The sequence below is a fragment of the Acanthopagrus latus genome, chromosome 5, assembly GCF_904848185.1.
Source record: "Acanthopagrus latus isolate v.2019 chromosome 5, fAcaLat1.1, whole genome shotgun sequence".
Lineage (NCBI taxonomy): Eukaryota > Metazoa > Chordata > Actinopteri > Spariformes > Sparidae > Acanthopagrus > Acanthopagrus latus.
This window is the reverse complement of record NC_051043.1, coordinates 4,111,602-4,182,860: the sequence shown is the minus strand read 5'-3', so window position 1 is coordinate 4,182,860 and position 71,259 is coordinate 4,111,602. Positions and strand designations below refer to the sequence as shown.

General features: G+C 41.0%; 3 protein-coding genes and 2 long non-coding RNA genes across 13 annotated transcripts; 2 read left to right on the top strand and 3 right to left on the bottom strand.

Moving 5' to 3' along the window:
* Positions 1-10,929: 10,929 nt before the first annotated feature.
* On the bottom strand, positions 10,930-16,413 carry LOC119018967. Of its 3 annotated transcripts, XR_005074901.1 has the most exons (4): positions 16,348-16,413; positions 16,161-16,229; positions 13,586-14,647; positions 10,930-12,668 (listed from the first exon to the last, which is right to left on the bottom strand). It is a non-coding gene; the product is annotated as an uncharacterized LOC119018967 (long non-coding RNA). The 3 variants fall into 3 exon arrangements; XR_005074902.1 differs by lacking the exon at positions 16,161-16,229 and having other exon boundaries at positions 16,348-16,412; XR_005074900.1 differs by lacking the exon at positions 16,348-16,413 and having other exon boundaries at positions 16,161-16,334.
* A 107-nt stretch (positions 16,414-16,520) lies between these two features.
* Positions 16,521-19,122, top strand: LOC119018968. Its single transcript, XR_005074903.1, has 3 exons — positions 16,521-17,620; positions 18,065-18,256; positions 18,389-19,122. It is a non-coding gene; the product is annotated as an uncharacterized LOC119018968 (long non-coding RNA).
* An 18,805-nt stretch (positions 19,123-37,927) lies between these two features.
* ccdc92 (coiled-coil domain containing 92) lies at positions 37,928-50,074 on the top strand. Of its 7 annotated transcripts, none has more exons than XM_037098655.1 (5): positions 39,531-39,656; positions 39,820-40,011; positions 44,940-45,107; positions 45,976-46,017; positions 48,618-50,074. In XM_037098655.1, the coding sequence occupies exons 3-5, from the start codon at positions 44,972-44,974 to the stop codon at positions 49,424-49,426; spliced, it is 987 nt and encodes a 328-aa protein (XP_036954550.1). In that variant the 5' UTR covers positions 39,531-39,656; positions 39,820-40,011; positions 44,940-44,971; the 3' UTR covers positions 49,427-50,074. The 7 variants fall into 7 exon arrangements, with proteins under 7 accessions (XP_036954555.1, XP_036954550.1, XP_036954554.1 ...); XM_037098656.1 differs by having other exon boundaries at positions 39,585-39,656; positions 39,817-40,011; XM_037098657.1 differs by lacking the exon at positions 39,531-39,656 and adding an exon at positions 40,491-40,586 and having other exon boundaries at positions 39,663-40,011.
* Positions 50,075-51,642: 1,568 nt separating this feature from the next.
* Positions 51,643-58,077, bottom strand: chmp7 (charged multivesicular body protein 7). The gene is made up of 9 exons (XM_037098653.1): positions 57,477-58,077; positions 57,222-57,393; positions 56,073-56,258; positions 55,817-55,950; positions 54,572-54,620; positions 54,367-54,486; positions 54,179-54,277; positions 52,972-53,029; positions 51,643-52,650 (listed from the first exon to the last, which is right to left on the bottom strand). The coding sequence occupies exons 1-9, from the start codon at positions 57,719-57,721 to the stop codon at positions 52,418-52,420; spliced, it is 1,296 nt and encodes a 431-aa protein (XP_036954548.1). The 5' UTR covers positions 57,722-58,077; the 3' UTR covers positions 51,643-52,417.
* Positions 58,078-59,057: 980 nt separating this feature from the next.
* On the bottom strand, positions 59,058-70,248 carry lgi3 (leucine-rich repeat LGI family, member 3). The gene is made up of 9 exons (XM_037097038.1): positions 69,587-70,248; positions 67,464-67,535; positions 66,788-66,859; positions 64,995-65,066; positions 64,793-64,864; positions 63,113-63,282; positions 62,522-62,686; positions 62,341-62,431; positions 59,058-60,992 (listed from the first exon to the last, which is right to left on the bottom strand). Exons 1-9 carry the CDS (start codon positions 69,787-69,789, stop codon positions 60,263-60,265), a joined length of 1,647 nt encoding a protein of 548 aa, XP_036952933.1. The 5' UTR covers positions 69,790-70,248; the 3' UTR covers positions 59,058-60,262.
* Between the last annotated feature and the right edge of the window lie 1,011 nt (positions 70,249-71,259).

The following is a 71,259-nucleotide window of genomic DNA, read 5'->3' as shown; positions in this document are numbered from 1 at the left end:
CTTTTTGGAAATAGAGTCGTTAGATGAGTCTGAAAAATCGCTAGATATAGCGAAAAAGTCGCTTGTGTGGCAACACTGTTTACCTCCTGACTTTCTGGTCTGCAGATAATAGCCATTTTCACATAGAAATTCCACACTGTCGCCTCAATGAAGGCTCACCTTTATGCCGCCTTTGTTTGTTCACACTGAACAAAGCAGGAACCAAAAGAAGCATGACAGTACAGAACATTGATATTTGTGTGTGTGTTTTTTTAACATGTTTCCCTTGGTTTCCACCTGATAATCTAAACATGCATCAGTCAACTGTCTACAATCAGTAGCAGATGCTGTTATCATGTGTTGTGATTCAGATCATGACCCAACTTGCATCTTGGAAAGTGACAACGATAACTTTTTTGCTCTTTTACTCTTATTACATCACATAATCGGCATGCTTAAATAGCAGACCCTGCCCGACTCCCACCTGCGAGGAGGGATGCTGTTTTCCGGGAGAAGTTCACTGAAATCTCGGTCAGGAGGGCTGACAGTCAGTGACTCAACAACAGAAAAGTGTAAGGCGACAAAGACATGGTGAGTTAAAGTTTTTTGCACTAAATCCCATCACATAATCACTGCCATTCAACTGCGGCAGGTGCCTGGCTGTTATTGCCGGAAACAGATCCTGTTTTGCGGGCACAAATGTGACAAAGAGTCGCTAGGACAGACAGAATGACAGACACCTTTTCCGCAGATAAGATGCTGAAGACACCACCTGCTAACATATTACTGTTGCTTTGTCAGTTAAAGTGTGGGACATTTCTCTTTTATTTGGTAAGTGAAGGATCTGTTTATTTGTCAGACTGTGAACACCATCAAACCAGCACACTCCTGTCCCACGCTGCCATTTTTTCAATTTGCAAATTTGCAACACTGGCGGAACAAACCTGCCCCCAGATTCTGCCTCTGCAACTTTCATGCAGACAGATAGGTGCATTATAGGCACAAGATTCCTTCCGTGATGAGGCAGCAATAATGGAGCAACTAATTCAAACATGACTGTACAGTTAGAATATAAAGGAAAGGGGGTGCCTAAGTAGCTCAGTTAGTAGAGCATGCATCACATGCACAGACACCTACAGTCACCTGCTGCATGTCATCCCTCCTCTCTCTCATCCCATCTCCTGTCATCTCTCAAGTCGTCCATCAAATGAAGCCATTAAAGCCACAAAAAATGGATATATAGCAAAGGTAAAGAGAAAGGAAAAAATCCTATTTCTGATTTTTGAAAATTATGTTTCTGTATTGATCAGGATGGGTGCAGATGAAGGAAAAAACATCAAGACAAATACTCCAGCATCATATTCCTCCTGCTGATTGCTAGAATAACTGTGACCACTACAGTGCACATTTTTCTTTTAATAATTTCCACGTCTCACAGGATTTGAGAAAATTGCTGTCATAAGTGGTACTCAGACATATGCAGTTCCCTCGATGTTAAAGTAAACACAGAGGAAACTTGCTCTTTCTTGATTACTCTGCTTTTCTAGTCGCCAAACAAATACAGCAAATTGGTCTTGATCAAAACATTATGAAAGTGTAGCAGTATTTTCAAATGTGGCCTGCTTGTCTAACATGTACATCAATCCCATTTGAAACATGTGACAGTAAGCAATGTATGCATCTCTGTGTCTTCTAATTCCCTAATCCACACCAAATTTTCTTTCCCTCTGCATCTCAGCTGTGCAGCCTCTAATTCTCCCCCAGCCACGCCTATTAATTAGCACTCCCTTATAGGAAACAGATGACTTTTAATAAATTACCGTCATGTCTTGAATTGCTTTAATACTTCCACTCCAGTTCCTAAGCAGCGACATGAAAGCATTCCTCTGCCAGTTCAACCCAACGGCAAAAATTCACTGAGATTTCAGAGTGGCAGGACAGCTGGAGTAAGGGGCACGCACACACACGCACGCACACACACACGCACGCACGCACGCACGCACACACACACACACACACACACACACACACACACACACACACACACACACACACACACACACAGGTCCTGAGTTATCCTGGTGGACTGACACTTTGGTTTGCTACGGGCTCTGCCCTGTGTTTGTGGATGATGGAGAATAAGACAAGGACATTTTTTTTTGTTATCATTCTGTGTAAAACACATCAAAATGAGTACAGCAACTTCTTGAACAGCTTTCCTTAAGCACACCAAGGCTTAACTTACCATGCTACGTAAAAGTGGGTTAGGGTTAGGGTTAGTAAAAATAAATGTGTGACCTTTGCCAAATAAGATTTGCACGTCTGTTTAGTTTGGTTTTTTTTTGTTTTACCACATTTTAACATGCTACAGGTGGGAACACTCGTAACACTTACCTCATCTCATGGGGTCCAGAAAAGGAGCGAGGACAACAGCGCCACTGTTGCCAACTCCTCAGTAAGGAAAGTTGCAATTGGCTGTCCTAAAATTTGCTAGAAGTCACTAAATGATGTCATAACCCAATTTGCATTACTGGCCATGTGCATTTAACTGTAATGGGCTCTGTAGGAGGGATTAATAACATTGTGGGAGTGACAAAAAGTGACTAAAAAAGGCCCTTAATATGTTTAGAGCTACAAATTAACTTATTTTAGGGCAGTCATTTATTTTAGACATGCATGATTTGCAGTATGGATGCAGAGGGCTGAACATCTCCATCTCTGACTGCAGCTGGGAGGGACTGTTACGGGAGGACTGGGCCACCTGTGAGGCCTTTGGGATGGGGGAGGGGCCCATGGCACACTGCTGCTCGCTGAGAAGTGTAAGAACGATACATGCTTTCTCATCAGAGTCTCCAAAAGTCTCCAGTTACACCAGAAAAAGTCGCTAAATTTTTGCTAGTCACTTTTTTGAAGAACAGTCGCTAGAGGGGTCTGAAAACTCGCTAAATATAGTAGCTGAGTTTGTAACACTGAACAGTGCAAATCCACAGGAAATGACATCACAGAAATGTCAAAGGTCACACAGCAGAATACTATTTACCAAAATAAAAGCTCCCCAACATAAACACAGAATTAGAAGTGAAAACATAAAAGTAGTAACAACAAAATATGAACAAACATGAAAAATGGATTTGGTGAAATATAAACCTTGGCATGGTCCCTTGTTTTGGTAGCCAGATGGCCTTATTCATTACATACAGTCTACATTTACCATAATCAGAGCCTCTATCTAGGGAAGTTTCTAGACATTTTGTGGTTTCATCCCAAATTGCCCCAGTGGTAAATGTTGAATGGAAGACTCATCCACTTTTCAAGTCCCACACAGAGGCAGACATGGCCAAATTTTACAAGCAGCTGTCACTGACTGGGAGATTAAAGGCCAAACCATAGCATCGCAATTGTGACAATGTGTGCAATAGCCTAGAATACCTTGGCAGGGCAGTGAAGTTGTATGCACTGCACATTGTATGCACTTGTATGTTCGTATCATTAGCACTATTATAGCACTTATGCATTTAAAGAATCTTTGGCAAATGGCAGTTACGATCTTCAGATGAGGGCTTGACAATGGTTTCTATACTTTGTTTTTGCTCCATAGACGGTGATCTATCGTGGTTTCTATCTTGTTTACATTTAGGGCACTTAGCGGACAAAAGCGTCCGCTAAGTGCCCTAAATGTAAATGTAAATGTCTTCTACTGCATATGATAATTCATACTGAGTCAAAGTAGACCTGAAGTGACATTCATTACTTGATGATTACTAGTTAATCCATTTAAAAATGGACCTGCATTGTTATGCATTTTGTAAGTTTTGGTTGAATAAAAGATATTCTCCACAGAGTACAGGAGTCCCCTGGGAGGAGATGTACCGGGCTGCAGGCTGTTGGCACAGTCATAAGGGCGAAGAGGAGGTAAGGCCATAACTCTAGCCTTACTGAAGACCTCCCAGAAATTATGGTACAAGGGGGAAACCCCCTGCCACATCTGGAGTAGACTTGGGCAGGGGAGTGACAGCTTGCCGGAGGCAAATATGGTAGAAGGAAAAGCTCAAACCAAGGATGGCGCCCATGGTCCAGTCCATGTGGGGACTATGACACTGCAACCAAGAGTACCCCAGGATCCCAAAACACGTGGAGACTGCAGGATGTGGAACAGACTGCGAAATCCCACACTGGTGGTGCCTTCCAATCAGATCACTGTGTCCAGTGTCCATCCATTTATTTCCAGAAAAAATGCAGTTCGGGAGGTTGGCATGTGGATTCTGGACAGTGAGTCTAGGCTTGCTTCAGCTTGGTGTCTAAGGACATCGGGGAGGAAATGCTGTATGGAGTGGGGCTGGCAGCTCAGTGCCCAGGACTCTTGTGGGTGTGACTGCTGGTAGAATCTGCTCTGCTGGTGTCGCTGGATCAGTGGTTGGTTTCAGCCATGTTGGTGGATCTGAGTCTATAGAAAATTCAGCAAAGTGGAGGCTAAACCTGTGGTCAGGACAGAGTTTTGCTGTGAAGGAAACCTAGTTGCTGCAGGTCGGACTGGACAGTGAGGCAGAGGAGCAGGTGGTAGAGTCTGCTGGTTGTCATGGTGATAATAAGGCTGTCATGGGTTGTGAATCTGACAGTGTTTCTGTAGCTGACAGTGTCTCTCAGAATGTAGACTTGTATTCTTTAGCAAATAAAACTTTTAAGACAAAGTACCATGATCATACAATACTAGGTGTGTCATTTCTACTATCTTTTTTCTGTCTGGGTTCTTACTGATCTGTCTTTCTTCTCCCTTAATGTAAGGTTTAGGGGCAGCCTCATTCAAATAAATGGGGCAGAGATGCACAAAAAAGAGCCTTAGTAACAGAAGGACTATATGTAGATTTTTGTCCAAGGAGCACACAGTGATAGCATGAATTAAATATACTGGGGCTTATGTTGGGAAGGGCAGCATGTCCTTAGTACAAGGGTTGCTATTTTATTGTTTCCTACTTTAAATGTTACAGTGTACGGATGGGTTATGGTCCTTTCACTGGAAATGGAAGCAGTTTTGATTTTGAGCTTCAGTTGGTTACATTGAATAGCATATCTGTCTCTGAACTGGAGCTCACGCTGAAAAGCGTATGACCATGGATGTCTAGAGAAGATATCAGATTCATGGAAATCGTGGAATCCTTTGCAAAGCTATAGGACAAGCAGTATTGTCTGAAGTTGCCCCTTAAGAAACTTGATATCTGCCTACCAAACAACTTTGCAGTGGCCAAACAAAGGATACCTGGAGGAAGTTTGTGAACAACCCACAGGTTCACAAGGAATATTCAAGTTATTTACTGGGGTCATTGGTACAGGTAACAGAGAACCAGTACCTCAGCAGCCATTGCAGTGTAAAAGTGTAAAGTCTTTCATCCTCATCCTTTTGTCCTCACCAGTTCACTGCTTCGAGTTGTAACTCGATTGCGACTGTTGATGACCTCGGGCTCAGAAAAGGAGGCCATGCAAATGGTTAAGAGCTCAATGCCCTCTGTAAATGGATCAGCAATAGTCAATCAGTGTTGCAGTCTATTGCAGAAGATCAGTGGGCCAAGGATTAAAAGGGGCTGAACCTGGACAGAAATAATCTTCCTACTGATAGAGCTTCAGGTCTACTTTGTTGTGTCGAGGCAATCTCTAACCAGCATGTTGTGAACAACCAGCTCAGTGTATGATCCCTTGGGTATAGTGGCACCAATCACTTTGTCTGCAAAGATGACGAGCAAGAGCTCTGCAGGAGAAGCTTTGACTGGGATGATGCCATACCACGAGATATCTTAAAACAATGGGAAAGGTGGTTGGACAATAGTTGTTGGCACAATTCAAGATGGACAGATGCATAAAGCAAAAGGACTTTGGTGAGCCCATACACAGCCAACTACATCACTTTGCAGATGCCAGTAAAGATTGCTAAGGGACTGTGACTTACATCAGGCTGATGAACTGCATAAACCTCATTCACATTTCATTCTTATCAGGTAAAGACAGAGTCATGCCACTGAAGTCTATAACCATTCCATGACTTGAACTAACTGCTGCTGTCCTGACTTTCAGCGTGAATATGCTGCTAATGGCAGAGCTTCAACTTTGATAAGTCTGTGTTTTGGACACTTGAGGACAACCAGTTCCACTTGTGGTGAAACGGCTCTCTGCCATAAGAGATGTTTCAAGCCCTTTCCAATGGAGACACGTTGGTTCTAAAGACAATGACCAAAGACGCTGCTTCCATGGAAATAAAAGTGCCTGACTTCCTCAAGAACCACAGCTGGCTTGAGGGTCCCAGTTTTCTTTGGAAATTTGAGAAAGATTGGCCAGAAAATTACATCTGTGATGTCAAAAGGAAAACCAGCCCTGCCACCTGGACTTTTTGAACCTTCAGACATGTATGTTTTGAAAGTGAACAGTTCAGGGAGTACCTGCCATTGCTGCAAGAGAGACAGAAGTGGATCCAACGGAAACAGAGTTTAACGGCTGGAGATGTGGTTGTCATCATGGATTCTTCAGCTCCACATGGTTCCTGGACTTGTGCCAAAGTTTTAGAGTTTTAGAGGTCAAGCTTTAACCAAAAAACCTGTAACTAAACTTTGTTTGGTATATGAGGTGTAACATGAAAGGTTAAGTTGTATTTCCATTTTAATTAGGGGTGCACATTTGGCTACTTGAGTATTTTGTATTGAATTGTTTGTATGCCATACAATTAGGGGCCGGTGTGTTGGAGCCATAATATTGTTGCTATAATGTGAATTGTTGTGTAGTAAAGGTGAGGAGGTTTGACCTGCTCTGTCCCAGTTAGGAGAGGTGTCAGGCAGGGATGCTCCATCAGCTTTATAGAAGGCCATCAAGCCTCTTCTCTGCAAATTGAGGAGCTGGCTCAATGCTAATGATGGTAATGTGTTTATCCAGGATGGGTATAGGATGGGTATCTCAGGGGAATGTTCAGGAATTGGAAGAAAGCCTGGCTTTGTATGAAAAAGCTTCTTCACCAAGGGTTAACAGGGGAAAAGATGGGGCTTGTTTGGTGGGTCAGTGGAGGTTGGGGGAACTGGGAGGGAGTACTTGAATAGGTGGAAGCCAAGTTGTCTAAATGGAAATGTTTGCTACTCCAGCTGTCCTACAGGCAAAAAGCTCTGATAGTCTATAACCTGGTAGCCTCATGTCTGTGGCTTTGACTCATTGTTTTAGTGCCATAACCAGGACTTATGAGAGGTGCAGTGGCTCGTAGTGAACTTTTATTGGTCTGGTCAGCAAAGGTTGAAGGCATTGGCACTACATCTCCCTGTGGCAAAGGGAGGACAAGGACTCATAGACATATTGTCCAGAACTGTAGCTCTCTGACTACAGACTGCACAGAGGCTGCTGTATGGCTGCGGTCACTGCTGATTGGCTCCTGCTCGGATGCCTCTCAGGAAAGCTGGACGATTTGGCCTGAACAAAAACACCTTTTTCTACTGACATCTGAAGCTGATCTGACTGGGCATTCACCCGTTTATAGCTTGGAGATTGATGCCTTTGCAGATGCCGAGGGTCACACGGACCCCTGACCCCAGACCAGGAATGTATCTCTTTGAGGAGCCGCTGTTTTACAATGACTTCCTTACGAACACTGTGCTTTCCTTCACTACATTGAGGACTAAGTTGTGTTGAGGCTGGCATCATTAAACTGGCCCATCTCACTAAAGCATCCATGGTATCACTAACATTAGATCCTCTAGAATGCTGAGGATGATTGTGGAAGAAGTCTGGCAATCCCTGTCTGTGACACCAAGAGTGTTTGCTGGGAATTGTGCTCTGGTTGACCAAAGGAATGATGACAAGTAAGTTTTTCCCTCCCTGATTGCCAGTCCTGCTGTTGGGGAGTGGTGAGAGGATATTGGAAGGCTTCTTTCTCTGACAACACCAGTGCTGGGTCATTTCTGCTCTTGTGGGAAATAGCAGCTTTATCACAGTTGTGTGAAAGTGCTGAACCTTCGTTGTCTAGCTGAAGTCAAGGAATCGAGCTGCTTCAGGCCATACTCCTGAAGGCAGGTGAAGGGTCCTGTGTAAGCCTCCTGTTGAGAAAAGGCTGATCCAGTAGAGAATTATACATGGAGCAATAGCCACAAACAGACACAAAGGTCACCTCGACCCAAGCACTGGGGACGGATGCCTGTTCTGTGCAAGGGAAACATTGGAGCATTAGTGGTTACTTGTCCTTGATTGGTGGGCTTATGTAGAGTACTGTAGGAATGGGTGGAAGCTTTGAAAGAGAAATTCCCATGGTAAACTGGTCCTTAACTTTGAACTTATTAGGTGTGTGTGTGTGTGTGTGTAAAGTGATTAGATGGACTTGTTGTAATGATGCCTGATAATTTATTGTCTCCAGTTTACCAGTTGAAGTAGATAAGGATGGAGCTAGACACTTTGACAAATCTATCAAACAACCGAGTCATTTGTAATCTGCTGAATTTTAGTAGGTAAACTTATTGTATCATTGTCCAACTCCCTTTTTGGCTTTTTGGTGTGACTGCTTCTCTGCTCACTATCGCTTTCTTCCCTTCACATTTTTTCATGAAGAAAAATGGCTCTCCATTTCAGAGGAGAGAAACAGAGCACCGATGGGAGCTCGGCCCTCTGAGTTTTTCTCTCTGCACTTTGGTCACTAAAAACACCGACTGAAACCTTTTTCTCTCCTAATGAGACAGATCATTTCTTGGCTTATGCTGAATGTGGACACTTTTTCTTACTGGCCACCTTTGGGTTTTATGCTTTTGGCATTTTATAATACCATAAACCATATGAATTAGCTTTAACTGCATAGGTAATTGACATTTGACTTGATTTACAAAGCATTATAGCTTCATAGAAGCTTCTGTGTTTCTTCACGTTGCTGTTTGTAAAGACAGCCTCTCACCAAAAAGGAACTTCTACAGGTGATTTAAGGGAGATCAGTTTACTCAACACTAATTAAGGTTTTTTGATAAGTTACTGTTGAGGAGGTAAACATTGGCCTTGTGGTTACAGGAAACTCACAAGTTAATTCCAAATAAGAAACTTGTAAAATTCTTCTCCGTGTAGGTACAGTTTTTTATACTGTGTTGCTGATTCTGTCCAATTAGCCACCATAAAACTACAGTTCTCCTATAGTACAAATATTAATCTTACTTGTACTTTTAGCCTACATTAGTACAGGAGAAATACAGGGGAGTAGCAATACAGGAGAGCTGCAGGGAAGCTTGGAGAGGGGAGTCACCCAGGAATATCAGGAGAGTTTGCCGGTATTTTACCTAATTTGCTTTTCCGGTAAAAATAAATATTTTTGTGACTTGAAACAACTGAATGTATCAGAAAACAATGGCTTTTCTTGTCCCTCATTTGAATAAATTCCTGCATGGCAGAAGTCATAGATGTTTAACCTGTGAACAGAATGCAAATTTGCCTCTGTGGTGTTAGTCCAGGCTGTACAAAAAAATACATGGTTTACTTTGAAGAAGAATGTAGTTTTTAGCTTGTAGGAAGGTATGTTAATTGAGTTTTGGCATGTTCACTGTACCCTCCATGTTGATGGGAGCTGCAGCTCCTCATTTCTTTCTCCATAGCTGTATTAAATATTTCTGTCTTCCCTCTGTGTGAACAGAGTGCATTCCTGCAGCCCCCTGTTCCCTGCTGCTGTGGAGCAGAGGGACTTTTACTGCTCTGCGTGGCATTTAACAAAGGAGGAACACACACTTTCAGTTGTTAACTTCCCTTTTTATTGCCGTGAAGTAGCCAGGAGAGAAAGGTGCCGTTTGCAAGCTTTTTCATTGTCTGCTGACTATTTTACACATATGGCAAAGTGGTTGATAGAATTCAGGGCTGGAAGAATTAGAGCAGAGATGATTTTTTTTATTATGAGTTGTCGAGTTGGAGGAATGCTTGCACGGACTCCAACTGTTTCTAATCTGATAATTCTGTCACTGAGGAAATTATTTATGATAAGGTGCACAAGGCACAATTGGAGGAATGGGTGCAGCTCTCCACCAATCACACGACCCCAACCAACCCTCTCCTTATCATCACATCGCCTGTTGGCAGCCCCACACTAAACAAATATACAACCCAGTCTGTTCCTGTTTTGCTTCCTCTCCCTCCCGTAAAACTCTCCACAGTCTCAGATGCCCTTGACTTTGTCTTCAATGGTAATTCTCTGAGGTTAGGACAATAAATACTGCACTGATGGGCCCATACCCTGGAGAGGCCACACTTCCTGTCTACACAAGCTGCTCTCTGGGCGAACCAGCAGAGGATTGGCAGGAAAGAAGGTTAGGGAGACAGAACTAAAAGGTAGATGAGGCAGAAAAAATGTGTGAAGAGAATATGTGTGTGAGTGAAAAAGAAAAACAGGAATGCGGTGTGTGTGGGATCCCCTTTGTAACAGGAACACCACAGGAACTGTGGTGAAGTTGCATTAAACAAGCTTGCTCCTTTCATCTTTTTCAGTAACTGCTAAGTCCTTTCCTGCATTCATCATCGATCAAACAACGGAAACAGATTTGGCTGCAGAGGAATTAGTGGCTGGATATATGTTTGTCTTTAAGACCACAAAGCTAAATTCTATTTTCATTTAGAATTCTTGCATGGATTTCCATGCTTGAAACATCTTTTTCTATTATTCTTCAGGAGTATCTTTGTGTGAGTATGGGCTCCATTTTATTTTTAGATGCACATGCTTTTAAATGTGTAATTTTTAGGAATCAGAAATAATTCAAACGTTGCTCCGAAACTACAGGGGGCAAAAGAAGAGGCATGAAGTGGCAGAGGAGTGAGAGAGTGTCAGACATCAGCAACAGGAGAAAATGGCATGTAAAGCAGCAGGGTCGATTTGACCAAACCAGTGGTGATTGTGAAAGGCAAACCATGACTGTTTTGGTGAGTTTGATTTTGATTATGTGAGTTTGAACGAAATGTGTTTTACAATATATTAACAAGCCAGTTAGGCTCAAGTTCAGTAAGAAAGATAAACTTGAATTCAGATGGTGTATGGTTGTATTTTTCTACTTGGTGGAAAGTAAAAAAGCTGCAGGCTCAGAGCATTTGAGGGGAATTATGGATTATATGTATTTTGTGTCACTGCACGGCACCTTCCCAACACCACAAGGCCACCACAAGATTTTTGAAGAAAATTCTGGCCATTTCTTACAAATTGCCCCTTTAAGACTTTGACAGCATGTTGCAGACTCTGTGCGTGGTTGCAAGCTGCCTCTTTCTCTCCCTCCGTCTTTCTCCCTGTCTTTGAGACATCTGGCTGTAAGCATCTTTAGGATTCCAACAATACCACAGCAAGGGGGGAAACCCCACAGCTGAAAAAAGCAGCCTCAGCAGTCTGTGTCTAGGCCAGCTCATATCAGCTCCAACAAGCTCTCAGTCATCTTGCAGTCTCTCTGAGGTATAGATCCAGCCCTGCCAGGAGTCATGGAGCCAGAGGAATGAGGGCTGAGGTGCCAAGAGGGAGCTTGTTTCTGTCCCAGTAAAAACCAGGGGGTCACTGGTGTGCAAGAGGGGGTGAGCCTGCCTTTGAATGGCATCTAGGCAGTTCCAGCTGCTGTGCTTCATCTCGGTAATTAGCTGTAATCAACTCTCTGAGGTCTCTGGGTGTTTTAAGACACTTTCACATGCTGGCACCACACCGGATATTCCTCATCACCATATCCCAATCACACACACACTGAGAACTACCTGGGAACTAAAGTAGTAGTGTGAAACTTCAACCCCCCTGTAAAAGCAGAGAACATGGGTCCATGTGTGCGTGTGTGAGTGATGTGTGTGTGTGGTGGTTGTTTGCAGCCAGGTCTCTGTGGGCCTCTCCAGCCTGTGGCTCTCACTCTGTTCAGGCCTCACCATGTGTTGCACACATGTTCCCAGCAGCCATGTGAATCAGTCTTTGTGCAGAGCAGCATCCCGCACAGACGTTACTGTATATCCCCTTGTTACAAACAGTGACCTGGTCTGCCTTCTCATCCGAGTAAAAGCAGCTTCTCAGCAACATGCTGGATAAGGTGGCTGTAGAAACCCTTGAGGACCAACACACTGTTGTACGCACACAATTGCCTGCATGCATACAGGACACTACAACATTTAAACTGTGCAGCAGTACGCAGCTGCCGCTCAGCAATTCAGTCACCAAGCACAACACAAGCATCCAGTGTGGCCAGTCTGCCATCCTTAAGTGTGTGGGCCAAGTTGGCACCACAGACAGGGACGACTACTGCTCTGGGCAACAGCTACTGAAAATGGAGCTGAACAATTCTATGCACCTTGCTGTAGGCTAGCTGAAAATCACATGCTGTAAGTTTGTGCACACTTTACCTTCACCAATTGTACTAAAATAAATCCATAATTCATGCAACAAAAACTCATGAAGGTCTAAATGCAGATGTTGGAAATAATATTTTTCAGTAAATGTAATTGGAAAAAAAAAAAATCTTGATGTGTTTCCTGTGTTGGTTGGCTGGGCTTAGCCTTAGAGATAGGTGGAGGAGCTTGAACGTCAAGAGGAGTTGAGGTGGTTTAAGCATCTGATTATGATTACGACGCCTCCCTTGGAGGTTTTTCTGGGCAGAGCAGACTGGAAGGAGACCCCCTGGGAATTCCACAGGATCCTCCAGGAGGGCCCAGAAAGCCTTGCTTGGGAGAGGGATGTCTGCTTAGCCTCCTCCCACTGTGGCCTGGATAAGTAGAACAAAATGGATGGATGGACTAAATTTGAGTCATAAGCAGGTCAGCAATCAGAAAACAGTTTCTTTTTATAGAATATAAATATCACAGCTCAGGGAAATTATAAGAAAATGAAAGCTGGCAGCAGTGATGGTTTGGGTCCGTAGACCTTTTGTGTACATCTGGTCATGATACATATGCATAACAAATTTTATAAATGTATGTGCATGTACCAGATATGATGTGTGTGTCAAGTTTGGGCAATGTTTAGGCCTCCAAAACTACATTTATATACACAGAAGATAAATAAAAAGTCCTCGTACTGGTCAGTGTTCGGTGCCTAAAAATAAAATGAAGGGAGTTCTTTTAATCTGAGTTTCTGAAACTTTGTCTCCTGCATTCTGGCGACTATTCGACAAAGTGAAAACAACAGAATAATGAGGTTCAACACAATGTTTATATGAAACACCTTAATTTTAGTAAAACTTTTGTACATCTGTGGATCAACAGGTGTATAGGAAAAGACCAAGGACGGATATAATCAGGACAAAAACGCCTGCACATTTATCTCAGTTGCAATCAAGAATGAAATGCAGCACAGTGCCAGAGAGAGGTTGTGATGGATAAAGGTGTGAACATTTGTCAAAAAAAGAGAACTGTGAAAAAAACTGACATTCTACAGTGTGTCAGTGTGTTCAGTTCTCAGTATTTCTGAAAGCTTCTAACTGAATTTCTTTGGCTTCTGTCATCTAGTGCGTACCTTCAAACATATGCTGTGTTTGTTTTGTAGTGTTCACAGTCAGCAGTTTTGGAAGTCATGTTTAATTGCTGCTGGTGATAACACAACTTTCCTGTAATGCTGCTTCATAATAAAAGCATAGGGTGTTTTAACTGAATTAGCAAGCCACATTATTAAATTAAGACACACCTTCCAGCAGGTACTCCTGTTGTGGTGGAAATGGAGTAAAGCCAGGCTAGCAGTGTTATAATGATGGTTTTAGCAAGGGGAGGACCCACATGCAGACACACACAGGAGGCAGGAAATAGGGGAAGCTCTATTAAACAAAGCTGAAAATACAAAAAAAACAACAAAACAAACAAACAAACAAACAAAACCAAGAAACCAAAAACGACTCACTAAGAACTAAAACAAAAGCAAAGTGCAAATCAAATGAGAAACAACAACCAGAGCATACCAGCACGGGAGCACAGAGAAGTGAACCGGTCGGACAGAGACGACAGAGCACGGGACAAAAGCGGAGAAACGTGGACAAAGATGGAGCAACGCAAACAACTCGGGCCAGGAAGACAGACAAAGACAGATGAAGACAGAGGATGAAGGACCAGCGAACTGACAAGGACCTGAGGAGAACAAAAGACTATATACACAGACACGCTAACAAGACGATCAGGAACCGGTGGAGAGAGGAGGGGAAAGGACAGGCGAGGGAATGAACGGGAAAACACGGGGAGAGAAAAAAAACACTCAGGAGGAACTGAAAAGCAAGAGTGGACACATGAGGATCCACTTCTTTTATATTAAAATTACTTTTTCAACCGTCTTAAAACCTAGTACCTGATTTCTGAGTTGGAGCTTAGTTGGATATTTGGGTCTTATTCTGATAGCTGAACATACAGTATATATATATCTCAGCTTTTAAACTTTAAAACCACCCAGTCTGACTCCTTTAAGGTCCGTGTAACTCTCTATATTTACAGCTTTGTGATGAACCTGACTAATTAGTGGCAGCTTGTTGTGACCCATGTCTATAAATAGGTTTCCTTGTGCCTCTGGCCTCCTTTTAGTCAGGACCTCTGAGTGGTCTTAGGATGTTTTTTACCAATATGAGGCAAAGGACAGCTAATGTCAAACACATGTGGAGAGGAAAAGGGTTTACAGCGAACGCAAGCAAAGATACTTTTAAGTGATAATTACTTGATTCCTACCCTGCTTCTCTCAGCGTTCGCCTTTGATCTCCTGTGAGTCAGCCTGCAAGACAAGCATGAAATTACAGGAGAGTGTAATGAGTTTAAGAGCCCCATACTTGACGGTTACATGTGTAATTAGGGTATCTCACTACCTCTGCCCCATTCCCTGTTTTATCCCTACTTCCCGTGCTCTCTCGATTAGCTGTTCTTCCAAATTTGCTTCTATCCCCTCTGTGTACGAGTGTCTGTGTGTGCACTGTGCAGCGTACATTTAAATTTTTTTTTTTTATCTACAAGAAAAACATACAGAACACTCGCAGGGGAAGAAACGTACAGTGCAATACAAACGTCGTTGTAAGTGAAAAGAAAGGGATCACATAAAAAAATCGCAAAAAAAAAAAGGAAAAGGGGGTGTAAATTAAAAAATCACAAGGCTAAGGCATAAAGGCTATACAAGAACGAACATTTAGGAGCAGCATTCAAAGAGACATTTATCAAAACAACAATTGGCTAGATACAGTATGTCATTATACATCTTCCTCTACAAACCATACAAAAGAAGGCTGTAAATGTCTCCACTTACTACAGTGGATATTGTATTTACCCATGAGAAAAATCATAATAACCAAAGTGTGCAGCGTACATGCCTCTTGACACATTTGCCACTGACTGTGGTATGACTCAGATGCCAGTTGAACAGGGCGCGACTCCCTCTGCCAACTGCACATATTTTCGAAGTCAAGATTTGCAAATGCTTCTCAGAGAGCCCTCGCTTGTAAATAGAATGAAAGTCCGTAGGAAGGAAACCCTACTCATGAGCAGTGTAGAGCTATTAACAGCGCTGAATGGGGGATTGTACTGTATGAGTATCTCTTTAACCAATCTCTGAAATGTCAGAGTGTGGTTTTGACTCTTGCTTCCAAAAAACAGAAATCACTCTCTTATTTGCACCAGTTGATCCTGTGTGCCTCCTGAGGTCGTGCTAAGCTGTGAACTCAAGAAACTTAAGAGGCTGTCCAGCGCTGCAGGGCTCAGTCTCTGGCCATGCACTCATCCTCCCCGTGCTGCATATCTCTCTCCATCCTCTGACCACTTCCTCCTGCCTTTGAAGCCCTAGCAGCATGCTGCTGCTAGACAGGATACCCCACATCCTGTGCAAGAGAGGAAGAAACCCCTCTCCAAGCCCCAGACACAAAATCTGCACACCAGCCGCCTCCAGCAACCCAGACTTCCAACAACAACAATGTTACTCTGCAGCAAAATAGACAGAGCAGTAAGAGCATTCTTATCAGACTGAAGCAGAAATACTTCATCCCAAAAAACGTTCAAAGAACAGTTAAATGTAATGTAGTGAAAATTCAGTCATTATCTACTCATCCCCCTGCTGATGGAAAGTCAGCATGTTTCACAGTCCTCAAAACATTTCTGGAACTTCCAGAGCATCCAGACTAATGCAAGTTCCCTTAAGCCCTGAATCCTGAAATTGATACAAAAGGATGTTATTTACATCCTTGACATTAAGGTTTAGCTTGTGCAACCTACTTTAACATAATCCTCTCACCCAAAAGACTTACAAGGCTGATCACCAGTCACTCATGAAATGACATATATCACTGTTCCCAAGACAGCATGACTGTTTCATCCTGGCGTGTTTTGGGAAAACATCAAGATTTGGGTTAAAATATCAATGTTACTTTACTGTGTGACTTTGTGTATGCAAAGGCAATCACATATGCTATATGTGACGTTAAAATGACTCACCTTTTAGTTTTTCTTTGTTGTACTATCAACAACAGCCAGTAGATGTCAGTTCCCAACAAATGTCTATATGGGTCAAAATGTGATGCTTTTATATAGTTGCCTTGGATACAGCACTTAGAATTAGAATCCACCTTATTCCTCTTCCCAATGATACCTTGTTTGAATTATGGATGTGAATTATGTGTGCATCCGCAGGCGCGTCCTGTCACTTAACAGGAACTGTCATGGACATGTGTTTTCAAGGTTTTTTTTTTTTTTTGCCACTTCTCCAGTTTTTTTTTGATCTGTTTAATTATGTGTCTCTTTAATTAGCCTTTCCTCTTCCCAGTGTCAGCCCCCTTTCTGTTTCTAGTGTTTTTCCTTTCATTACTCTTGCCTGTGTCTCCCCGCCTCACTCCACCTGCACCATTGGCCAATATAAGTTGGAAAGTTTGATCAGCGGTCTGTATAGAGCCTGATCAGATAGGCCGATCAGATAAATACACAAGTTGGTTTGCCTGTGCACCACTATAATGCCACTGTGACACACACACACACACACCACAGGACAGCTCACTATCTTCCCTCCTGTCGAAATCAATACAGATTTCCAACTTATTTTTTTGGTTAAACCAGGGCAACCAGCCAGATATTTGTGACCGAGGGGACAGATGCACTGGTCCCGCGGAACAATTCTGGTAACATAGTTTTCACACTGTGAGGCCTGCTAGTGATGGTAACTAGCACTGACAAAGTGCCATGGAGAGAGAGGTAACTATGGTAAGAGCATGACAAGATGCACTCCACTGTGCTCATGTGGTCAGAAGTAGTCAGTTCAGATTATAATTTCTGTTATCTTTGAACATAAGATACAATTTATTTGACTTATTCATCATTTTATTTCCTTGACATTTTAATGATGATTTTACTATTTCACTTATAACTAACAACTACAGAAGACAACAAAGTGAAGAAAACGTCGTTCCGGTTGGTGATCAATATTGGCAGATTCTGCATTCAATCATCGGTGATTGGCCCCAGAAATCCTGATCGGGGCACCCTCGCTGAAAATAAAAATTGGGAACTCAGGGCTTTCAGAGGCATGGATTATGCCAGATGAACTGTATTGAGCACTTTAAGGTTTTTTTGTTATTATTATTTATTTGTTTTTATTTTTAGGTTTTTGAAGTCTCCAGCTACCTGAGTTGTTTAGGGCAATGCTGCAACACTGTTTTGCTGTGTCTCCAGAAATGTTTTGTGGACATCCACAACCTATCCTCAAAGGTTCTGTAAGGTGAAAGTTTGCATACAAGAAAAAAAAAAGCTATATACTGTATTTATTGCACCTTAATAGAGGCTATTCAAGGAGGGAGGAGTGTTACTCACTCCCTGTCTGTTGACTCACGTCCCACGAAATGCAGCGTCTGCTGTGGTTCAAAACAAGAAGCTGGGTTGTTTCAAGCTTCAGCTTTATTTAAAGGAGACTTTATTTTCAATGTTGACATGTATTTAGATTTTACTGCTAAATTTGATGTACAGCAGCCTCACCCTTCTTCCCCGCCCAGCGTCGCAGCCACTTGGTGAGGTTGGCCGTTTAGTCCCTGATGTGGAACGGTGCCTGCTTTCCCATCCGCCTACAGTTTGAGGTCAAAGGGAGTCAACCGAAGACCTGCTCCCTCACCAAACCTTCCCTGACGCTCAACTGTCACTTGTTTTTTGTTTTGTTTTGTTTTCACAGGCATGGTGCTGTGAAAATGCATACCCAAAGTGTTCTGCTTCCAGACAGTAGGGAAGGAGCTACCGTTGCAGCCAAAATCTTCCCTGTCCAGCAGCATCGGTCTAACCTCTGTCGGCATCAATCAGCTTCCCTGCCTGCCTGACAGCTTTCAGTTGTGGAGAGCTCTGCTCTGCCAGGCAGCCATCAAATATAGTATGCTAATATAGACCTTTAAGATGCAGCACATGACACTGGCAGGGAGATAGACTGACACACGACTCCCCTCTTCAAAGTGCCAATTTGTAAGATATGGACAGTTTTACCATTTTTTTTCCCATTCCACAGGACAGCTTAGAGAGAGACGGGACATGAGTGGAGAGTAAGGGAAGACATTCAGCAAAAGGCTTGAATCCATCCTTCACAAATAGGCAGCCCTATTATCAACCAAATGTGAAGAAACAACAATGGGACATTATGTCAAAGACAGCTATGTTCTGTGTTGCAGAGATGTCTGCTGAAGTCAGCATGCTAACCAGCTAGCCCTGGCCTGTCATTTCTCTTAATGCTACATGAATTGCCCAGTTAACTCATAATAAAGAACACTTAAAGTAAACTTAACATAAACAAAATAAAACTCACCAAAATAGTCTTGGTTTGTCTTCCAACAATCATCTCTGGTTTGGTTCAAATAAATCCTCAATTCACGGAGCAAGATGTGAAAATATTCTTGCTCTACACGTCGGTTTTCACCCTCTGCTGATGTTTGACTCTGTCTCTCTCATCTGCCCCTTCATGCCTCCTCTGTCTCCTGCCGTGCTTTCTCATTCGAGGTCATAGTCCTGGTCAGGGCCATGGTAAATCACCTCTGTACTGTATCACCTGTTCTTCAAACTGGCATCAAAGCTCCCACATATTGCCCCTATGATCCGAGGCTAAGAGGGTCACTTTGCTCCAAGGCTAACTGAGCTTTGAATTCTGTCCATTTCTTACAAATGACACTTCTGATGACAAAGCTGGGAGATGAACAGGCCCACTCACCTTTATTCACTTAGATAGAACAGACCAAGATCAAGTGCTTTTGTTTGCCATGTCTATTTATATCTACCTTTTTATATTCTTTGTGTGTGTGTGTGTGTGTGTGTGTGTGTGTGTGTGTGTGTGTGTGTGTGTGTGTGTGTGTGTTGTTCTTCCTTTGAGCAAGGCAGCCGATATCAGTCTGTGAGCCTCTGTTTGCTGCCAGAGGCCTCTCTCTGTGTGAATGAATCTGTGGCCCAGGGCTCATAAAGTTCACTCATAACCCCTAAAATAGTCTCCCTACAGCAAAGAGCTCCTGCTGCCAGTAAGATATGGACAGAAAATAAACTGCAGCCTCCAAAATATGAAGGAGGGTAGCCAGAAACTTATGAAATCGTTTTATACTGGGCTTGTTCATCCAACTTCCTCTCCTCTTTATAGGGAACAGAATGCCTGGTTCACTCTGACACACACTTGTCAAAGTATGTTTTCTGTTATGGTGATGACAACTTGTTTCAGAGTTGACTACATTCACCACCTTCTCACTTAAATACTGCATGTTAGCTGAGTTAGGAGGCATATCTGCTGTCTTTGGCTGTATGACGCAGTGCTTGGCATGCACTAATGGTCATGTATGTCTGCTAGTTCCAGTAATGCGTGCTGCAGAGGAGCTCAACATGCAGACCAAAAGCCTGAAACTGAGCGTGTTTGTAAGCAGTGATAGGAGACTCCTAGTGGCCTGTTTGGTGCAGAGATAATATTTTGCAGTCAAAAGTTTAGTATAGGAACTGGTATGAACAAGACATATTAAAGCTGCAAATAAAATGTGCAAAATTCCCCCCAAAGTTCTCCTCTTCTCTTTTCTTCTTCTTCTGGTTTAGTACAACCTACAAAGCATGCATGTTCTTTCTAGCACCCTACCATAATTATATATATATTGCCAATTTAAGAAGTATGTCACTGCTGGAAAATGACCATTGCATAAAACTTGGCTTTCTTTGCAGTAGTAATAGTAAGACTCTGGAGTTGAGAGTGGTATTCCCTTTTGCTCAAAACTATAACCAATCCAAAATCCAAAATGTGACTGTGCCACAGCAGACCATTAAACACTCCCGCTGATGGTAGACGTACTGCGAGCTGAGCGTTCCTTGGTTTTCACTTGCTGTTTTGTGTAATTCTGTTTTTTTTCCGCTGGTAAAGAGTGGTGGACTTACTGGTACAGGCAAAATGAATAGAAGTTTATCATATCAAGTTACAACAGTAACTTCTGTTCATTTTGCATCTCAAGTGACCACTTGTGAGCGGATCTCTCTCCCACTGTATTTTAATAAACACCTATATTACTGAAACAAATGGACACACACAAAAACTTCAAGTATAACATATGCCAAATTGCCAAATTGCCAATATGCCAAAGTAGATCCAAATAATTAATAATTTGCCATTGAACGTATTTCACAAAGTGTATAAGGTGTCTCTGAACTCAACAACTCGCAACCTTTTCATATTTTCATAATGGAGTTTGAGAAATTTCTCTCCCTCTTCATTTATTTCTCTTTCTCTGCATCTCCTTGTTGTATGTTGGTAGTTTGCTACCTGCTGTAGTGCAAAACATTCTCAAATTGTTGTTTTTAACTAGTCAATGTAAGTTATTCTGGTCATTCACATGGAATTAACATGAATATCACACATCATTATAGAGACTGGCCCCCTAGCACCACCAAACTGTGACTGATCAGCATTGCAGTGATAAGCTGGTTGACATATAAAAAACAAAATGTTCCCTTTTAACCGACATCTTCTCATCTTCTCATCATCTGCCCTGCTCCCTGTGTGTGAATGATAGTGTTACTGAAATAGTATCTCAAGCCTCCTTCATGTTGGTTACCTCCAGTCACACACACACACACACACACACTAGCAAAGCGACGCAGCAATGAAGAACGCGAGTCATTGTGAGGACAACACGAGGACTCACTTGCCTGTTGACTCTCCAGCTTTTAATATGCTTGATTTGGCAGAGGAGCTAATGTCAGCGAGCCAACTGTTCAAGTTTAATTATGCTGCACACCCCATTCCCCCTTTTCCCATCAGGCCCCCCATACTGATGGTTTCTGCCACCCGTTACTTGGGTGTTGGGTCAGCAAAGCCAATCCAAAAATTAATATTAGTGATGGAATGTAACTAAGTACATTTACTCAAGTGCTATGCTTTTATTAAATTTGTAGAGTACTTTGTTCTGCTACTTTACTATGAGTATGCTCTTTTTCCTATTACTTTATATATAGACGTCACTACAGTTTGGAGGCCAATATTGTACTTGTTCTCCATTACATTTATTTGATAACTTTATAAGTTACTTTACAAATTGCATGCTGCATCAGATCTAAAAAAGATGTTTTTTTAAATGCACTTATTTTGTGGACAATTTATTTTGTGGGCAATGTTTGGATTATCTCTTTTTATAATATCTAAAAATACATCTAGAATTTGCTTTTACTTGATTTTGATACTTAAAGGAACAGTTGACCCACAATTTAATCTCCTCACCTCCGTGCTGATGGAAAGAGTGGTGAAGTTTTGGAGCTTTACAGTAAGTATGACTTTTGGGTACATTTCTCACTACTGGTTAATAAAAGTTCAGAGGTTTGTTCTCAAATTTCAAATCCCAAATGTTCCACGTGGACATGTACATAACCAACACACAGTAAATATACGCATGAGGAATGGCAACTGCTGACTTTTATTAATAATTGTGAAATTCAGTCAATCAAATAACTCAGCGTGAACAGGCGGCCATTAAAAGTTAGTCTGGCTTCTTTCCACTGACAGAGGGCTGTTTGTTGCTTGGTCTGACGCTCTCTCTGCTCAGTGCAGAGGCAGCAGTGCCAGCGTGCCAAAAGGTGGAAGTGGGTCAGTGCTCAGTCACACAGTGGCAACACATACATCACATGTGCACCTGTACAAACATACAGATGGGGGGAAAAGCATAGGAGAGCTGGAATGGCGTAGCCCTCCAACCTGAGTTAGTAGAAGCAGAAATACAGAGAGAGTTTACACGCTACAGGCTGTCTTAAGTACATGTGAATATGCCACAGAATACGACTGCTACATGTTGAAAGCATATGTATTAGTAATTTGTTGGATCTGAACTTGGTGCAGTCTGCGGTAACTGCTGTCCTGTGTGTGTCACTAAGAACAAGGACTCTTGTCTGCAACAAAGCCAAGACCGCGGAGGCAATATATTTTAAACCTCATTTGCATCCAACAGTTTATGTTCTCAGCTATAGCTCTTTATAGTTCAGAGCCTATGGCTGTCTGTGACTCAGCAATCTAACAACATACATGAATGTAGACAAACAGAGGCCAAAGCCTGTGCGGGTATGTTCAGGCATGTCTGGGAGGATCAGGGTGTTGTTTTATGTCAAATGTCTCAGCATGAATTCAGTGTTTGTCAGAGCAGGAGGCTTCTATTAAAGCCAGTAAGACATGGAATGTTTACTGCTAATTCACTTTTTGTTTCAATGGATCCAACCATTGAACGAGTAACCACAATATCCCCAGACTCCCTTTACAAATTGCATGATTTAAGAGTTGTTTCATAAGCAGAATTTTAAGCAGAGAAACTTTAGCTTTGTGAAACGCTGTCTCTAACAATGTCTTACTTACTTGGGCCTTCTTGTCAATTAGGCAAATATTGTACATTAAGTTCTTTCTTTCTTAAAAAAGGGTTACTTGTGAGCTGATTACATAGGATGGATGGTAATACCAGGTTTGAAAAGGCTCAAGGAAACAGTTTACAGCCATTATAGCTGCTCTGTAAGGCTTCATTTTTCCCCACAAAGACTAGGCTAACACACTAAAGTTTAGTAGATGAAATGTTTACCATTTCCAGCATCTTATTTTAGCCCGTTAGCATGCTAGCATCTGCCAAATATCACTAAAAGCAAGGCTGAAGATGGGTGAATCAAAAATTACTTTTTATCCTGGGAATCTTTAATGCATAACATATTTTGTGCCAACCCACCAAGAAGAACATTTTGACAGAGACAGGTTTAAATACAGATTATTTCAATGTGGACTTTCTCTTTTTTTGGCAAATAAACACTTGTCTATAAATTAGAGGCTTAGTGTGTATCCTGTTTTAAAACAGCCAACATGGGAGGAAACCTGAGTCACTGCTTGCTAAGTCTAAGATTGTATGCCAGTGTCTTGATTGGCACAAGTTTGTTGGGAATTTAACAACTTTACCTCAGAGTGTAATGTTTTTACATTCTCTGAAAGTCTGTGATCTCAAAGTTGAAAAGGTGCCTGTCAAGCTGTCTGTCTCATTCTCCTGCTGTCACATATGAGTAAACAGCAACTTCAAGGTTTTGCTCTTTAATGTATTAATACATTGCTGCAGGCCTGTGAACTTTAACAGCTGTTTTGTTGTTCATTTGCGCTTTCCTGTGTGGCTCATGTTTAGAGTGGAAAATGTTCTTGACAGCTAGCTCTTGAGTCTACTCCTTCCCATAAAACATTTCTTTATTTCTGTGGGAGTTTTTTTTTTTTTTCCAGTGCTTGGACGTATAGTCCAGACTCAACATGTCTTTTCATTGAGGGAAACTTGTAAAGAGAGACTCCTGTAAATGTAGTTCATAAAATAGTTTATAACTGCTAGTTGATTGAGGAGATTTTATTTCAAAAATCTAGATCATTATGATGCATCTGCAAAGGATACGTGGGGTGCACCTATATATACAGATCACCAGTACACTTTGAATGCTAATTAGAGATCAAATAGAGCATAAGTGTTAGAGCAATAAAATACGTCCTACATCTACAGCACATGGCATGTGTGGTTCTCTCTGCTGGTTCTGCTTTGTGTGAGCTGTTAACTCAGAATCACAGCTTTTAAAGCATGGCATTTCCATGTGAAAAGAATTTAGAGAAATCTACCAGTCTCATTGTAAATAGAAAGTTTTATTTATTTTTAATATAAATGTAAAAATCTGGGTTTGTATTTCCAGAGAGAGTTTAATCAACTAATTGAAACAAGTTTTTTTTAAAAATATGATCAGGGTATTAGCTGACTTCCAAGAATGCATTGTGTCAGAGTTAAAACTCTGAAATCCTTAGAGCAGCTTGTGATACCACTGACCATCACATCCTATCACAGAGACTGGAGCATTTAATTGGTATCAATTGGTTAATTGTTTTAATATTTATCCTGCCTGCCCTTGTCGCTTCCAACATCTTATTTGTTCGTTTAAATAACTGACCTTTGAACTCATCTTTTTCTCTGCATTTTGGGTCAGACAAAAACATCAACCCTCACAGAGCAATCTGGCCAAAATGGACCCAGCAGACATCAGCACGCAGTTTCAGGTACTTCAGGAGATAAAATACAGGACATTGTGGAGATGCTAAAGGTCATAGCCATGCTTGCTTGTGCCATTGCTCAGGTGCAAATCTTCATGGCTGCCCAGGTGCTTCCGAGCCAAGCCAACTTAGCGCCGTTGCAGTTCACAATTGTTCACAATTAGAGTTCACAATTGGTTCTTAAAATACAGACCAGAGCCAGCAGGGTCCTCAAAGAAGATTTTAAATACATTCACACCACACATATATTCATATTCACATCCAAGTCATGTTCTTTAGAATTAGCAATGCTGATGCAATGAAAGTGAACAAGTAATTCCTCAATAACTGAGATTTGAGAACTACATAGTAGATTAGTATTTTGGTGCGTGTGTGACATGATGGGGACTCTCTCTGGTGAGTTTGCTGAAAGATGAAGCTGCTATGTTGTTATCTTACTTTTATGTTGGTCCCACTAGTGATTGTTTGTCCTCCTTGATGGATTTAGAATAACAGTACACAGCCAGGTTGAGGCAGATCATTGCAGTGTTTGAATTTTGTACACGACCAAAATCAAACTTATTTGATTGGCCACCACAGTGTGACATCGGGCTGCGTTCCTCCAAAGAGTTGAGTGGGCCTCGACTTTTCTGGTGCAGCTAGCTGCATTTTTTGCAGAACCCCCTGCAACATGCAATGTCGCAGCCAAAATGGAGTACCACCATTGAAATTAATGGGAAAATCTGTGTTTTCACACCAGATCCAATGTGAATATAAGTCCAATTACTTTTTGTCTCAACCCAAATGTAATAAATATGATGATTACACAGATGACCAGTGGGCTATTTTTGGTTTTGGAATGCCCTGTGTAACAAGGGTTAATATAGCCTTATAACCTTTACAAATAAATAGGTTACATAATTAATAAATAAAATCAGCAAGTTAGTAATTAAGTTAATTAGCAATTTACATCATTTAAAATAATAATTAAGATGTATTTAAGTGCTTGTTCATCTCAAGTATACCTTTGTTAAGAAGTATGTAAGACTAAATGTGTTTATGTATGTTGCCCTGCTGTATGGCTGTACAACAAGTCAGGTTTTTATGTCCAGCCAAGACCATCGCAGATGGCTAGCTACCCAATGGAGAAATTCAGTAGATAAGTGTCTGTGAGCCAACCTACTCTGGAGGGATATGGACACTGATTCAACACCTAAATCTTGGTAGGACTAAGCCCTCAGTGAGTGCTGCAACAGGCAGTGGATTCATTTGGATGTATATATACACACACACATTGTATTACGTGTACAACTTAGCGCTAGACCAATAAAGGAAAACTGGCATTATGGGGTCAGAGCCCCTGCAGACTCACTCGGAGCCCACCAGCCACAGAAAACTTCCATTACAAAACGGCTTTTGTGACCAAAACCAGCATAATCCAGAGGCAAATGTTTCTCTGTGAGTTATTAAAATAAATCATGGCATTTATTTACATTTATCATGTACAGCCATGCTGTGTGCAATGTGTGTGTTATATCGGGACAGATGTGAATCTTCATTCAAAGGATTAATTATTGTCACTGAGATTCAGAGAAGGACTTTTGACCTCTTCATAAAGTATCAGCTGGCTATAACTGCTCCACGTCTTCAGCAACATTTAAACATTCTCCATTGGCAATGGACAATATTTGGAGAGGGAGAGAGAAGGAGAGAAACCCAAGACATAAAGACGTGGAGCTGGGAGAGTCCACAGGCACTGGAGGACACCCTGCCAACAGGAGCATGGCTTCCAGGAATGTGCACAGACACACAGCCTCTCTGTTCCCCTCAGAGCTGAGGATCATCTGTGCTCCCATTTTCTCTTTCTGTCTGTCTCACCTGCAACCTGCAGACGCTTGAAAGCTGAAAGTGGGGGATATTTTTGAGTGGACAACATTTGAGTGGACAATAATTTGACAGTAGTTGGGCATTAATCATCTAATTGCCAAGACTAAAACTGGAAAATTGAAAAAACGTTTACCTACTGGCACCCCTAAAAACTAATTAAAGTTTTAGATCGTGTTTGTTTAATCCATACAACAAAAAGTAAAGATGTCAAGTCATTAATTATGAATGGTCCCGGCCGAAAAAAATAGTCTGACATGTAAAAACCAATATCAAATTTCTCTTTTTACACTTTGACTTTTGAACAAATTAAACACAAAAGATTTGAAGTATTAGTAAAACGAACTTCAAATTCTGTTAACTTCACACAGCCTTGAGGGTACAGTGTGTAATATGTAGTGGCATCTAGTAGAACAGACTTGGCAGAAATGGAATACGATATTTATAAGTATGTTTCAATTGGTGTATAATCACCTGAAAGAAAGAATAATTGTGTTTTCGTGACCTTCAGAATGAGCCATTTATGTCTACAAATTTAGCGGGTCTCCATTCACGGAGGTTGCCACATGGCAGCACCATGTTTCTACAGTAGCCCAGAACAACAAACCTGGCACTAGAGCCTTTCACATTTTGTGTGGCCACCAGAAACGACTAAGTTGGCAGATGAAGAAGAAGAAGAGCAAGTGGCTGCTGTTTACTGCTAAACAATGTGTGTATTGAGAAATTAGAAACCACAATCTGATAAAGGATAAATGATTATTACAATAAACACTGGAGTTGACTTTCCAAGATGGAAATCTCGGATCGTAGAAAAATGTTTGCAGACTGACCCTGAAGAGAGGTTACCTCACCTGACAAAAGGAGAAGTGGAGGTCCGTGCGACACCAGTTTGACTGTGCCCTGTAGTGGTTCACAGGGGAAGACTAATAAAAGCCAATATCCAGCATTTTTCAATCATCAGTATCGTTTTTTTGTGTCTGATTGCTGATAAAATAAATGTATTTAAAATGCACTGATGCAGCTTCCTTAATGTGTCAGCAGTCACAAATATGTGGTCTAATGTTATTTTCCCTCCCATAATAATACGTCACAAGTAATAGCTTTTTAGCATGGAATAATGTGGCTCTTCAGCGTTACTAGCTACTAAAGCTATCAAATACATAAAAATTGTACTCATGTACAGTACTTGCAATACTTTCCATCACCGGTTATTCTCAACTTTGACTAGCTGAGTTGTTTTTTTGTTTTTTTTTACTATAAATGTATATCAGTTCCAATTATCTCTTATCAGTCTACATGTAAATTATTAGGTTAACCTTGAGTCTTTATCACTACTAGATGACTGTACGTCATGTACAACAGAAGCCTATGTAACTGTGAACTGTTATCATATTGAAACTGACTGACAAATATAGGATCATGTTCTTCGTGGTATGAACGACGCACACACAGGACCAAATGTTTGGGCAGTTTGGAAAGAAGCATGCGAGGAGTGGAATATACTTCACAGAAAACCTGCACTTGTAACAGCAGCAACATGTCCATAGCTGGAGTAGAAGTAAATCTTTCACCACACATCAAATGCTTCGGACATATTATAGTCTTGGCTACACAGAAAGGCCTGAAATGTGCAGGTGTCTTTGGGTTGAGGACGGATCGTGTAATTTTTCTGATGCAGCTCAGTTGCCACTGCAGGTTTGAAAGAGAAACAGAAGTTTCCTGAAATCCCACACCACAAACTAAAACAAGACATGAGCACACGCTGGAACAGTTTGTTTGACATGTTGCAGCACTTTTTGGAGCATGGGCTGCAGAGTGTGCTTCACCCCTGGACAGCAAACTAAGGAGAGGCACGAGTGACATGCATACATGAATTGAAATTGCATTGTGGCAGATTTTGTGATATCTGCAAATGTCATATCATTGTCCAATCAAGATAATGTTGTATCATGGTGAAACTTGTTTTACACCGTACGCTTCACACCGTATGATGTGTCTTACTGTCCCTGTTTCAGCCCAACCGTTTCAAAATGTCCTCCAGGTAAATTCTTGTGTTGCATGTATGAAATTCCTGAAGTGTGTTTAGAGGTGCAAGTCAGAACAGTATGTCAGCTGACGTTTGTGGCTTTTATAGCATCTAACTAACTAACTAACTCACTCACTCACTCACTCATTCACTCACTCACTCACTCACTAAAGGGGCATAGCAGGCTTTTAAACTCTGTATGGGAGTGTTCTTACAGAGTTGTTAAGTTCACGTGTGAGCTCTGAGTTTCAGTGTTATTAAAGCGACTTGTAGGTTGTTGACCCAACCAACATTCATGTCAGTCGGGCTAAGTGGGTCTAGAAGTAAATGGTTGTTAAGCTGTCTAGGTAGGGAACTTTGTAATGCATTGTAGGTGGGTGATAAATAAAGTCTTAGGCCCACTGGCCCTGTTCAAAGTTGGTCGTTTCAGTTTGACATAGATTTTTTTATTCTTGTTTCAAACCATCTGTCCTCTCTGGCCAAGATGTTTACATTGTTGTTCCAAAAGGAATGATTTTTCTTCTTCAGATGTAAGTGGACAGCAGAGTCCTGACCTGAGCAGCTGGCCCTCCTGTGTTATGCCGTTCGCTTCTGGAGAGGTTGTTTTGTTTCCCCAGTGTATAAGCCTGCGCAGGCCTGGCCACAGAGTAAGTGGCAGATAAAGGCTCTTTTCATTGCACACTCTGGGGCACTAGAGCAGGCCTGTCAGAGGGTTTAAAGGCAGAGCTGTGCCACTGCTGAAATGAAAATACAGCATGGAAAGAATTTCCTGAAATGGACCCCAATTGCTTTTGCCACTAAACAGCAGAATATGCACTGGAGGAATCATCAGCACAGTGTTGGGTTTGAGTGGCTTGATAAAGCAAATTTTAAAATTACATGATCAAAATTAGACAGGAAATGAACATTCTGCAGCTCCATGAAAGGGAAAGAATTTTTAAAAATGTGCTGGATACAGGTTTTTCTCTGTACAAATATTCAATTTCTTCCATGTGAGACTTTTAAATGATCAGATTTTTGTCGCAGGGGAGCTTCCCCTCAGAGTTGAGGGATGGTTGGGCAGCACTGAAGTGTGGCAGAGGAGGCCATAATCCGTGGCTTTCCTGTGCTGACTGGTCTCACAGAGCCCAGCTGGTGTTGGGTTTTCATCCAAGCAGCTGGGCTTGGGAGTTTTGTAGACCCCTTTGAAAGAGGATAGTCAAGTACAGTCCCTCCATGAGGCCCCGAGGAGCCTGCTACTGCAGCCACACTGGGCAGAGACGCCTCTGTTGCTGATGTTGAAAAAGACAACAGGCCGGCAGAGAGCAGCTGGACGACTCCGGGAGATTTTGGCAACAGGTGAACACAGCACCAGTGTGAAGGAGAATATCTGGCAAGTGACTCAGAAGGTCTTGAAGTAATGTGGGAACTCAGGACGTTGTCAGAACGGGTGAAATGTGTCTGACTCAAGCACTGGGGAGAAATAAAAGACACAAATGTTTTCAGTTCAGGGAGGTTTCTCACACAGGGTGGGGAGGCGGCACTCCTGCTGGGAGAGGCGCAGGGTTAGGTGAAGCTTTTCATTTACCCCCACAGAGGAAGTGGACTTTAGGAAGGGCCTTGACAGTGTGTTGATTGGGCCTTTTCATCAATCTGACTGATCTAGTGTTTCTGATCTGGAAAGGCCTCAGGGTTGAAATGGTTTCCTTGTATTTTTGCCTGGCCGCACAGATGGTGGAAAATAGCTCTGTAGTGGGTTTTGCTTGGCCAGGCAGCTCTGTTTTATTTGGAGTCCTGTGCTAAAAGGATGAGTCGCCCAGTTTGACTGGAGTGAGCCCAAGGCCTTTGGAGGCACTAAAATCCATATGTGAGATGTATAAACAGCAGCCAGTGTTTTATTTACAGCATTTGATCCTTCAGCATGTACCCAGGGTTCACTAGCTCCACACTGTGGAGAGAGGAGCAGAAGTTTAACATACCTGGGTTGGATAGATTTGATAAGAACATACAGTAAACACAAACAGAGGCAACTTTCACGTACGGGTCTGTGCAATTCTAGCATCCTTTACAAATATACAGGTGGAGGATTTAAAGGAACTGTAGTTTTATGAACTCCTCCTGCAGATGAATATTAACTTTTCATTTGGTCAGTGCAATCCCAAAACATGACGATCAATTTCATTGAATGTTTTGGATGAATTTTGAAGTTTTGCCATAAAACAGGAAGTTGTTGTAACTTCCATAAATGTCCATTGTGTCATCTAAACTTGATGTACTATATAACATAAGATAACATATAATTAGAAGGTGTTTTTTTTTAATCTCGTTTCTGTTTGATTTTTTAAAATTTTACCCTCATGTGTCTCTTCTTGCTTATCGGTTGCTCAAGTACGTTTCTCCCTCCCGGTGTTTTTCCATCCCTTCACTCACCTGTCCCTCCTCTCTCCTCCTGTTCCTCATACCCTCATTAGCTTCTTTAATTCTTGCAGAGGCGGAGCAGCATGAAAGCTTAGACAGCCTAAATGGCTGGGCCCCCCCATTAGTAGCACACCACCAGCCAGTTAGTCTGCCCAGCACCCTAGCTCCAGTCTCGGCGGTCTAGCCAACCAACTCCTGTGGTTTTCTGTCGGAAGTCGGACCAACACCGGTTCAGGTCCTTCGGTCAGAGGTCCAGCCAACACTGGTTCTGGTCGTAGCTCTGGACAACACTGGTTCCGGTTCCAATTCCTCTTCCACAAGTGAGCCTGCCGACATCTGTCAGTGGTTCGCAGACGGCGGCATGGTCGTCATCTGCCAGTGTTTCTCTGTCGGCGCCCACCGGCCGGTTCCTCCGCTGGCATCCAAAACCAATCAAATATATCAAATCAATGACAAAAAAGGGTTTGAATTAAACATTGAGGCCCAGTACAAATGTACATGGGTATTTCTTGAAACAAGGCTTTTTGTATGTGTTCTGGCCCTCCATACCCACGTAATGGCATTTCAGCTCACTGAAAACTGAGCTTTTGGAAAAACTTCTGCCTGGGTGAAGATATTCAGAAACGCTGTTTTCAGTGTCTATGTTTAGAGAGGATTTTGTGGCTTGCCTCAGCGATGGTCCTGGTTATATCTTCCTTGCGATTAGAATACTGCGGGGACATCACAGAATGTTACTGCTCTTGGAAAAGAAGATAGGATATCACCGTAATTTGATTGGCAAGACTCCCAGGCCACATTTGCGAGGCACCATCTCCTAGTAATGCTTTCAGGGGTTCTGATTGGCCAATATGGACAGAGATTTTCTTTTTCTTATTACATTGGTGTGGATGGGTTGTTTTTTTTTTTTAACCGGAGGAGGAAAAAATTGCATTTTTAAAAATACCCATGTATATGATGATTTGTGAGGAATTCTGCCCCTATTTGTTTAAAGCAAGTGGCTGTGAATTTAGAATAGGTTCTTCAAGTTTGAATATCACCATTCTAAATAGGACCTATCATCAGGTAGAGACAAGTGTGTTTTGCCAGTTTTAGCAATCTAACATTCCCTCAGATGCAGCAACAGAAAATTGAAATGTGATGTGCGAGACAACCCTGCGCCAATAACTGCTCCAGAGCACGTGGTAGAAGAATATGACCCAAATACATTCAATAAACATACATACAACAATCACAAAAGGGCCCTGGTCTCCAAAAGTTTGAGACCCCCGTGCCACTAACTCACTGCTCGTAGCTATATATGTACTTCACAGATATGAGATTGGTATCAGTTTTCTCGTCTAACTTTCAGAAAGCTGAAATGTGCATTTCCCAAAATAAATCTCTCCTGGGAACATGTTTATCCCTGGTGTGGATTTGTACTTTTTCACCTTTTGCAGTGTAAGAGTTTAATTGATGTCTGTTTTAGTGTTGGGTTAGAGTTCAGAGGCTTCCATCAGTCACCACTCACAGTGTTGAACTCCCTCTGCTCAGACCCCTAGCAGAAAAATTACTAAATTCCAGTGCACGCAGCATGGTTTTAAAGACAGAGTTATGCAGCATCACAGTGGGATTTAAGGCATTGCTTTAAAGCCCCTGCACTGCTTTTTCACAGGAGCCACAGCCACAATACACAGAACTCATGCATATGTATAGATTCCCCTCTGCAAGACCACAGCCACATGGACATTTGAAGCACTGGCCAAGAAGAAAGTGTTTTTGAGATACTTTATGGAGTACATTAAGATGAAAGTTAGAAAGTCTACACATGCATCAATTAATTAAAGCTCCGTGGATTATATTTCAGAAAAATGCTTTCTGCTTTCGAACACCCAGTATTCAAAGATTCCTTTTCAACCAGTGGTTTGAAATTGGATAAACGTGGACCTGTGAAATGAAGGAGTCAGCAGAATCCCTTTTGTGACTAGACACCAAGATATAATATTTCCATTGAAAACAGAAAACCTACAACCAGTCTCCTTTTTCTCTGGAAAAGCAGCAATTCTTTTAGCTGTATCTCAGAGTGGTGATTATGGTGGTGTGCAGAGGATGGCTGAGGTGGTTGAAATAAGAGCCTGGAGGGGTTTTATGACTTCTATGAATCCAGGACAGGAATGTCTGCTTCTCCTCTGGTTGTCAACCAAAGTGTGATAATCCAGAAAGAGAGTGTTCACCACAAACCACAGAAGGGTTTGCACATACTACCACACAAGTTAGCTGAAGCATTGGTTTGTTTAGAATAATACTGCACTGGTGGCGACTCTGAATATGTGAATATTCACTTAAACAGATACCTTAAAACTAATAGTGCAAACAAAATCTGATGAGGCTTGATGAAGGAGGACTATGTGGTGCTGTATTTTTATATTCACAAAAATGCTTCTATGTCTAAACTCTCTGAGATTAATTTTACATCTAGTGCACTGGTATAGAGGTTTTAATGTTTTTCTACCAGGATGCAGTTTGTTAGAGTGAATGGTGCACTTTGACATAACTGTAGGTGTACCTCAGCAATTACTTTCAGGCCCTTTATTTAGTTTATATATTTTTTAAGTTATTTCCACAGTGGTGTCAAGGGATATGATTGCAAATGTATTTTGATGACGCTGTTGCATATATACATGGTAAAACAAAGAACTGCTATGTTAAATATCACACAGTAGACTGCCATTTAGCCCTACCAATCCATTTTGTGCATTCACACCTAGTGGTAGAGTGTCCTGAATCTTGTTGGGATAGTGGGGTAGGGTGGTTTGTTAGTGCTTCATGGTTTTTCAGAGGCACACTTCAAACCAAGGATTATGAGAGCACTAGTGTTTGTGTATTGTGTATTATTATCCACTTCACCGTAACAAGTATAAAACGATTGCTACAGGTTTGCTGAAGTCTCAGTATCTAACTAGTTAGCTTGCCAGTATGTCATTATCATTTCTGATTTGTGCATGACAGTCCCATTTTGACTTATTCTAATGTATGTAATGTAATGCTTTTCCATCAGATAAATGACAAATGACATTGTGATAAGACCACTTTTCAGCCACTAACCATTGTAAGTCAGATGTCGACAGGGTAGACTTTAATGTTTCTGGGGTACGTTGTGCTGCTACTCTGCATCTCTCCAGGACTTCAGCCAGCTTGGCAAGGACTTGATCATGACACTACCTGAAGCATCCCTGAGTCCACACCACCTTGCATACTGATACGATGTGCTGGAGTGTTGTCTTGATGTTGCCACGCAGGAGATGGCCAAAGTCACTTCCCAGCCGCTGGGTATGGGACCTATAAACAGGGGGCATCGGAGATTGTTCTAGGTCACCCTTAACAGGAAGTGAAAAGTTAGCCATATTAAACAATTAGTAGCATTGTACATATTTTCATATGTTTTGGTCATATGTGAGTGGATTGAACCCTGACATGAACAATGAGACCTTCCCAGTCTCTCTTGGTTGACATACTAGCTTTTGGAGGATTTGTTCAACTCCCATACTGCCACAATTGCTTTCCTTTGATTTGTCCAGTGAGTCCTCATGTTTTCTATGTCATTAGCTCATTTCAACTGAATTATGTGTCTTATCACAGATTGACTGCTACCAGCATGTGTGGAAGGATTACTCAGTGGCACACATTTTTCCTGCTGAGGCTGGCTGTGTGGGCACCTTAAGTTACAGCCACTTCAAAGTCTGGTGTTAGCGGTCCATTAACCACCAGTAATTAAAGTGTCATATTAAATGGCACTGAGCCTGCTGCTTTCCCTGGACTGTAAAAAAAAAAAACTGAAAGAAATGGTTGCATGGTTTCCTGCAGTCTACCCTCATTACCAAAGTAAAGGCAGAGAAATTTTGGCAGTGCAGTGATTCCATTGCAGGGCATTCCACGTGGGCCCTATGTAACATGTTGCCTATAATTTCCTCTTTGTGTTCACCTATGCTTTGTCCGCTCGTAAATATGTCACAAATTAATTGGGAGGTACAAAACTGTGTCAGAGAAGCTGATTGCTGTTGACATAACCTTTACTTTAAGTGCTCATTTCACAAATTCTGGCCCCTTACTTTTAAAATGGCCACATATAAAATCCAGAGGCTACTGGCATTCAGACTGTACATACTGTGTAAGGACTTGAAATGATGAATAGTTTCCATTCCACACAAGCACAGAGCAAATCAAAATATAAATGTCTCTGGGTCCATTTACCGTCTGACAGAAAGAAGATTCAGCTGTGTGTTAGAGACCCAACATCTGTCTAGAATATGAGGAGCAGATGAAGATGATCAGGCACAAGCCTGTAGGAACGCTTCATCAGTACCACCATTTATGTAACAAATGTGTTCATTTGAATACATTTCCAACTGGACGCTGTTCAACTATTCATCATACAAAGAGAATGTTACAATATTTTCATACAAGTGAACTGTCAATATTTATCTCGGTTTGGTCAAATTTCATTTGTACGACAACAACCAAAGCTGGACAAATATCCAGGATGTCTTGTAGACATCTGCCTGCTGTGTTTGAAAGATGAAGAATGGGGAGCATTTGCTGATTGGAAAGACGTTAGCGAGACATGGGTATTTGTTGGATGCCTTGCCAATGACCCAATCAAGATTACTTTACTGTACATTAGCCATACGCTAGTGAGCACTGACATGCAATAAAGGTGTGTCTGTGTTTTTGAATTCATGTTAACCTCTTATTGAACTCAGAACTCACCAGAGACTGCAGTTCTCGCTCTTCTTTTCCCCTCCCCCTCTCTGTAACATTACATTCATGAAGTAAAATACAGCATCAGCAGTCAACATTCATTCACATAAACACCTAACAATGGAGGTCACCTCCAGAGATCAGTCAGGTTGATAAACAGGAATGAAGATGAATTCACCTTGTAATGCTGAAAATGAAAACGAAATGTCTGAGCTCTCCTCCCATCAATAAATAGCTGCTGATCAGAGCCAGAATCTGACATGACTCCCAGTGTTTATTCCTCCAGAAGGTCTGGCTCTGCACCTGACTGTGTCCTCCAGAGCTGTCTTTTTTTCATTGTTTAATTGTTTTGATGAAGAGACCTCTAATGGTAGAAATTACAAATTACTAGTTTCATAGCAATAACACCTAAAAAAAATGTTGACACAATATGCAGATGTATTGTTAATCAAATCATTTAATTCAATTTCTTGAGGTAGCCCTAATTGGAAATTACTGGTCTAGAGATTATAGGGACTGTTATGATGGAAAGTTTTCTTAAAGGATTTTTCAGCTAAGGTTGCCTGACTGTATTTCGCATTATGATACAATATAGCCAGTATTAAATACACTATCATAAAGTTGAAATAGGTTATTACCATCGCACTGTCAACGGCTTACTTTCATGTTTTCACATAAATGACACATTCAGTTCAACAGTCGTGCGATTATACATTTCTTTGGAGGGACAAATAAAAAAACGGTCTTGGAAAATTAAATGAGCTTTTCAGAGTTAAAGAGGCATTTTGCTTTGCCAACCTCAATATAATAAATGTAAAGCTATTACAACCTGAGAAGTGTTGGTATTGGCAGCTTGTCAGAGCAGGGGCAGTAAAACAGTGCCATATGAGACTGGCTGCCATGTGTGTAGATCTGAAGCGCTATCTGTTCACAATCCAGCATTAATACCAATGAGACACATTCAAGAATGGTATAAATTCCATTTTTGACACTGTTGAAGTTGTAACAAAAGCTTAATAGGTCAGTCTTATTACTTTTCCAGCAGTATGATGTTTTAGGGCTTACATCCAGCACTTTCACCACCAACTGTATGGTCTGTGGTATTGTATCATTCAAAGCATTTGTTGAGCGCATTGCTGTGTTTGAAAGTATGTATTTTCTCTCTTTCTTCATAAAAAACTGAATATAAATCTACAGATGCACTCGGCTGTAACTCACAGGCGCATTTATGAGGCCCTCTGGACTATTAAGGAAAACCTCACTGTAGACATGTCAGGTGGGAGAGAAGATTTGGTCAGCTTTAGTACAGGACTTTTCTAAGCTGGATCTGTCCCAACACCAGATTGCTCGCAGGCAAGGGCAAAAAAAAATAATAAAAATAATAATGTCTGTGAGCTGGTTAGAGTCTCAGAAGGAGTCCAAATCAATCCTGCGTGATTTACACAGGTTCAATTCTTTCTGTAATACATGTTATGATATATATGGGGATCTCAAGCAGTGTACAAGTAAAACTAATCACAACAGTCTCTGCTGTGGAAATATTTTTCACCTCACTTTTGCCTGCTTGGGGATTACTTACATTCTCCTCAACTGGCTGCTTTTTGCATGCAGGTGGGACGTGTGCCAGGAGCACTAAAAATAAAGAAATGTGAAGAATTGAATTCCTATTACAAACAAGCCAAAGCCAGGGGGGGATTAAAGGCTGCTTCCGACAAATAACACTCGTAGAGGTGGACAATAATTCCATTTATTCCACAGAATATTTTCTTACTGCATGTGAGACACTTTTTTTAGGTTGGGAATTAAAATTGATGCTTTTGTTTTTGGTTTATATCGTTTTACTCAGTAGCAATGTCACTGGGGAATTTTTCTTGCCAGAAACGATTAAGATGATGTTATAGGTCAGTATGAAAAGGCTACTGTTTCCCAAGTTTTCAGACCTCATAGCAGGAAATCCTCCCAATAAAATTAGACAAAAGTTAAGTATTCTTCCAAAAAAACTACTTTTATTATAACAGATTTTTAACAAATCAAATGAAATGCCTATATTGTGATAAACACGCATAAGAGAACACTTAAGAAAAACAATAAACTGAATCTAGAAAATCTATAAATTTGATAGATGCACATAGATACTGTAGAACAAAATAATAATCCTTCAGGTTCAGTTCTTTGGCTGGTTCAGATGAGTTTTTTTTTTTTTAGTGATCATTACAAAAGTTAACAACAGGGATGCCAAGTTCTCTCTGACCAGAGTGACTTTTGGTTAAAAAAGGAATTGCAAGTGTTGTCTGTTCTAACAGTGTGTTTGTTCCTGGCATGCTGTGTATTTTGATTTGTTGTTTGTATATATTCCACTAGTGTAAAAGTTAGGATATAAAAAAACGCAAAAATAATTGTTATGGTTTGGTGGATGTTTGTAGCAGGACCCAAAAGCGGACAACCAGAATGAGTTTAAAGGAATTTATTGAACAACTGTAGAGCAGAGTAGAGGTGGCAGTAACTAGTCTGGGCTGTGAGTGGTTGTTGGAGAGGAGAGGCTCACAGTGGGGATGGCAGCAGCTCGGTGGGAACACCTGAGGGGGAGACACAGGCGTAGAAACAGGCTGTGGGTCAGCTGGTGTGTTAGCAGGCCTCACTATGACTTCAGCTGTAGTTTGGACCCAGAGATGTTGGTGGAGTGAGACACCGAAGGACCAAATTGGAGTCAAGGCTCACAACGCTCGGAGGTTACCAACATTGGAACGGTTGAGGAGAAACAAGGTTAGATCAGTGGGAGAGCAAAAACAGAAGCAGGAAAAAAGGACATGAGCAATTCAGCCATCTACCACGTTGTGGAGTTTCATTTGAATTGGGACTGGTTGACAGGCAAAAACCAACCAGTTATCAAATTAGAGGCTATTTGTAATTTCCATCTACCTCAAACAAATAGGGGGCAGCATTCCCCCCTTTCTCAAGGCTTAGTTCAAACCCTTTACCATTTTCCATTTCTCTAAATGTTTTATTTGTTCCTATGCAAATTCATTATTGCACATTGTTAAAATGGTAAAAATATATACAGTATATCACAAAAGTGAGTACACCCCTCACATTTTTGTAAATATTTCATATCATCTTTTCATGGGACAACACTGAAGAAATGACACTTTGCTACAATGTAAAGTAGACCGCGCACATCTTGTATAACAGTGTACATTTGCTGTCCCCTCAAAAGAACTCAACACACAGCCACCAGGTGAGGAGTACAAAGAGTGTGCCTTGCCCACAGTCAAGCATGGTGGTGGGAGTGTCATGGTCTCTAGCATGTACCAGCTCTGTGATGTCGCCATGGAGGAATGGAAGAGGATTCCAGTGGCAGCCTGTGAAGCTCTGGTGAACTCAATGCTTAAGAGGGTTAAGGCAGTGCTGGAAAATAACAGTGGCCACACAAAATATTGACCCTTTGGACCAAATATGGACAAGTTTTTAAAAAATTATTTTATATTCTACATTCTACTCTACTACATTTATTTGACAGCTTTAGTAACTAGTTACTTTTAAAAAAGGTTTTACACAATAGATAATGTAACAAGCTTTTAAAATGCAACGCATTGTGGACCTCAGTGTTTTTTCCCTCTAAACTTCTCACATGGTTTAATGTCAATACATGTTGAAATGATCCACTATCTAACGAAAAAGCAAGGTTGAGATAAGTCCAGACACTTTAAGACAGATTAGTGCTTTGTTTTTTTTCCCCTCTCCCATTAATCATGTCACAACTCCTCAAATGTATGTGATGTTCCTGTACAAAAACTATATTTAAAGTATTTCAGACTAGCTCCACTTCCATGAGCAACAACAGTAACATGCTGCTTACACACTGATGCTTCACTGTTAATAATATGTGAAGAAAAGTGAATGACAGGATGCTGTAATTTGGTGCTGAAGGTCAACGCTGCTCTCTGAGCAGCTGTCCTCTGTCTGATAGCTCCCATCTGTTTACATTAATTCATGTAATCAACCTCATGCTGGCGGTTTGGCACATAATAAACATTAAACACTTTAATACTGTGGAGTACGCTGAGGAAGATCGGATATGCCTTTTCCGTTGCTGCCACTAGATGGCGTGAGAGCATTATCAGGTGACAGGTCCTGTTGCTATGGTGATGATGCTAGTGACTGAAAACTGTGGCTCGACCCTGACAACCGCGACTTGAACATTACATATCAGTCAAGGTCGGTAACGTTAAACCCTTTATCGTGTCATATGTTGCATTTCTAGCATTAAAGTTTTGGTCTGAGCAGTTAATGTTGATTTACATGATTGGAAATGACTGTGATCGGGCTCAATACTGCCTCTCGGGTTTCCCATGATGCATCGCTTTATTTTGTCTAGTAGCTCAGGGAGATGATAGAAAACTGACACAGCCACCCCCGAGCCACCCTCCCCTCTCACCCGACCGAGGCGAGCCACTGACGGCATCACCAACATGACCCGCAAGGCAGAACGCACTTAGCCGGTGTGGCTAGTCTGTTTAACCATCTACAACCGTTTTCAGGACACTCGACGCGCGCATATTTTAGCCATAAGGTAAGCTCTCCATGAGATAATGTGCTGTTGTACTCTCGTTAGCCACTCAGCTAAGCTAGCATAATTAAATCCTCATACGTACTTCCTCTGCATGGGGATTCATTCAAAAACGTTTTGAAATTCCGCATTTCTGGTAGTACTATGCGTATTTTCACACGCAGTACGGCTTATTTTTATGTGTTTTTCAATTCGGTATTCACCCAAGCAGGTTCACCTCATTGACATCTCAACCCTTGCAATAGGCTGGCTTCGTCAGAGAAATCTTAAATGATACGTTACGATGTGTGACCATTTGAGCTAAAAACTGGACTTTTAATAAACTGAAGGCCTCTTTGGAGGATTCAGCGTCTGCAGAATTTACCAGAACAACTTAATGCCTAAACACGTTATTTATATTGTACTTGTGCTACGGATTTTAGAGGCAGTTTGGTGTGACATTTTTCTCAGCTAGCTTGTTTGCGGTTCTGTTAACTGGACAGCTCCTCCCTGGACAGCAGCCGCACACAACATTAGCTACAAGGACAGCCTTTGTGATGACCGTACCGAATGCAGTCCAGGCATCCAGTAGTGCTCAGGTAATAAAACAACAAGGAAATTGAGATGTTTGGATGCCGTCCACAAGCACCACTCGCTTTACGTCCACTAATACGTTTGCTGATGATCAAAATAAGGTAATGTCCTTCATGATACCGCTGTCTGAAGCTTGACGATGTCATCTGTGTTGAAGTAGTGATCCTCTGGCAGCCCGTGTCAGAACCAGCATCGGTTTAATGTGAGCTGTTGCTTCGGGGTGCTGTCCGCAATGCAGGTGCTGAAATTGAAAGTGCCGTAGAAAGTATCAGGCGTCGGTGTCAACACGTTGCTCATGTCCTGTTTGCTATCGTTAATGGTGATATTAGATAAGCTGTCAGCGGTTTATTTGTTGTTGATTTTATTTTCATGATTCATAGCGGTAACTTTTGCTAACCCTAAAATACTTGCAACAAAACTAAAGACATCTGTGCGCAAAGAAACAGCCTCACCACAGGAGGACCAGTGACTGATAAGCTCTAGTTGTAGCTACTAGCTAATATTACATGCTGCTGCAGTTCACTGATCATGTATTTTCTCTGAATGGTTAGATGGCTGTTGTGGTGTTTGTGTATAAGGGAAAGAAATATGCACACGCCCTGTCTGTGCTGGCTTCTTAATTACCTCCTGCACTGTCTCTGAACAAAGAGATCTAAACTTTATTGTCTCTCTTTAATTCATGAAAATAATACTCCCATTGTCATCGCCACAGTATGACAGGAGCCATGTTTTAAGTGAGCTGTGGTCTTGTCTTTTCCAATGGAGGAAGAGATCTGGGATGAGAGATATGCTTGCAGTGCAGAGTTTACCGGAAGGACTCCACCTTACTCATCAATAATGGATTATCTCCTCAGCCATTATTACACACCACTGGCTCCATTGTGATTACCAGCCTGTGTATTGGTTCTCGCATTCTCATTTCCTATCCTGCTGTAAGCCATGACAACAACAACAACAACAACAAAAATCACACTACTGAAACTGGGGAGTGTGTACAGCAGGGTGTCGAAGGATATATTATTCATGTGAGTGAGCTGATGATGTAATAGTGAGAAGCTCTTGGATGTTTTATTGAAACACTCTTATGCATTCAGGGAGAGGCTTCTTCTGCACTCAGGAGGGACTGTAGCAGGGATCAATGTGCTCGCAACTCTCAGTAGTCTGGCAGAGGGTGGAGTTGTTGGGACGGAGTGATTGTTTCTGTCTCTCTGGCACTGGAAACAAGGACGTCCAATGAAGGGTGGGAGGAAGTAGGTGGGGCGAGGCAGAGAGGGAAGAGAACGGTAGGCCTCATGCCACGCTCAGTGTCATTGTGATGTCTATTAATGTATAGGTCTGTCACAATAGATACGTTATCGATGTTTGGTACATATATTGTCGTACATTATCCACTTGCTAATGTACAGCAGGGTCCAAAAGTCTGAGACAACAGGGGTTAGGATTGTAGCAATATACCAGTTTCAAGTCATACTATAGTATTTCTACATATTATTATCAGTATTTCTTATATCTACAATATTACATTTTACTATATTAGTGTTGTTACAAATATATATATATTTCAAGTTTATAACAAGTTTCTTGTCTGGGACTGAGGACTCAGGACATAGTATTTTCTGAAGTTATAGTAAGCATTTGTTACACTGGAAAAAAACTGTCTATTTTTATTTCTTTAAGGATCTGTATTTCTTTATAATTGATGATAATAATAATCATCATCATAATTATGTCATTCTGTATAATGCGATACTGTCAGACAATTATATTTTCTGAGAGGGTTATTGAAATTATTGTACCATTGCAACCCTTGTCAAGATACTTCTGTATGCTTCTAAATGTATTATTTTTCTAATTTCAAAACATTGTACCAGAAGCTCAGTTGGTAGAGCATGCAGTGCACCCCATTAGCTGAGGCTGTGTCCATATCTTAGCATTTGGTTTGTCTCCCTTTTGCTTTAATGAAGGCATGCACTCAAGCTCACTCCACAAGGTAGTGTTAAACCTGCTGACTCATGTTCTCCAGTGTTCCAAGCTGCTTGTGATGTCACAGTATGCTTGGCTTTCTCAGTCTTCAAGTACCCCCATAAGTGTTCAGTGGGATTGAAGTCAGATGACTGTGGAGGAAAAAGTTCATGACAGTCAGGACTCCTTGGTCTTCTTTTGTCTCCAAGTAGTTCAAAGTTTTGATGTGGCCTTGCGCTCATTCTCCTGCTGCAGTAGTGATCCTTCTCCACAGAGATCAGACCAGAGTGTGGAGCAGGTCTCTTGGTACATCTCCTTGGTCAGGGTGGAGTCAGTTCAGCACAGGTGTCCAAAACACTCCCAGAATTGAATATTCCCACCACTGTGTTTCCCTGTGGGTTTGAAACTCTGTGGTTTCATTCTCTCTCCCGTTGGTCTCCTTACATACACCCTTCTGTTACTGACAGAAATCCAGAACTTGGATTCATCAGGAAATAGAGCTCTCTTCATGAGCCACTCTGAAATTCTGGTATTTCTTTGCCCACCTCAAGTGTTTGTTCTTGTTACCTCTCTTGAGAAGTGATTTAGAAACTGCTACTCATCCTCTACACTACAAGACAGCCTTCTTATAAGTGCCGATTGGAGCATTGTGTTGTTTAATTAGCAAATTCTGCATCTGTGATAACGATGCTTTTCTATGTCCCAGTAAAAAGCTTGATCTTCCAATGGGGTGGTCACTTTTGGTGCTTGATTGTGCTTCGCTTGAAGTGTTACATGCACTGCCCCCTTAGAAGCCTTTCGTCAATCATGATTTGATGTTTATCAAGTCCCTCTTTACTTAGAATAACATCATTACCCCTGACTTCTGATACTTCAATTCACTGTGTGAATCCCCAGACTTCCAGTAATTCAAAAGTAGAGTTGCTATAATTATGTCACACTCACCAAAGCTTTGACCAATAAAGCAGGGAGATTTGTAATAGTTAAAGGGAAAATAGATTACAATATGGTTGATTTGGTTAATGTTTATGTACCACTTAGTAGTGATAAATTGTTTTTAAAGCTGTTGCTTGAGCTCTGGAGGCTGAAGAAATTCTAATTTGTGTCAGAGTTTGCAATATGATTCTAATTGTTAAGCTTGTTACAATGTACAGTAAGAGAAATAGGACCCCGCTGTTGTTTGATGTGTGGAGGGACCTTTATACAAAGATCACTAACAAGACAAAAGGTAGATGACATTGTTAGTAACGAAACAGAGAAAAAATGAAGGTTCACTAAACAAACATTCTATGAATCTTGTTTACAGCAGCTAAATATTTAGTGAGGCGTCTCAGGGTACAGTAAGACTCTGCCACAGTGCAAATGATTAGAGACCCACATACAAAACAGTTACTATATGAATATGAAAAAATAGAGGATGTTTTCAAAAATTACAATTAAGATTTATATTCACAGCCCCCAGCAAAGGAAGAATGAAGAATGTCTTGATTCATTAGTCTTACCATGTAAAGGGGAAATGTAAAATGCAAAATTAATTTCAAAAATAAATAAATAAATGTCTAATATATTTCTTAACCCCGCCGCTTCATGTGCTGTGATTTCGGCTATATCTGAAAGAGGGAAAAATAAAGAATATTGTGAATCCTATAGATCAAAGATAACATTAGGCATACTCTACGTATTATAGACCAGATCCAATTAATTGAATGCGTTGATTTGGGAGACTGTGTTTTCAAGAACAGGCAATACGCTGCATTCAAAGTCTTTACTAAGAACCTACAGCCAGGATAAAATTTGATGGTTACTTAACTGACCCAAGTTGAAGTCTTCAGACTCATTTTTTTGTCCGACCAACAGACCATCAATTATTTTTGTAATTGATCAATTGTTCAATTCACATTTTTCTGCTTTTCTTTGACATTTATGTACATACAGTCGCAGTCAGAAGTTTACATACACTTGTAAAGAATATGTGTAGTAAATCATGGCAGACTTGAGTTTCAATGATTTCTACAAACTATTTTTTTTGTAATGGAACAAGTGAAACACAAACTACTTTGGTTCAAGTTTGGTTCAACAACAAAGTTATTATAGGTCTTCTGAAAATGTGAACATTGTAACCTAACTTTTTTGCATGTTTGCTGCTCTTATCAGTGAACAGGGTTTGAATTTTTACACTTGTTCTGTTAGCTGAAGTGTGAAAGGATTTCATGGTATTATCTATTTGCGATTAGTTCGAGCTGTCATCTAAAGTAGATTGGTTTGGCCAGTTGGCAGACGGAGCAAAGATGGAACGCATCCAAATGGGCGAAAGAGTGAGAATTAACAGCATGTTTGCTAGGTAGATTTGCTTGTTTATCGTCTTTATCTTCTTTCTCTTTTCTCTGTCTCTGAAGGTTGTGAGACTGGTGTGTGGACATAATCAGCCATGGCATCAGCAAATGTCACGCTGGAAAATCAGCTGCAGAGTGCACAGAAGAACCTGCTCTTTCTCCAGCAGGACCACGCCAACACACTGAAGGGCCTTCATGCAGAGATCCGCAGATTACAACAGCAATGCACAGGTGAGCACAGCCACCTCTTCTATTAATGCTGCTGCAAAGGGATGCACATTTTATTTAGACAGATATTAGACAGTCAACTGATTTGAAAATTATCATCAGTTAGACATTAATATAAAAAAAAAAGTTTTTTAACCACTGATTTGATGCAAAGTCAGAGTAGGCAGTAAGTTGAAAGAATAAATGAAGTCATCATTAAGTTACTTCACCGATAAAATTAAATAACAAAGAATAATGACTTTAATTCAGTTTCAGAGCTTTTGCTATCCAACATAAGCCAAGCTATATTTAGGCTACCAAATGGATAGAATATATTTATATAATTTGTACAGAGTGTCTTTTTGTATTTTTATTTAGATTTTAGATTTTTAGTTAAATTCATTTTCCCATATCAGTATTTTGTTTTTTGTGTTTGTGCCCATCTCTGATTGTTGATTAATAAACAAATCATTAACATCCCTCCCTGTTGTGAAAAAACAGCACATTAAATAACCTCTTAGAGGATACATCATGATAAAAGATTTAACAATTGGAAACAGTAAAACAAAAAACATTGATCCCAGCTTCCTTGAACTGATATAGGTATTATTCTGGTAAGTGCACTCAGGCACTGTAGTGATCCATCAGACCAAAAGAGCATACCACCAGTGATAGATCACACAGGACGCTGTCTGCTGTATCCCTGATGTCCCTGTCCTTGGCTAACCTGCCACTAAACCTGACGTGAAACTCTCACTAATCTTGTTAAGTGAATTCTTCACCATATGGAAAGTACGGAAATGCAGTGCTGTTCCCAACATGCATGCTGTTTGAGAGCTGCAACCCCATGTGACACTGACATGTAAATAACCCCCTTCTTGTTTTTTCGCAGACCTGACATATGAGCTGACTGTGAGAAGCTCTGATTCCACAGGTAAGCCACATGCCACATGCCCATCAGTTTTACCACCGACATAAGCTGGTTAAGCTTTTATGGGGGGGAAAAACACATAATAAAACACATTTAATGCTGGCATCAAAAAAACCCAAACAACGGACAAGGTCTGTAAAGGTGTATTAACACTGTTTTGCTTTGGAACTTCACCTGAGAGATATTTCAGTTTGGAATTTCAGTGTTTCCTTTTGAGTACTGGCATCTAGCATCACGTACCTGTATCAAATATATTTTCTATGTAGTTTGATGATATCCACTCCAGTAATATCTCAAGAGTTCAGTTTGTTTGTTGGACTAGTTTCAGTTTTTTAAACACGTTTCACCTCTCATTCAAGAGGCTTCTTCAGTTCTAACTAACTGGAGGGGAGTTGCAGGTTATTAAACTGTGTGGGAGTGTCCTTAGAGAGTTGCTAATGACATGCGTGAGCTCTGAGTCGTGAAGACCACTTGTGGGTCGTTTGTTGATAGGTAATGTCTTAAGCCACATCCTTTTGGATGAGAAATTAAACATCTTCAAGAAACTGAAACACACCCAGTTGTCAACGATACAGCGCTTAGAAACATCTGCTGTGTTTCACTGTTCCATCGTGTCCACTTTCAGCTGTTGCAGGAGTCATGTTTAGTTACTGCTGGTGAAAACACAAGGTTTCCTTTGATACTGCTTCATAATAAAATAATAAAAGCTTTTAGATGAGTAAATGACAGGGGGCTTTCATTGTGTAGAAGTTATATGAAATGAGATGTGTTTGTGACTGAATTATCAGTGATTCTTCAGTAGTATTGCATAGATTGAGACAAGCGCAGTAGCAGGTAGCTCACATGTGACTGAAATACCAAACCCTGGCTGCGCTGGGCAGCCATGCAGAGTCAACTGAGTAGAGCCAGACTGGCAGGCAATGGAAAAAACAACTAAAATCAACCAACATTACCATGACTATGATATAGCACAATAGTGCTCTGATTCAGCTCCAGTCTTTAAGCTGGCTGGAAGTATAGAACAGTTCAGCATGGAAGCCTCTGTCAGGCCATATAAAATGTAATTATTTACAGGGGACTGATGACCTCATTGGTGTGTCACATGTTGCAGTGCACCAAGATCACAATAGGTCTTAGGCTTTTCAACATGGCTGGCCCAGATTTGTGCGGTACTGTCAGCTCCTCCACTTAGAGGCACTATCATGTTAGTGTTGAAGATCTCAGAGATTGGAGTGCTGGAAATGAGATTATCTGTCACACAGTGCTAATGCACAGCCTGCAGCCTCTTTAGTGCAACAGGGCTCAGCTGTTCCAGCTGGGGTGAAAATGTACCAGCTGCACTTTAAAACAATGAGAAAAAGCACCGTCATCTTTTAAACCACTGCTGTAATTGACTTTAGGAAATGTAAACTAGACTTCAAAAACCTGCATTTTTTTATATACGCACATTTACATTCATAATTCTCTACTCAACTCAACTCAACGACTGTGTTTTATTCCACAATTTTTGCCAACATGGCTGTATGTATGGGTGGGGCAGGGCAGCAGCAGTGAAGGTCAGAGGAGAGCAGTGCCTGATGTCTACCAGAGCTGTTATGTGAAACTGGAGCTCTCTGCAGATGAGTCTCCATAGGATCATACTGTCTCCATCAGCTAACAGACTTTCCATAGTGTCTGCACTTAATGTCCTAATGCCTGGGCTGTCTGGGGATATTTGTGTCACTGGGTGTGTATTTCTATGTGCATTTTATGTGTACTTGTATTAGCTGTTTACAACCTGCATGAATCTTGTGCATTTATTTAAATGTCTGAAAACAACTAGACCTTTGTTACATATTTTGTTGTGTACACATTATCCAAGATATACCCAAAAACTTCTGAGAGTAAGAGGGAGTAAGGAAGTCGGTGAACGAGCCTAAATGCAACATGATTAAAACCAATACATTGCCTCATTTGAACATTTGTGTTTGAGGCTCCTCAGACAGATTTTCATCAGCAGTGGTGGTTGTTTAATGGTGGGTTCCCCACCAGTGAAGCAAGTTTGACCCCTGCAGGATCAGACGTGTTCATTTGTGTTACTTGGCTAAATGTTTGGCATTTCCCCTCTCCTCACAGTAACTTCATGTTCATGAAGTAAAGTACATTTTAACTCTCGCTCCACTCAGCAGTCAACATTACAGACCATAAATACCTGACAATGGAGGTGACCCTCACTGATTACTGCTGCAGTCAGTTTGATAAACAGGAGTGAAGATAAATCCACTTTTTAATCCCAAACGTTTCTAAGTAATCTTTGGTTGTCAAAGGTTAAGGCCACTGCGAACTCACAAAACACATTGTTGACCATGAATCACCAGTTCATTTGATCATTTTGACAAAATTTCACATAGTTGTATGAAATCAATCTCAAATGTGACTTAATATTCTGCAAAAAAATGTTCTGGTGATTATTCAACACCATAGCTCAGGAAAAGCAACTTGACTGGTGCGCGTACGCATACAACTGCAAGGCAGCAACTATAATTGTGATTCAGAAATCCCATAGTGTCTCTTTATATATATTTTGCTGTGTGTTTAACCATTTTTTTTTATTGTGTGTGCAGACAGCAGTGAGGTCCGATGCAAGGAGCTGCAGAGGAGGTGTGAGGAGCTGGAGGCCCAGTTGAAGAAGAAAGAGGAGGAGAACACAGAGCTGCTCAGAGACCTTGAGCAGAAGAATGCCATGATCTCTGTTCTGGAGAACACCATTAAGGAGAGGGAGAAGAAGTACCTGGAGGAGCTGAAGATGAAGAGCCACAAGCTGGCTGTTCTGTCTGGGGAGCTGGAGCAGAGAGCAAGCACCATTGCATACCTTACCTCACAGCTGCATGCCACCAAGAAGAAGCTGCTAGCTGGCAGTTCGTCTGAGGCCAGCCCCAACGTCAGTCCAGTCACTTCATATAAGCCCACACCTCCTCCGGCCAAGGACAGGCAGCCTGAGACTCCACGGCGTCGCATGAAGAAGAGTCTCTCCCAGCCTCTTCACCCAGAGCTGACCGAGGTGTATCGGCTTGGCCCTGACGGTAGACGTCTGGTTTTACGAGAGACGGTGGACGCCATGCCCGACCCCACGCCCTTCCTGCAGGCTGGAAGAGATTCACCTGAACCGCAGGTGGTGCGAGAGCGGCCTGCTGTTATACCTCCTATTGCCTCTGAGCGCTCCCCCATCTCTCCCCTGGGTGCTATGGCCAGTCCTCGTCACAGCCCCGCCCGGGACCGTCAGTACAGGGCTCATGTAGGCGTGGCACACCGCATCCCTCACGGTACCCCTCCCCTGGCCCCGCCGCAAGCAGAGCTGGAGACACTGGCAGTGGACCAGGTCAATGAGGAGAAGGTTGTGCGAAAGCGTTCGGGAGCTGACAGGACAGTTTAACACTGCAACGCTAACACGCACATAAAACACACACACACATCTACTGTATACACACTACACTGCAAGAGCAGGAAGGAGCCTGACCCACTGTGTAGCCCGCTTTTTATGCAACACTGCAATATAAAGGAAAATACAAAATGATCATTTTGTTCATGGTATTCCATGCAGACTTTTCTTTATATACATTAGAAATATAAAGCATGCCAAATGTTTCTTATTCACGGCCCGTTGTTGATCTTGTATTATACACATGTTGACTTTCACATCATTCTGTCTCATGTGGTGAGAAAAACAAACTCTCAGCCAAATATCTGCATCAGTGCCTGCTTGACTGGGTCAACCATACACAAGCTGAGTAGTGTAGTAATGGCTAATAGTTACCTTTACGTATCTCTGTCTGCTCCATCAAGTCAAATGTACTCCGGACATATCAACAAACTATATAAACAACATGTCTGCAGCTTCATAGAGGGTAAAATTTAAATTATTAAACTAATCCCCCCCCTCCACTTTTATCTTCTTTTATATCAGTTTAATAACGTTACTGTAGGTACAAGCTACATAATGTGCAATTGAAGTTTGCTGTTGAAAGGTGAAAGAGCTTTAAATTCCCCTTTCTGTTGTTGAATAAATGCAGTATGAAATGAAGGTGAACATGGCGTGTGTGTGTGTGTGTGTGTGAGAGAAAGAGACTGAGTGTGTGCTTCAGACGAGAGAAATTAAGGCTTAAACAATACCTGTTAATGTTATTTTGGATACAAGGGGCATTTTTAAAAATAATGCTGTAATAGGATTTTGTGACATTAACAAAGTACTTCATAAAGGCTGTACATTTTCAAGTTTTTTTCTTTTTTAAATTTATTTATTGTTTAATAGAGAACCCTAAGCACCTCAGATATTTACTGTAGTCACTGCACACCAACATGAAGGTGATTATAATCACTTAATAACCTGCTTTTCACATTAACATCACTTGTCCTTGAAGTATAAATCAATACAATAAAGGAATGTGTTTTTTGGGGGTTGGGATATCTGGTTTCTGTTTGTAAAAATGGTGACAAAATAAAAGAAATGACACATTTACTAAGATGTTGAACCATTTTAAGCCTCTAGAACAACCTGGGTATATATTATAATTTCTGGAAGTCCACTGGTGAGATGAACACCATTCTTCCAAGAAGATACTCCCTCGTGATGTTTTGTCAGTGGTTGTGGAGAGCAGTGTATAACATGTCTGTCTAAACTTGCTCATAGAAGGGTGTCTGCAGGTTCTTAAATGAACAGTTCGGCCTAAAGTGAAAGTCCAGACAGTATCTACTCACCCTCACGCCAATGGAAAGTTAGGGGAGGTTTGATATGTCAAAAAACATTTCTGGAGCGTCACAGTTAAACAGCGATGCAGCAGTCCCCTTAACAAATGAAGACGGTAGAGACTTAAAAAAGAAAAAAATGGCTCTATATAGCTCATCCAGCATGATCCAGGTCCCCAGAAGCCCCAAGATCCCAAATATGTTTAAAAAGATGTTATTTACAGTCTTTTTAAAGCTGAAATCATCACTGCAGCTGCTAAGTGTTAGTGTGCACCCCGTCTGAAGTGGGTGCACAAGTTTCACCCTGAGTCGAAGGTGTAAATAATGCCTTTTCTTTATTAGGGGTCTCAGGGATTCTGGAGAGTTGGATTACATCAGACCAGCTATATGAACCATTTTGCTGTCAAGCTCCAGAAATGTTTGGTGGACTACAAAACGTCACCTGACTTTGACTTAAGTGACTCTTGGTATTGAAACAGGATGTGAGTCGAGATGGAAAACATTTTATAAATGTATACAAATGTATGTGTGGTTCAACAATTCAGCCACTAGGTGTCCTACTTGAATCACTGTAAAAAGTATACATTATCAAGTCTGTGAATTTATTCTCCTGAATTTCCTGAACCAGCAACCAGCAGCACTGATAATCCCACCACAGTTAAGGAAAAGGACGGTTGACACCAACACTGCAAATCTTGAAATAGGGTTCATGGTAAAATATTATCTGTGGTACGGACTTGGCCAGCATCAATGAGTCTACACATTTTTCGTTAGCATGAATCATGCTTCTGTGTTTAAACTCAACCCTCTGTTATACCACCGCCTCAAGTTTCTTTAACTGGATATGGAGTTCCTCCTCAGCTCCGCTTCTGGCACAGTGACTGATGTACAAATACTATTACTAAGGAATGATTAAAATAAATTTTATTCTCAGATATATATTTAGTTAAACTCACTTAAGGTAGACCTCTCAGTCTTCATATGTATGTTACAGTGACACATAATATATACTCATGGTAGTAGATTATTTGGCATAATATTTTCTTTAAAGTTTCAAATATAATTACAGTTCAAAAGGCAACTTAATGCACTTACAGGACTGCCAATGAAGGACATTTAAAGATCACAACTCACTGTAAACGACAAATACACTTGTCACACTTTTCATTTTTACACAAATTTAAAAGCGTTCCTCGTGGTAGCATAACAAAGTGCATACTTTAAATGATCAAAAAGTTCACATCAGACTTGAGATCCTTCAGATCCCAACAGCAGAGTGGACCTGAAAGCTCTCAATCTGAAAAATGTGTTAATTTACAAAAGGAGAGAATATTTGTTTAAAAATCATCTTTGGCAGCCGTCACAGTAAGGTATTTTTATTTTCATTAAATCAAGTAGGATGCCACATTTTCATGTTGCCAGAGTTTACAACCACTTCAATTACAATTTCATAATTGATATGTAAGTACTTGTTTTTGTTATTTTTACTTCTGCAAACTTTTTCATGGATACAGTTTGATATGTTGATGCAGAGCCTCAAACTTGCCATGTTTAGTTCTGATCTCTTGGCAGGGGATGTAATTCTATTCTAATCAAAGCCTGCGAAGGAGAGGTGACCATTTGTTATTTCACAACATTCCTTTTACAGCCCAAATGTGAGAGAAAGATGAAGGCAACAACCTCAATCTGTGAGAGTTAACATGTTCAACTCTTCACCCAGCTTCTGAGTGGAGATATTCACAGGGGTGTAGGGTACAGCAGGTAGAGAGCTGAGCAGTTTGTCACCTGCGACACTCAGCTCTCCTGGGGTTTGCAGAATGCTTGTTGGAACTTCAGGTAAATCTGGGATGGAATCCGGCTTTGACTCGTCCAACAAAGATTTCAGTTCCTCCTCCAACTCATCCATATCTTCATCTGCAAAAAACACAACAAGTTTAGATCTCGGTGATATTCAGTTGGGTCAATCTCTGCCAACTCACTCAAAATTCAAAACATTTCACAGTTGCTGTAGATTTTCTCTAAATTTTTTTTATTTCTGTTATATTCATGGGTCCTGGTAAAATCCTGATCTGTGGTACTCGTTTGTTTAATGTCGGACTAATTCAGTTCTCGGTGTGAAAGAAATACCCTGACGTTATGTTATCAGCTTTCAGTTTTCAGTATAATCCATGACATGAACAAGCATCAACCCAAATATAAAATATATTTAAATTAGGAACCGACAGTATGACTTACCTGCGCCCGTCACTCCACTGGATAAAGTTTGGTTCACCTCATCGTGAGTGTCACACAACTGGTTAAATCATAGAGAGGACACATGAGGATGCTTCAGTATAAGATCAAGTTAATTATCTGGCTGACTCAAAAATAGAAGTATGAATGAGAGTGACTGTACAGACTTTAGTAAAACATAATGGCTTCATGACTGCTTCATTTTTGTCATTTTGAAAAAGCAGGGCTGGGCAATATATTGTTATTATATCATTATCTAGGTGTGAAACCATATTTAGCTTCAATTTTTGATATGGTTGTATTACAATGGGCCATAATGTTTTCTTGTTTTCTCCTGGTTTTAAAGGCTACATTACAGGTGAACTGACTGTTCAACTTGTTCTAATACTTGCCTTTACACACTTAGTCATTACAGCCACGTTACTGATGACTGTCAAAAGATCTCATTCTCATTCCTACAGTAATGTTGGAATATCAATACTGAGATATTTGGTCAAAAACAGTGATATCATCTGGTGGTGCTGGCCAGAAAATGACCGAAAACCACCTCAGCAACATACAAGTTTGAAAAAATGTATACATTTATGGAGAATCAGAAATCTCAGATACTTGAATTTTAATCTCTCTCTTAAGCCTTCACGAAAGGGCATCATCACAGGGCATCATCACAGCCCCTGATCATTGATAGGCGTTCCGCCTATCAATGATCAGGGGCTGGTCTCCACATACTGCATTACAGGCGGTCTGAATCTGCTGATATAAAATTGGATAGGCACATACCCCTCCATGTGTTTTATTATTTTAATATCCTCAGTTTGTTTGAGCTTGTCTGTTCAGTTTGTTTGCTTTAGTTATCTGACATAAACAGCTGTATGTATTACTGTAAATCGCTTTGGACAAAAGCGTCTGCTAACTGCCGTTATACAGTCATGGTCAAAAGTCTATGTACACTTGAAGAGAACATGTATATCGTGACAGTTTTCAGTTCCAATGATTTCTACAGATCTCATGTTTCTGAACATGATTCAATATTATTTCAAGGCCCAGTCCTGACACATTAGACATTCTTCTTTCATCCAATATAAAAGTTGAAACAGTTCACTTCAACCATGTTACCAGACATTAGTTTTATACACCAGAGATCATGAAAGGTTTCTATTTAAATAATAAAATAAAAAATAGAATTCATGGTCTCAAAGTATGCAGCTACCTCCTGAATTTGATCCACAAGGTTCTCAGCACGTTCCACTGTCACATCCTTCAGAGAGAGTCTCAGGGCTGCCACTCCAGCCTGATAGGCCTGCATGACCTACAAACATGTTCAACACTGTCTTAAAATACTGACAACAGATTTGATTATACAGACAGAAAGAATAGTGATGTCTGTCTGCTTCTCACCATTTTGTCGGTCTGTGACTGGGCTATTCTGTCCAGGATCGCCCTGATGGACTCCAGTTTGGCAAACAAGTTGTTGGCTCTTGTTTCTACCCTTTTGCGGCCTCGTAAACACCTCAGAGCCTGTAGGAAAGACAGTGAGTATGACCACTGAACACTGTGCTCTGTCAACAGGTAATGCAAATTAAAAATGATCTGTTGTAAGTACCTTTGATTTCTTCCCTTCCTTCAGCAGCATCCGTGCTTCCTCTTTGAATCTGCACTTAGATAATACAAAGAAGTTTTAGCAAAAATCACAAAGTCTGATATCCAGAACATTTTAATACAATGCCGTAAGGATGTCCCGATCAGGTTTTATTTACCCCGATCCCGATCCAAGTCCTTTAATATCTAGTAAATGCCGATACTGAGTCCCGATCCGATACTTAGCCTTAACTAATATTTTCCTGGGTAATACAGCTGCATTAAAAAACAAGTACCTGCATCCAAGCTGTTCCTTAATAGGTTTTTTTATTTTGTTGAAACAAAGTATATACTTTCATATGGCTCTTCCTTATTCTGCATATGCTATTGCAACATTGGCCTACCACATTGTTTGTGTTAGCAGGAGAGACTGTGACGCTGCACTGTGACAGCAGACCTTCGTGTACAGCCAGCTGATGTGTTTGAGACGCAGCCCACGCTTGGTACCTCCATATCATCCACCGCTTTTTACATATTCCTTACATTGTCACGTAAAATGACATGGACGAGTTGCTTGTCTATTTCACACGTGTTCAGCATCTCCTAGATTGCCTGTTTTACATGCTCTGCTGTATAAGACACACAAAACTAGTGCACATACCGGCATGAAGTAACTTGAAAGTGGAGTCAATGTAATGTAATGCTGAGATGGTAGGGCATACCGGGGATTCAAAAACTCCAGATGATGAAGAAAACCCTGATCCGACCACAGAGATGAGCTGGTTATCCAGAGCGACTGATTTAATTCCCTTCTCTGTAATATTTTATCGTACCAAATGAGTAGTATTAAATGGTCGTAATGAAACGGACGTAATAACTTTATGTGCATGTTTGTCTTCTACCATAAGTTGTGTCAAGTTGTGACTTGGGGAAAAAAAAAATAATAAAATTGGCCTAGGGTCCAAATTCAAAATTGCTCATCCCTGATCAGTGGAAAAATGCCCATATTGCCCCAATCTGGACCCTGCAGATCGGATCGGGACATCCTTACAATGCTGTGCTTCTGACTATTAGTTCAACAGGTGGGAAAAAAAGACTACTAAAGCATCAAGTGGCACACACAGTCAAAACAGAAGTACCAACTTCTTTACCTAAATAGATTGTGTTGATTACAAATACCTACCAGACTATTACACCGTAGTTTAAGTCCACACATCATCAATCAGTACTAGTCCTACTTCTACTTAAGTTCATATTTGAGTTGACATACTTGTCAGCCTGAAGGCCCAGTTTCTCCACCCGCTCTCCCAGCAGCTTCTCACTGCGCTGCAGCTGGTAGATTCCGATTTCAACATCACTGACTGGGGAGACACGATCTTGGCCAGGCTGACAAAACTTAACAATCTGTAAAGAAGACACATAGACAGAAAAAAAACATTACACCAGCAGTCAGAGAAGAAAATATCCCTCAACAGGTTTTGATCTTGATGACTGAACAGTTTGTAGAATGCTAGATTATACTTTACCTTCTCGCCTTCGTGCAAAAAAACAGTCACTTGTTTGTCCCTCTGCAGCTGCAGGAGAGCCATGCACAGGGTGCTCTCATCAACACACACGTCAGAGGACAGAGTACACAGTTCTTGAAATGACAGGATGGAGCTGCTTGCAAATTCGCTGCTCCGGTACACCCTTAGTAATTCTGCTGCTTTCTCCTGGAAAACAAAAGATAACAAACTTTACACCCAGCAGCTGCCAACATGACTTTTCTTGATCAAGCGAAGGCTTCAACTGATGATAAGGTGAAAATCTTGATCAGTGTTTTCCAAAGCCCATGATGACATCCTCAACTGACTTGTTTTGGGTATAAATAACTGCAGGGATATAACTCTGTTGGAATAAAAAACTGAAGGGAGACTAACATATGGAACAGTCAGTTAATATAATGCATAGCATTAGAGCTCAAAGAATCAAATGATAAGTTATCAACTATAACATTAAGTGATTGACTATCTTTTCTTAATTAATCAATCAATTATCAAAGTGCTCTGATTTCAGCTTATTAAATGTGAATATTTTCTGGTTTCTTTACTCCTCTATGCAGAGTTGGGAAGTAACAAGGTACAAATGCTTTACTTAAATCAGTTATATCTATATCAGTAGACAGAGTAATGCTCAAAGGGTTAGTCAATCAAATCAAATCAAATCAAGTCTAATCAAATCGATAATAACCAAAAAAAGCCTATTTGATCTTTCTCACTTCTTTTTGAAAAATATCATGTAATTACACGTAAATCTAGGTAAGCTCTTGCATCCTTACAATAAATTATAATAATGAAAAAAAAATGCAATTTAACAAAATGTGGGGCAAACATGTAAATAGTATACATAAAATATAGGGACAGTTATGTTCATAGATATATACTATTTTTATTATGTGAACTGTGGCTGTAATGAATTATTGATACTTGTGACAATTTGAGAGGATGCTGAATATGGTTGTGTGTACAGTGATGATGGGGATGAAGCAATGAATCAATAAATTAAGTAAAAGTTTGAGGACAAAATTTGAGTAAAAATGATAAGATGATAGAAACGACACAAACAATTAGATACATATTGTGCATAGCATCTTACTACTATCCCATCATGTGGCAGTGGCACACAGTTCGACAAACCTTGACTAGTTCAATGACAACAAAGGACTCCTCCAGAGGCACCCTGCTGCCCCCCAGCAGAGTAGAAAACGTCCATTTCAGAGGTTTAACCAGCAGCAGGCCGACACCCCAGGACAGCCAGCCACAGTCCACATTGGCAGCAAACTCGGACTCCCTCATGACCTTCCCACTCCTGGCAGAAGTTAAAACATAGGTAATATTAACCCAGAGAGGCACGACAGTCAGCAGTGACAGGGCAGAAAGAGTGATGGCTACCTGGCCATGGACTGGATGACAGTAGGCAAACCGAGCGGGGACTTCTCTTTCCTCTTAAAGGTCTTGTTCAGCTCCTGCAGGCTGACACACACAGTGCCGCGTTGCCTGCAGTTCTTTACGACCAGAACCGTCCAGAAGTCCATCTTACTGTCCCAGTCTGTCGAGTTGACGTCTCGGTTCTCCTTGAAGTCGGAGAACATATATTCCATCCGCTCATCGTCGTCCCATTCAGGTGTCAGGTCCATTTCAGTGGCGTAATACCCCCAGTCTAAACTTTGGCTAACCCGACCTGCTAGTTATACCAAGAAGACAGCTAACACAGCTAACATTAGCTAGCTACAACCCAAGTTAGGTTAGCTGGCAACACCCACTATCTGCCCTCACTGCTTCCAGAAACAACTGTCACTGCTTATCGGACGTAGCATGTAAGCTAAAAAAAAATCGTCTGTTCAGGGAAAAGTGAAAGAAGTGTCTCACATGTCGCTGCCAGACATCAGAGCAGACCCTCATTTCGTCATGATGCATGTGAACATGTCATGACTAACGCGAACTAGCGTTTCACATATCAACAACATATGTCCGCACGCGTTTTTCAATACAGAACCGCGCAAGAAAGCGGAGATATGTGTACAAAAGGGCAAATGGTCGACTCCGCCCCGTGCAGACGCAAGGATAAACAAAGCAAGCGCTCCCTAAATTCCGTTCACGAACATTGTATTTGCGCTTTTTTTGCGCATCGTTTGTTGGGGATATAACGTAATAAAATACATGATGATATTTCAAATTGGATGAAATATTAAGTATATAGATGTTATGTAAATGTGTGTTATGTATCTATGTATATATTTAGATATGAACATTTTTATATGTAAACATTCGTATACTAATGTAATCACATGTATGTATAGAGGCGAAGTCACGTCCCTGCATACATTTCTTATTCCGCTGGTATTGTGCTACGAATTGCACATATGATGTTTGGGAATTTTTTGGAACGTCACTTACACAACTGCTGCGTGTAGTCTTTCTAACTAGACTTTCTTGACTTCGAAAATTATCTATTAAATTTACAAATATCACATGTGTACTTTATGCCACAATACAAATGGGATCGAGGAACCATTTGTCTCTATTCATTCACTAACATTCATATTGTTTTATAAATAAGGTCCACCGGAAGAGGCTTCGGCTCTTACGGAGGGTTTTGGAGGCCGAAAAATAAATAAATAACACATATACATATATGTTTATATAACATGTATTTCACCATAAATGAATAAATCACAGCTAAGACATTAAATATAGATGTTGAATTTATATTTGTAATATTTCATTTTTTAAATGAATATTTATGTGTAAACATTTGTATCTTTAGTTATTCATATATCAATTTATTGATTTGCTATTTCATTTATTCACATTTATTTATGGGCTACTTTAATTTATCCTTAGTCTAACTCAGCAGCGAAATAAATCTGTCACATTCATTCACCAGAGATCATGGGTTGAAAAGTCTGATTGGTGACTGATCAGTATTACAGACCTATTAGGCTCAACCAGTCGATCTGATTGATTTGATGTTCATGTTACAGTTTAATTTCAACAATGTCAATGAAAATATCACGAGCAGAAGAACTAAAGATCATGAATTCTCCTTTCCAAAATTACTCTAACTTTATTTAGCTCACTTTCCAACTAGCATGTGAAGGTTGATACCAATGGATGCCATACAGATATTACTTTTGCAAGGATGGTGCCTGCTCTGCCTCTGATCAGCTTGCCCTGAAATCCTTACTGATAAGACAGGACACAAGACTTTTGGGGACCATAAGCTTTAATTATACCCCCTTCCCACCAAACCTTCCATGTGCAAATATACACAGTAACAATTAAATACACTTTGTGACTGTACATTAAAAACAAATGAAAGAATTACAACTCTTTTTTTTGTTATAACTTAAAGTATATACTCTGATCTTGTTATAGCTTGGTCAAATCCCCAAATAGTGTATAACTCGCCCCATCATGCCTAATTTTGCCCAGGCAATGCCAAATATTTTCTCATTTCACTTCTTTTGAGGTTGGATAGCAAAATCAAGGAATATGTTTTTAAATAAAAGAGAGAATTTAAAATTAAGAGAACAGGTTCATATTTTTTGTTAATTTGGGGCCCCTCAATTAGTTTTGTTCATGCCTTAGACCAGCTTTGATCCCATGTTTTTTTTGTTTTTGCAGAGTGAACATTAAATCTAAAACAGATTCAAGGGTATCTCATATAAAGATAAAAATAAACACAGATTAAAAAGTAACGCAATGGTTAGTATTGCTTGGTTTTCATAGCTATATCATTTGTCCTGTGTCATGCAAAATTCTCCACAGATAAGGTACACCCTGTAACTTACAAAACTTTCATAGTTTTACAGTCACACTCTGATCTAGTGAGTAATTTAGATGCACATGCACATCATCTTCACACTAGTAAAGTATAGCACACTATATAATACTGTCAAAAAAAATAATTGGCATACATATATGGTTGGCAGAACAGAAGCAGTGATGCAGCATAGACATGACACTAGTGTTGGCATGTTACTGGGAGTTAACCCATCGTTTCATTTTAGTGCATAAAAATAGATTAATCATTTAATTAGTTGCCTTCAAACGTCGGGTGAAACAGCAGGCCGTTAGTTACATGGCTTAAACATTTCGCAGTCTTTCATTTATTTGGCACATTTTGATAAATTCTCGGGAAGCGCTCCGTTCCTTCCGTTCTGACTGTAACATGTCTACTTGGCACTGAGATCCACCACCAGGTGCTGGTAGGCCAGCGTGTTGCCTTTGAAGCTGGCAGCCAGCAGAATGTCCTTGTTGTCGACAGATACTAAGTTGAACGCCCGCGGAGCTCTCATGTTGAGCTCCTGGAAGGGCTGAAAGCGCTGAGTGAGGTCATCCCACAGGTATACTCTGGAGAAGGAGAAATCACTTCCGAGAATGAGGTACTGGCGCAGGCCCACTGTGAAAGGATACACTGCCATCGAGCCGCGAGAGGGAAGAGTCTGGATCTCTACAAAACGCTGCCCTTCCCAGCGAAGGATCTTGGAGTCACCGATGAATCGTGTGAGGCAGAGGTAGAGAACTTTCCTCACCCAAAAGTGCTTCACCATCTGCACATCTGCCAGCTCTGTGATCTGGGAGAAGAAAGCAAACTGTTTCTGGCTTCGGTTCCACTGGTAAACCACCGGCGGCTGAGAGGCGCTGGACAGGATGAGGTGAGGTTTTCCTGCGACATCAAGGAACTCAACATGGGTGTCCCGGTGCCAGGGATGGAGGGACTGGTGGGAGTAGAAGCCGTTACTGTTCCAGCGATAAATGCTGGTGGAGCCTGCCTTGGAGCTGTCTGCAACTACAAAGTACCACTCTCCATCCAGCTGGAAGGTGTCCACAAAGTTGGGCTTCTTCACGCGAGTGGTGTCGATATCTTGGATCTTTACAAAGCGCTGCGGGTCCTCTTCCCATCTGTGACAACAAAGAGTTTTTCATAATATAAGATATTTCAGGATAGATCCATTGAACCCATACATAACCTATGGTAACTGCTGAGAACGCACGTTCTGTGTCGTGCTTCCACCCAGGACAGTTAAACGTAGTCAGAGTTATTAACAGGGCAATGACCGACACCTTAGATTTACTACCCGAACTGCTAAACATCCGCTACACACAGCACACATGTGGCTGCCTTTTTTACAAGAGAGAATTACATTTTGAGTACAGGTTGCAGACAGCAGGTCAAAAGACTGCCAAAACCCCCCCCCAAAAAACAGGAATGTGGTCTGCAAACTTTAGATAAGTGTGCCAGGCACCTCAAGAAAGGGCTGATAGAAAAAAAATGGGGTTATAGTAGCTTTTCAGAGTCAAAGGAATAACGCAACATTTTGGAAATACTCTTTGTTTCCTTTTTATTGAGAATTAGATGAGAAGATTAATACCATTCTAACATTCGGAAATATGAAGATAAAGCTTGCAGCCAGTTAGTTCAATGTAAACTTTGTAAACAGGGGAAACAGCTGGTTTGCTTTATCTACACAACAATGGTCAATGGAAACCAAAATCATGAACCCAAAATCACACCTAGAAGTAAAAAATGCAGTATTGAATATTCCATCGAATATTCCAAGGTGTCGTTCACTGTGCAGATTGTAAAGCAATCCTGATCTTGATTAAATAAATTTGAATTTGATTATTTAAAATTCATTTGATGCACTATCATGGAGGAGCTGGACTACCTGTGCAACCTGATCGGGCTGCAGGTACCGCCTCATGCTACCAGGAGTGAGAAGGACAGAAGAAGACAGACAGAATTTCTGTGGCCACCACAAGCAAAACCATTCCCTTTTTGCACCTGTTGTCAATTTCATTTGCACCAAAGCAGCTGAAATTGATTGATCCAGTTACACGTTTACTGTATTAGAGCAGCGATGATATTTTCATTTCACTCTCCACAAGAAGGTGAATAAGTGATCATTTCCTGCATCTCATGGCCGATACCAATAATATAAATGATAATTTCATGTAATTCACTTTTTTGTATTAAAAAAAAGGTTCACAACCATTTATAAACACCTGTGGGTGAGAAAGATACAATGTTTTAAGGAAATGGATTATTTAAAACCCATGCAGAATGTGAAATTACAAACATGCATTACAATCAAATAAATGACCATACTAGTGACTGAAAATGTCAGATAATTATAGTGGTGTAAGAAGATACAGTAGCACCCTCTGAAAGTGGCATGAGATCCAAATACTCAAGTAAAGTACAAGTTCTAAAATTCAAGCTGTTTGAAGTTTAAATCACAAGCCTTACTTGTAGATATGAGATCCACCAAAAAGCTGAGCCACCACCATGTACAGACTGTTGTTTATGACCACTGGTTTGCAGTACACAGCAGAGCGAGCTGCGAGAGACCAACAGAAAAGACATTAGGATCCATTTTTTAAACTCAGACATATATTACCTATTTATTCTTTCATAGGTTTAAACTCACAGGTTATGTTATGAAACTTCCTGAAGACCATCTCCACATGATCCCACACATACAAGGTGCAGAACCCTGAATCGGGCTGGGCGAAGGTCACAAACTGATCGCCGTTGAACTCGTACGATTCCACAGACACAGAGTGGAAAGGGAAGGTCTCATACACAGCGAAGTCTGTGAGAGGACAACACAGAAGGATTAAAAACTCAATGAAAGCAGACATTTTATTCACCGTAAATATCAAATTCTACAAATGAAATAAACAGTCGGCTACTACTTGTCACCCAAGGGGAAATGTCACCAGACTCCCTTAAAAAAATGCAAAATTTTGTGAGTTGTGAGGTTTGGAAAAACATTATAAACATTGTGAAATGTTATCTCTAAATAAATCTGGATGATGTGGGCTGTGTTGTAAATTTGGCAAGTGTTCTACATAAGTTCTTACTTCTTTTGTGTAAAAAATGGGTTGTGTTCATTTTTCCAACTGATGTAGGCTACATGTGTATTTGCATATAGAGCAGGGATGTGAGATCCAATTAAAACTGGTCACTTGAGATGTATGTCTAGATGCACTGGAATTGAAAAGGGCCAGAGTGAAACCTGCGCTAATGCAGTTGAAGTCTCGCGGTGCGAGGTCGTGGATTCTGCGTCCTTGAAACTCAAAGGGGGAGGCACAGTAGATGGCAGGAACAGAAGTGTTGGTCTTCTCCATCCAGTCGACCAGCCACTTGATCTTACAGTCACAGCGAAAAGAGTTCCCCCGCAGGTCTCTGAAAAGAAAAAAAAAAACCAGACGATATGTAGTTTTATATCTTAAGTGCTCAAACACAAATCTTCCAAACCAAACAGGAAGGATAAGACAAGACAATAAGAAAGGCATCAATCATCAGATATAAACTACACACAGGCGAGCAACACAGTTGAGTGTGGTAGACCTCTAAACCCTCAGGGATCCTCAGCAAATCAGAGTTTTGTAGTGAGAGACTATAGGATCGAAGCTCTCCGGATGTTAAGACGCTGGCAGTGTTCCGATACCCATACCACCAAACAGTTCAGTATGACAGTAAAAGATTTAGTGCGCCTGGAACACAATATGAGGGTCAACTGTTAACTTAACTTAACATGGTTTAAGGTGGAAGATGAAAAGTTGTACAGATCTTGCTCCATGCATGGGCAGTTCAACTCTCTGGGTGGCATTGGTTTTTCTGTTTAGGGTCCTTGATAATTGTAAGTTGGCACTGCCTGATACAACGCCGCAGTACATAAATCTCACAGTAGTGATGGCTGCCATCTCCTCCAACATTCACATGATTTGGCACCCTGTGGACTGCTACCTCTCCCAAAAGACGAAGGAGGGGGTCAGTGGTCTCCATTTTACTGTCCAATGCAACAGCACTGTATTTCAGTGTATTTTCTGAGTTTTCGATCCTGTCTCTTTAAGGCCCCCCTTCTAAATACCCAGACCGCTCTGATCGGGCAGCTAACTCACGCTCACAACAGTGCAGCTGGGATAAATTAATTTTTAGGTGCCAATCTAGGAGCAAGACATAAATTAATGCCATTGTTTTTGGCATGGTGACATAGTGTGATGTCACAAAGTCACAGAGTTAAAGGCTAGATGGCTGATGAGATGTTTCAGGAGCAGTGTTTTCTGTAAGAGAGACAAGCTTCTGTTGGAGAAAGAGCTTAAGGAAACAACTGAAAAAAGTCTTCTCTGAAAATATCCCCCCTGGTGTTTGAGTTCAGTATGCTAAAAAGGACCAGGATGCCCTACTACACCGGGTCATATTTTGCAATATTCAATTTGTATCATTTGCTGTAGGGATTTTTGGAAACATTTTCCAACAGGGAAAATCCCTGTGAAATGCCCTCTCAGGTCAGAACAACAACTCTGAAAGAAAAAATTGGTACCCAAGTTGGCGAGTTGACATAATCTCATGCAGAAACATAGCAGACAAAAGTTAAACTGGGCTGATGATGAGAAACTTATACCAAAGTCATTTATCTTATAGTCATTGTATGATTTCATGTGTGCTTCCTTGCCACTCAAAAATTCTGGAAACAGCTGTGAGCACTCTCTCTGTGTGATCAAATGATCAACAGCATCTTTTTGGCGTCTTGTTGCTCTCACATTCCGACATGATGCACATGAAACACCAAAACTGGAAGACATCCGCCCAACCCAAGAAAAGTTACCACCTCAGGAGCAGTAATACTGCATGCAATAGTACGTACCTCGACTTGAAACACAGCTACTGTTTTGATTTCAGGCACACTTACAAGTCAGTGAGGATGTCCAGATGTTTGAACAGATCCCTCGGCAGCTGCTGCAGGTTGTTGTTTGAGAGAGACCTGAAAAGGTTCAGACAAGGAAATGTATCATTATGTCTGGCTCGAGTCTCTAAATAAGTCTTGTATGTGTTTTTAGCTTCACTGTATTCTACAAGGTGTCAAATGGTTTTTGGCTCAACAAAATACTTACAGATGAGTCAGGGATTTGAGTCCTCTGAAGGTATACTTGGAGAGAGCCTGGATGTCATTATTCTCAATGAACCTGAGAAGAAAGTGAAAAAAATCAGACACTTATACGTATATAATGTCGTCCTTGTTTGGGGAGGAGCTTGTGTAGTTGTCAGGGCAGGCGGGGTGTGTCTGCACGCAGCAGTTACTTCAGTAACAACACAGCGTATATCGGTGCATTTATAATCAAAACTCATACTTGAGTAAAAGTAAAGGATAGTAAACATATTGTGTTCAAATCTTACTTCAGACACCCATACGAATATTACAATTTCAATAAAAGTCTTAAACCAATTCTCCACCAATTCAGATTATATGCAGTTTCATTGGGAGTAGGTTTTAAACTACTTATTTACACTTTTTTTTAAACACAGTTTAATGTGTTAAATTTAAGGGGTTACCCTTTTAAGTATCACATCAAGTATTAAAAATACAAGCAAATAATAGCTATATTTTCATATTGTATGAGTTGACTGATTATGTGGCTGGCAGATTATCAAATCTGAAATTCCGCATATTTGTTTTTAATGCAGCCAAAAATCTTCTACTTTGGTCCTGATGTAGCATGTAATCTACAAAGCAAATAGAAACTAAAGTTATCAGATAAATGTCATAGAGTAAAGAAATATATATTATTTGCCTCCAAAATTTTGTGGAGTGGAAGAAGCAGAAAATAGAATTTTTCTGAAATGATACTTAAGTACTGAAAATTGAGTTAAGGTACTTACTAACCATCACTGTTAACAGCTCAGTGAACTAGTCTGACTCGACAGCAAATGAAGATATAAGGAAACAGATGAATATTCCAGGCAAGCAGTGACTCTGAACAGTAAAAGCTCCTTTGAGGTGTTTGACACTGTGATAAAAATAAGACAGAGTGCAGTGTGTATTGCAGAGGTCTGCGTGTCAGCATGATTTGATCCTGCCTTTGTTTTGTCTATTGATAGTCGAGAACGTACAGTGTGTGCAGACTCTCCAAGGCGGCTGCGAATTAAAATATGACTTTGTTAGCATGCACAGCGGGCAGTGGTGGCAGTCATGGCAGCGATGCAGTGAGGCCTGATGGCTGGGCAGCAGCCAAACCACACAGCGAGCAGCCTGAGGCACGGCCATCACACACACTCAGACCCCATCAGCTAACTACTTTCTAGAGCCCATCAATTCACACAACGGCACACTACAGAGGTACATTCCTTGCTATACTGCAGAGGCCTGGCCTGAAATCTTACAGTGCAGTCCTCAGAAAGGAATCAAGAACAATCTAGACTTGAAACAAGTGGTGGAAGAACTCCTCAGATCCTTGACTTTAAGTGAAAGTACTAATGCCACATCGTGAAAATACAGAACAATATAATGAGAAAACAGAAAACAAAAACCAACAGACCGCTAAAAACTTTGCAGTGAAGCCAGCTTTTGCAAAACAGTTACAGCATAAGGGTAAATGCTAAAATATTATGTAAAACTAGTAGAAGTTAAGTCAGCTAACTGACTCATTAATGTCAGGGAAACAGCAGCAGCTAAATCTTTGAGTGTTTACTGCTGATGAGTTACATTTTCCATTTCTTATTTAAAACCAAATAAAAAAGATCATCATTTCTTCTTTTGAATCTTTCTTGGTCTTGAAGTTTTTGTCACAACATACACAGCAGTGTAGGTCAATTTAATCAGTGTGTGAGCAAAACTGCAGAGTGTTGAAGAGAGCGGTCACAATCATGAGTAGAGAAGCTGTGGCTCATGTTGAAGTGAGACACTTACAGGTACTGCAGGTGAGACAGACCAGCGAAGGCATCATCAGCAATCATGGTGAACGTGTTGGAGTTCAAGAGCCTGCAGAGGGAAACAATCATGATCAGGTCGTGTAGATGATGTAGTTCATGTCTAACTGAGGCTGTAGGACAACATCCAAACAACTGACTGAATTTTTCATATCTATAAAAAGAACCATTTCCATTTGTGTATTTACATTTCAAAAATACTAACAGTGTCATTCATAGTACATAAAGCTATTCTGACATAAATGCATACATATATTTGGACTTTCCACAAACACACACAGACTCACACACAAACACGGTCGTGAATACACACTCATGATTGCATCTGAGCAGATAAATGGCTCTTTGTTCGGCAGAGCAGAGCTGAAGGGACTCAGTGATTGGCAATGACACTGATACAGAGCCACTTTACTCTTATTACTGCTATGTCACCACTGTTTTCAATAACCATTCATTTCTAGGAGCTCAAGTCCTTCCATTGTTACCACCAAACAAAAGATGTCTGCGTGCGCCGCGACGTCAGCTGAGTGAAAACACACATGTGGCACAAAAGAGTTGAGACTGTGCTTCGACATAGTTTGTGAAGAGGGAGAGAAAGAACTGAGACTTTTTTTTTAAACTAGTGAACGTTGTCTGCTGCAGGTCTGGAGACTCACAGGAACTGAAGCAGGTGAAGGTGTGAGAAGGCTCCCTCTGGGATTGTAGTGAAGGCTGCGTTCACCATCGTCCTGTTCAGAGAAACAACACCAGTTACAGTGACGAGAAAGAGAAGATGACACCGGCAGAGCCAGAGTGGAGAATACTGATTAGTGCCCGATCAGTGTATCAGTTGATTGATATTATCGGCTGACATTGGCCTATCACAGTCATACCAGTATCATCATATAAATGTTGTCCAGTATGTGTGTGAACTATATAAGAATATGCAGTATTAACTTTTTCTTAATAATGCAGAAAAGAAATGTAAGATTATTTACAAAATTATATTCCCATTGCAGTTTACTGTTTCAATGCACTGACATCATTATGGACGATAAATCTTTATTGTTCATCACATTTGAAGTATCGTCTGATATAATAATAGATAGTTCAGTAATACAATGATAATAAACTTCATTTATGTAACACTTTTCTTAACAAATTTACAGAGTGTTTGACAAAATAAACTAAAACCAGAAACGGTCGATAACATGGGAGTCAAGGACATGAACATGGATGAGGTAAAAACAATAAAATGAACAAGATATCAGAAGAATATACATATATTCTTCATTCTATTGTTTTTCATGTTCATGTCCTTGATTTTCATGTTATCAACCGTATATAGATCAATATCAGAAGTTTGTACCTCTTATTGGCACTGGCCCCAAAAATCCTGTCTTACTGACTGTGTGCTTTGTGTTTCAGCCCCATGCTGATGGAAAGTCAGGTGAAGTAGCTTCACAGCAAAACAACATAAAAAAAAGTGTCCAAGCTAAGTGTCCAAGTCTCCAGAAGCTTTGAGACCCACAATGAATGGAAAAGTCTTCATTCACTCTCTTTTTAGAGTCACAAACTCTACAGTAGCTGCTAATCTGTGTGGGAAGTGGGTGCACAAGCTGATTGTGTAAATATCAGTGTTTCAAATCAGTTTGGGATCTCCGGGATTCTTCTTTAGAGGTGTTCATCTTCTGTGTGACTTGTGAGGATACACTACCTGTTAGAATGTTAAAAAAACAACCACGTGCAAGCTAACAAACAAACAGAAAAGGTCTCTGGAAGTCCTGAGATAGCAAAATGCTTTGAAAATATGTTATGTACACTCTGGAGTCAAGCTCGTGCACCCACTTCAGACTTCACACTATCAGCTTAGCCACTTCCGATTCTGGCTTGAAAAAAAGGGGATCTGGAGCCTTCTGGATTCCAGAGCCATTTAATGTCCTCAGCTACTTCAGCTGTTCAGAAGAATGCTGCAATGCTGTTTAGCAGTGACACTCCAGAAATGAACTAGGAACTTTCACCTGACTTTATCCTCAGCATGAGGGTAAGTAGATCATTTTCATTTTGGGTGAGCGATATGAAACATAGATTCCAAGAGAGATATGTTAACGTGACACATTCAGAGAAGGACATGTCCCTCTTCTCTTGGTCCTACTTGCAGTTGAAATATCAAGGAGGGCCAAATCTTTTCAAAAACTGGGACAAGCAAGTTCCTTCTCCAGTTCTTTACTTCTGTTCGGTTGTAAAACGAGGGCACCTGCACCAGCCTGGCCTCTGCATGGAACTCCCTCGACTGTTTTGAAGTCAATATTCAATCCACAGGCGATTGGGGTGAATCAGATGAGAGGGAGCACGTCGCGACCCTTTCTCTGCAAAACATAACGTTCGCCTAACGAGTGCGGAGCTTCCATTTCATTATGTGCGCTCCATTTATTGAGTGCACCCTCCTCAAGATTATAGCTCTCAGAAGAGAAGCAGGACTCCTGCAGTCAGATGGGGGATCTATTGTTAGTGTTTCTCCCTGGAGCCCAACAGGACTTCACTGCTGTGCTCCCTCACTATGCTCAAGTTGAGCATATGGTAGAATAAAGCAAGAGATTATTATTATGACTGTGTAATTCTGTCTGGTGTACAATCATTCTGACTGTATCAAGCAAACATACCTAATATCCCTTTAAGGTAATTAAGAGACAAGTAGGGATTCATGCATCATTACATAATGCAGGGTGACATCAGTGGTGTAGCCATCTGTGCCAGCCCGAGACTTCATACAGGTTACCAGTAAAGATGTTGAACTCACAGGGAGATGATTCCAGGGGGGAAGGTCTTGGGGATCACCTTGGAGTCCACACAGAAGGCACTGTCTTTGGTGCAGGAGCAGGTCGCAGGACAGCGGGGGGTCTTGGGGGCTCTCCTGGCGTTGGATTCCCTCGGCAGGACGAGACACAGACACAGGAGTGACAGGCATATCAGCCTCGTCCGTCTCTGTCGGAACTCCGGCATCCTTGGGCAGGAGGAAAGAGAAGCCACTTCTTGAAGTTTCTCCTCAGTGGCTTTTGTGAGAGGTGGTGGTCAAGGCTGCCTACAACCCCAGCAGTTCTGATAATGCTGAGTGCGGCGCTGAGAGAGCCAGCATGAGGCAGAGGGGAAGGGTGTGAGAGAAAAAGAAGGGAGGGAGGAGGGGGGGAGTGAGGGGAGTCCTGTGTGTCCTCGGTGGGTGTTGGTGCTCTGCAGCTTCCCTGGATCTGTGCTATCTTTCTCCCTGAGCCGCTGCCAGAGTGCACACTGCAGGAATGACGATCGAGGCTGCTCTCTTCTCTGTACTAGGACCTGTAGGCGGGGGGATGCTGACAATTAATTATTTACTGTTGCACATGCAGAAAACCTTAAAACCGCGACCGGGAGGGCTGAGGAGGTGCTGATGGAAGATTATACAGCCGTGTTCTGTGGAGCTCTTATCAGGTGTGAAGCTGCTGCAGTCATAAGAGCAGACAAGGAGGCATGAAGGATGCAGGGAGAGATGTGTGTGCACAGTCTTGTGTCTGTGTCTGTGTGTATGTGTGTGTGTGTGTGGGAGGGTGTTTACACTCTGGCAGTTTCTCAACAGCAACCAGTTATGACACTTTAAGTGACATGAAGGTACATACACACAGCCAAGAAGAAGAGGAGGAAGAAGAGAGAGAGACACATCACCAACTGGTGATGAAACAAAATGCTAGATAAAACCCACAAGCACAGAATATATTGTACACCAAATGTTTCCAACAATGCTCAAACCAGGGAAATACATGCTTTTATTCAAGATGACAGTAAATTTGGACGCCTGTTGCTGTAACTTGAAAATGGAATATGTCCAACATGTTAAAGGTAATGAGAATGAATAGATTTTCATCAGAGAAGGTGTTCTTTTAATAGTGTCACACCATAATGTGTCTGTATGTTTGGATTCACGACAACTTTCACTGAACTCACACACTCACACTTGGTCACACTCTATATACTTTTAATTTTATTATATCTTTTAAGTATCTTGTGTATAGTTTGTTGTTTTTGCACCTACAGACCACTGTAAAGTCCTTGTACATGTAAACTTGCTTGGCAATAAAAGCGATTCTGATCCTGATTCTGGAGGTCAGCGCTGTGGATCACTGCTGCTGACAGGAGTGAAGGTAAATCCACTTTTTAATCCCAAAACATATAAAGTGCCTCCAGTTTTTACTACGAGCTTTCTATCAAAAATGATAAGTCTCAAGTCCACTCAGACATATCCTGAATTATCGGGGTCATCGGGGTAATTTAGTAAGAAGTTAAAATTGTCTGTTTGAGAACAGTTCAGCCTGTTAAATTAATTTCAACAGACTGCGCTTTCTTGCTTTATTTCATTTTACTTACAAAATGCTGATAAGAAGAGACACAGTACAACATGATGCTTAAAAGCCATTCTGCCAGTGACAGAGTGTGTGCCACCAGAGG

Bases quoted from the DNA above. Each gene is read 5' to 3' on its own strand.
- lgi3 (XM_037097038.1), bottom strand. From the start codon at position 69,789: ATGCCGGAGTTCCGACAGAGACGGACGAGGCTGATATGCCTGTCACTC. The intron at 66,860-67,463 runs GTGAGTCTCCAG...TTCCCTCTGCAG, and splicing joins CTTCACCTGCTTCAGTTCCT to GCTCTTGAACTCCAACACGT. The intron at 65,067-66,787 runs GTAAGTGTCTCA...CTTTCTTCTCAG, and splicing joins CTGTCTCACCTGCAGTACCT to GTTCATTGAGAATAATGACA.
- chmp7 (XM_037098653.1), bottom strand. From the start codon at position 57,721: ATGGACCTGACACCTGAATGGGACGACGATGAGCGGATGGAATATATG. The intron at 54,278-54,366 runs GTGAGAAGCAGA...ACATGTTTGTAG, and splicing joins AGTCACAGACCGACAAAATG to GTCATGCAGGCCTATCAGGC. The intron at 53,030-54,178 runs GTAGCTGCATAC...TGATTTAACCAG, and splicing joins TTGTGGATCAAATTCAGGAG to TTGTGTGACACTCACGATGA.
- ccdc92 (XM_037098660.1), top strand. From the start codon at position 44,972: ATGGCATCAGCAAATGTCACGCTGGAAAATCAGCTGCAGAGTGCACAG. The intron at 45,108-45,975 runs GTGAGCACAGCC...GTTTTTTCGCAG, and splicing joins ATTACAACAGCAATGCACAG to ACCTGACATATGAGCTGACT. The intron at 46,018-48,617 runs GTAAGCCACATG...TTGTGTGTGCAG, and splicing joins GAGAAGCTCTGATTCCACAG to ACAGCAGTGAGGTCCGATGC.